General features: G+C 40.9%; 2 protein-coding genes across 4 annotated transcripts; one reads left to right on the top strand and one right to left on the bottom strand.

Moving 5' to 3' along the window:
* Nucleotides 1–23,558: 23,558 nt before the first annotated feature.
* Nucleotides 23,559–61,762, top strand: FXR1 (FMR1 autosomal homolog 1). Of its 3 annotated transcripts, XM_086468178.1 has the most exons (18): nucleotides 23,559–23,666; nucleotides 33,905–33,957; nucleotides 38,074–38,167; nucleotides 39,442–39,513; nucleotides 41,768–41,916; nucleotides 42,379–42,472; nucleotides 43,348–43,464; nucleotides 43,564–43,734; nucleotides 48,950–49,028; nucleotides 51,582–51,691; nucleotides 52,639–52,725; nucleotides 53,474–53,531; nucleotides 53,619–53,681; nucleotides 55,312–55,515; nucleotides 56,216–56,416; nucleotides 57,164–57,244; nucleotides 59,734–59,825; nucleotides 60,741–61,762. In XM_086468178.1, exons 1-18 carry the CDS (start codon nucleotides 23,616–23,618, stop codon nucleotides 60,909–60,911), a joined length of 1,947 nt encoding a protein of 648 aa, XP_086324304.1. In that variant the 5' UTR covers nucleotides 23,559–23,615; the 3' UTR covers nucleotides 60,912–61,762. The 3 variants fall into 3 exon arrangements, with proteins under 3 accessions (XP_086324304.1, XP_086324302.1, XP_086324303.1); XM_086468176.1 differs by having other exon boundaries at nucleotides 53,474–53,681; XM_086468177.1 differs by lacking the exon at nucleotides 57,164–57,244 and having other exon boundaries at nucleotides 53,474–53,681.
* A 1,452-nt stretch (nucleotides 61,763–63,214) lies between these two features.
* On the bottom strand, nucleotides 63,215–67,119 carry DNAJC19 (DnaJ heat shock protein family (Hsp40) member C19). Its single transcript, XM_009961053.2, has 5 exons — nucleotides 66,925–67,119; nucleotides 66,573–66,646; nucleotides 66,138–66,214; nucleotides 65,084–65,154; nucleotides 63,215–63,772 (listed from the first exon to the last, which is right to left on the bottom strand). Exons 2-5 carry the CDS (start codon nucleotides 66,624–66,626, stop codon nucleotides 63,702–63,704), a joined length of 273 nt encoding a protein of 90 aa, XP_009959355.2. The 5' UTR covers nucleotides 66,627–66,646; nucleotides 66,925–67,119; the 3' UTR covers nucleotides 63,215–63,701.
* Between the last annotated feature and the right edge of the window lie 4,141 nt (nucleotides 67,120–71,260).

Below are 71,260 nucleotides of genomic sequence, written 5' to 3'. Positions count from 1 at the left end.
TTTTAACTTCTCTTTTAAACCTCAAGATAGCTGGAGCATAGAATTGGAAGGTGTCCCCTAGTTTACTGAGTTCAGTCCCCCAACACTGTAGGTAACCATAGGCAGAATTCACAGAATATCCACTGATAAAGTGGACAAACCTACACACAATCTAAGACCCTGTATAGGAAAACTGAGACATTTAATTCAAAAACCAAAGTTCTGAATACTGCAATAAACCAGGAAAGGCCTTCTTTTGGAGACTGGCAGTCTGTTTGAAGCTAATGTGGATACTACACCCCTCCTCAACACTGCCTGCTGTTAAACTTTGCTCTGCTCTGTGACAGAACCCCAACAGAAAAACCAAAGATGTGCAATTCTGATAAAACTCTGGGGTACAAGCTGTGACTAGTTACTCTGGTGAAAAATCTTAGGTGGAATTTATAATCTATTTATTGTAGAATTAGATCTACAGAGGGGTTTGTTTTTAAAGTGGGACTTAATTACCAAAATTTCCTCCGATCTCCACAGATGATCCATGTAGTTGCTACCTAACATTGGAGACGTGTATCCCATAGCTGTACACACTTTAAAGTTCTCCAAATGCCTAAAGTTCAGCCTATGCAGTATGCTGCCTCACAGGTAAGACAAGTGGAGCACATGGGCTAGTTTCTTCTCTGGAGGCTGTTGCAGTTTAGACATTTATGGAGCCAGAGAAAGGATGGATGATTGTGATTCTTTAATTCAGTGGTTATATTTCAACCCATTGCAGCCAACAATGTCTTTTTCAACAATCAGTCATGAGATAAAGTAATCCCAGAGGTGGGAGTTGGAACATTTTTTTGCTGTATAGTGGTTTTTAAAGGGAATGTACTTCAAGACTCCTTTGATCAACAATATTACTTGGTACAAATACTTTTTTCTTATAATAAACTGTTGGATAAGATAATTGATCATTATGCTTCAGACCTAGCTAATGAATCTATATAATGTGAGATTGATCAGACCAAACGTTTATGGTAGAAAGAATAAAGAGGCCAAAACAATTATTGCAGTAAATTGACTGAGTATTTTGAGAGCTACTGAAGAAGTCTTCTTTCCAAATGATAGTGTTAGCAAACAATTACAGACTTGGAACTGCCTTCATTAGAAATACGTACTATGGCACAAAGACAGAAAACAGAGTTAGCAAAAGGTTAAAAAGAACGACAAATTGGTTTTCATAAAGGTAGGACGACTGTAAAATATTTCAAAACTGCTCCATGAAAAGGGATGCAATAGTGTGTCTAGCTAAGCTAGCATAATTGTATTAAACCTCAGCTTAAATTTTGCTGTGTCTGTTTCAAACCCAAAGACAGGGATATGCACTGAAAAGCTTGTCTTTGTCCCATTTACAGCATTTGGTATAATAAATTGTATTACCTTTCTTCGCTTTGTATGGCTTGCTTATATAATGCAAACATGCACCACTCAGGAAAAATTGTTAAGGTATAAGAGCAAATACACGTATATAAACAAACAGCTTGAGGACAAAGCTGTGATCACATGGGAGCAGTTCTCTCTGGGGCTCTAAATACATTTTCAAAGCAGGATTTTGTACCTGATTAGTTCCTGGATGTATATTTCAAAATAAATATTGGTATTCAGTGAAAGATAATTACTAGAGGCATTATAAGCCTGACCACTTACTGTCAAAAGCAAAAGCTATGCTTGTTTAATAATGTAAACGGAATGGGAACTCTTATGTCTGAACCACTCTGAATCACATTACAAGAAGATGAAAATAAGCACTTGAAACAATGCATCAGGGATCCTATGTGAATTTGGATTGAAGAGCAGGCTGCAGAATCAAACTATCCACTATGTGTATTGGGTAGACCTTGTCTGCTGATCAGGATTCAAATGCTTTGCTTAAATCTCTTAAGCATTTTGTTAAGTTCTTTGTATGCTTTTTAGCAAAAGGTAACATTGATATAAATAACCTTGTGCTGAACTCTTAACACCAAAAGAAAGCTAAGTGGTTAAAATAATAGTTACTGAATAAATTCAGACATCTACTAAGGTAATAACAAGTTCACTGTTGAAAAAGCAAGACAAGGATTCAAAGCTAGTGGCAGATACCATGACTGTATTTTGAAATGCAAAGTATTGTTATTTTACTAAAAAAAAAAAAAAAAAAAAAAAAAAGCCATTAGTTTGAGTAGAACCAACTTAGTAAGAAGGTTCAGAAGTGTTATGTCTGTTCTTAGTAGATACCTCTTTCCAAATTTTCCCTTTAGCCTTAATCCAGCAATTCAAAGCCATCAAAATGCCGTGACCTGACTCTTTAGTGTTCTAGAAGAGTAACTAATTATCTCTGGACTGCTTGTCTGAAGTAAAGATAATTAGTCCCATACTTTGAGAGACAGACTGTACTATACAAAACAGGGACCAAATGTCAGAAAAAGATTAACAATACTAACTGCATAGAAGTTGTATTCACTGGCAAATTCATCAGAGCACCAAAAGGAAGGGGCAGTTGCACACAAGGTGAGCCTTTAACAATGACCATTACACCTGGGCAACATCTAGCTGCATGTTCCACTCAGGCTGAAGCTTAGGGACAGCATGACTGATGCTACAAGGAGGACTGGCATGGGAAAAAACCTTATGGAAGTTACAGAAACAAATTATTGATTATTTTTTAAGTCTAACAAAGCAGAAAAATCCCTCAAGAAGCTTATATAGGATGAATCTTTCTGCTAGATGATCACTCAGTGGTGCAACCTTCTGATCAATTATCATTTTAAATATTGAGTTAGAATAGAATATGCTGAATAACAAAGGCTTATCATAATTTGGCCAAGATGGAATTCCATGCTAAGATAATGGCTTACAAGTTACAACTGCCTCATTTTTATAATTCTTTTATATCAGTGGAAGTATAATATACCCTGGCTTTTACGGTCACACATACTAAAAATACCAGAGAAATTGATTTTTTAGAAAAACAGTCAACAACAAAAGAACTTTTTCTTAAGCTGAGAGTATCACTTATTAAAATTACCAGACCTGAGACTTACAGGCCAAAGGAGAAGAAAAATGTGGCCAATACCTAACAAAAACAAGAGGTCCCAAAATGATTGTCACCGCAGACCAAACAAAACATGGTAATGAACGACCCCTATGTCAAGCTGAAAGAAAAGATAAACTTCAGACAGTGGTTGCTAACCCAAGAAGATAACAGCTAGTACAGTCTCATAAAAGTCATGAATTAACATTCACTCCTGGGTCAATTTTACAGGAAGAATTGTAGACAAAACTCACGCCAGTCTATGAGGATATAGACGGTATGAGCAAGAGGTTATAATAACTACTGGAAGTCGTGATTACGTAGTTTATGCATTTTTTTTGAATGGTTGTTCAGATATAGCTGAGGTGAGGAGATAACAACAGCCTATTGCCAATGCTTTTGTATACCTTTAACACAAAGGCTATTTCTAAGCTTGCATTTGATTATTTTTCTTGTACAATCTCATACGGTAACCATTATTCAGGGTGATGAATACTTCAGGAGACTGCTTTTTAGGCTCTTCCTTACACTAAGCAACTTTTATATTTGTCTATCTAACTTGTAAAGGTCCTATCCACCACTTTCCTGTTCTGTTAGATTTTCAGGAATGCCCTGAAGCACCCCTCTCCTTCACACTGTCAGACACTATGGGTGCCCTCCCAATGACTGGACATGGCCAGTTGTGAGTCCTTCCTTCCAGCCTCACAGGGGCAATTTCTATCCCTATACCATTCGCTCTTCATCCTTTGTACATATTGGACTCTTGCGGCTTTTTCCACCACACCTGTCTTTCATGCTATTATTAATTCTCTTATTTCTACAATGAGAAGACAAGCAGAGATGAGATATTTTGTTGTTATACTGCATGCTGTTAATAGCTTTGATTTGTAGACAATTACAGACCATATTGTAGCTTCTGGTTCTGCCAGCTCTATATCTGAGCTTCACATGTTCCCTGTTTAGCTTGCTTTCTCATTTGATTCTGCTTAAATCTGTAAATACCTACGCATTTATGCCTAGGACATTCTTTGAGAAATTGTGGAACTGATTGGATGTATTATTCAAAAGTTTCCATGTTACAACCAAAAAGACAAATGACACCATCCTGAGAATAAAACGTTGCTTCTTTTGGCTACCTGTGTTATCTGCAGCAGTTTTCCTGGGGTGAGCTATTTGGAGGACAGACAGAAGCATGCGTGACTTTCATGTTGCTATTAAGGTGAAGCCATTGTGACAAGAGCTGTGACTAGTTTTCATAAAGATAGTTTGAAAAGACAAAACCAGGACATGGGCTTTACTTCAAGGTAGGTGAAAGAAGGCAAGGGGCACAGCTAGAAGAACTAGGAACCAAGAACAGCCAGCTAGAGAAAGTTCTGTGATCAAAGTCCAAGAAAAGGGTTTTTTTTCATGAAATTTGCCATTAGAGATATTGAGGAGGCCTATGTATTAAATTCCTGAGTTTTGAGGCACTGTAACAGAGCTGTCAAACAAAGATATAGAAAGTGCTACTGTATCCACTAGACATGACAAGCTAAGGATTCCCAACAAAGTAAGCTGTCGAGGCCACCTGAAGAGGGATAATGAAAGTGATTACATCAGCAAAGAGGAAGGAACAATCCAGGTAAAGAGTTGGTGGATGTTTGATCTTGGAGGGTTGCTGTTACCTCCAGTGCAGTCATCCAAAGCTGTCTAAAAATTAAATAGGCTAAAAGAACAAGAATGCCTAGGATTTCTTCTAGGAATTTCTGTAGTTACCTACTAGGCATCAAAGGAGACTTCTTTTGAACCTTCAAATATACAAGGAGGTCACATGCACTAGCGACTGCAGATTTGGTAACCTATTATTCATTATTTTCTTTTATTGATTGTTTTACAGTCCCCAAGGCATGTGTGTTGCTTTCTGTGCCACAAAAAAAAAAAAAAAAAAAAAAAAAAAAGGTTCTGTAAAATCTTGGGGTTTTTTACAGGAGTAACAGCAGCTATCTTGTCATTGTTAATGACAATGGCAGCCTATTTTTTTCCCTATTCATTCTGATTAGGGGGTCTTACATGAATATTAAGTCCAATTTTTATGACGAATGATGTCCTGCAACCAGAAAAAAAATGTCAGGTTGACCTAAGATATTTTGTTACTTAAAGATGACCTTTAAAAACCTAAAATCAAAACAAATTAATTATTTGGCTTAACCACTTCATTAATTTTTTTTAGAAGAGAACATTAGATGCAATACTTGGGTTATACTGACATTTGGTACAAAGAGACAAGCAAAAGCAATGAGAAAATTGTGGAAAAGTAAGGGATCATCCACAAAAATAAATAGCCACTAATTAAATAGCTGTAGTTATAAAAATAATATACTTGTTTTATAACTCTAGGTGGCAGCAGTGGAACAAAATCGAGAAAAATGTATGATTATGATTATGCTTACTGTTAATACAAAATCCATTAATTAAATAATGCTGATGGTGTTTCTTGACACAATATTACTTTTATACTCTAGATGGCAGCAGCATCACAAAATACAGAAAAATAAGATTCATTGTATTCATGCTGTGTCCAAATATGCAGCAGTTTTGGGAGGTTAAAGTTGCAGAGGTTGAAATGCAGATTTCCTGTAGGCACCTTCCCACTACAAAAGAAGAAAAAAACCCAACAGTGGTTGTTAAATATCAGGTATAATTAGAGGTAAATCACTTCTGAAGTTTTACCAGCCTTAGAATATTCTGGGTTTCACTAATGGAGAAATGATGTGTAGAAAACATCAATGACAGCACCTCTCTGGCTGGGTGTGATATACTGATCCTCATAATCTGTGCCCGTGCATACCATGGATCTTGCTTTCTTTCTTGTTAGGAGAACTACAGCTTTTGCAAGAGAAGGCAATAACAGTAACCATACCACGTATTCAGTCTTCAAAGTGTAAGTTTTTGCATATATCAGTTCACAAGGACTTCATATGCATAAGTCAGGGTCAAAGGACTCTAAGGTGAAAAGAAGGTATTTGCTTTAGATTATACAAAGTTTGGGTAAAACCCATTTTGAATATTGTTTGAATAGAAAGCATCATAGGTGCCAGCTCAGCAGAAGGCTGGTCTGGAGGTAGAAGCAGGAGGGACCAGAGGTGGAACCACACCACCTGAGCTCCCCTGCTTTCTTCTCTCTTGATGGAGACACAGTCCTGACTGGATGAAAAGCTCAAGCAGTCCAGCAATACCTTCATATTCAAATCATTATCTGCCACGTGAGGTTACATAAAATTCTACAGGGAACTATTTAAATATTGCAAGTTTGTTGTTCAGATCATCGTGGGTGTCTACCCTGTGTAATTTTACTGCTGTTATGGCCAAAAGAGCAAATATCCACCAGAGACTGCGTGATAGGCAGTGTAATGCATCACCAAGTGTAACCACTGAATATTAAGGGAAATCCAGTGTATGAAGAGATTCTTTTCAGTATTGAAGGAAAAAGGAATTGAATTTACTGCTGAGTTAGAGAATGGACTGTCGGAAAATGGGGCGCTCATTTTCTCCAGCTGGCCGGTGTCTTGTCCTTGGTCTTGGAGGCTTCTTGAGGGTTCAGAAGGGTATCACCTGGTCCAGTTTTAATTGTGTTAAGAGCATATTTTGTCAGAAACAGATGGTTACCCAGTGCCATGGTAGGGTCACACTATGGAGGTGATTCCTTTGACATATTTTGGGAGAGTGCCTTGTTCAAAGGTACAACTCTGTATGCTGAGTGAGATGATTGTGATCTGTTAGTATGATCTATGAGTAGGACTATGTGAGAGACCTGAACAATAACTGGAGACCCATCAGGTTTTTCCTTGATCGCTTAATATTCCCTCAATATGGAAAGGTTCTTGATCTGTGCTGCTTATTGAAAAAAAAATATTTTGAATTAAATTATTATTTTGTTTTAAAAATTATTAAATCTCTCTATAAAAAAAATGAAAGCAGGAAACTAAAATAGAGCTGGCATCAGCAGAATTAAGCTAAAGTGAAAGTTCAGGTAGTCCACTTACTGAATGAATACTAACTGAATTATTTTGTTATATAACTAGATGTTTGTTAGCAATTGATATATCAGATTGGAATTAAATAATCAGATCATCATTTCCAAAGACTGACTGTAAACTCTAAATAATTCATTATGAGCTCTTTGATTATAAACCAGAAAGAATTTTATCTGCTGAATCTGTAACTCAGAAGTGGTTAATATTTTGATAGGGAAATGAAAAAAACCTTTAACACCTGAACAAAACTTTCTGAGAAAGATACAAAGGCCTCCTTTCAGTTCCTCTGTGGTGGCTAATACCTTCCTTTTCTCACAAGTAAGCTTATCCAGCTGTTGTTTCAGACTACTTAAAACTATTAGAAAGTTTTCTGGCACTTTTCCCAGATATACTCCACTTACTTATGATGAACAGGCCTAACTGCATTTTCAAATCCTAAAATTAATTTAAAAGTGTTTTGGATGTCTCTCACCAAGGAAAAGCAAGGATAAAAGTAGATAAAGGAAAAAGTAAATATTGAAGATTGCAAAAAATTTGCAACTCTTCTGTTCTCTGTTCTTATAGTCTCTTGGAAGAAGAGATGAAGTAATCCCAGAACCAAGTGGTGGTGTTGGTACTGTGCTTCTCACCATAGCCTTCCTTCGCAACCCAAAAAGAAGCCCATGCACTAGGCTGCACAGACTGCTCTGAAGCTCTGCAACTAGATGTGCTGAAGTTTCTATTTTCTGGTGAACACCAGGTGCCACTTGGACTGTGAAGCACGTTACAAGCTTTAGGTCTTCAGCAGTCCTATGTAACTTCATGGTTGTAAGCCAGTGATGTGTATGAGATCAGTTCTCTGAGGATTAGGCATAGCTTAGCCACTTGTCCCGGGGGAGGTTGTTCCAGGGAGGCAGTGGTTCCATGGAAATAGTATTTTTTCCTATTAAAATGAGATTTTTGAACTTAACAGTGGCATTAATTTTGCAAGACATGTATGTGCACATTTTCTCTTTTGCTCCCTCCATGCTGTAGCCAGATTCACAGACAAAGCTGTTCTACTGGTGGGATGAAAAAGCAGAGTCAAAGTAAGGGTGTTCTATCCTTCAGCTGGGTAACATCTCTCTGTTCCTTCTCTGCTTTGAACAGATTCTTTTAAGTCTTGGACAACTCTTGATAGCAGAGATTCTGTTAGCTAGTGTCAGCTAATGTTGCTGATGGGATGAGAGCAAGGACTGCTGCTGCCTTCTTCATAGCAATATTAATATATATAGTAATAGTAGTAGTGTTATTTTCTGCCCACCATTTAATTTGTAAGCTGAATAGCAGCTATATACTGCAAGAGACTAATCAGCAGTGTTCATTGTTTCTATTTCCTCTTTATTGCAATGACTTTGAATAGTTCTTTAGAGGGGAGTTCGTGTGCCTGACTATAATATACTTACCTACTGTCTGACCTACTGTTTAGTTATACGAAGAAAGGTCTCAAGCCATATTCTAGAAAGAATATCCTGAAGTGGAATAATGAAGGGAGGGGAATGACACAAGAAGGCTTCAGAATGTATGTTTTCTTTGGAGAGGAAAAAAATGCATTACGACACAAACATTTTCTGCATGTGCATGAGTGCCTGGCTCGCTGATACAATGCCACTTCATTGAAGTGGTCCTCTCAGCCTGAGGTACCATCGTTAGCCAGAGAGACAGAAATTACTCCTTGCTTTGAGAACTACTGTAATGATGAAGCATAGAGGTGTCTTAATCTACCAAACTGAGACAATGACTGAAGGTGCTGAAAAGCACTGGCTGAGGTTGTCACAGAATCCTTGCAGCAGAACCTGGCTTCTTTGAAGTGTTCTCCAGCACTTATTAAACTTTTTTTCTTATGCTTTGTAGATCATTCCTGTGATTTCTAACACACAGTGCCCCCCCCCCCCCCCCCCAAGTCTCACACTGTAGGCTACGTGAAGTATCCATAAATCCTAAAGAAAGTGATTCAACAGCACCTCCGACCTGCCTCTGGTGGACACTCTCTAATGTTAGTGCTTTGGAAATATCACTAAGAACAGGGAAATTCTCCAACTAATATTTGATTAAAAAAGAGATCTTTGCTTAATAGCATGTGAAGGTTATGTAGTGAGGAGGACTTATCAGCAGGTAATCTACACTGTTCCCTAGTACAGATGATTATGACAGGACCTTTCATAAGAAGTCCATGAAATAAAAGTTACTCAAAATTACAAATCATTGTACCAGGAAAAGAAAGTACCATTTGGGTGAAAGCACTGGCTGAAACAAATAATTGATCAGCATAAAGTTTCTGATAGAGCCGTTCTGCTCATTTGAAGTCTTCTTCACCTGCTTTTTGCTGTTGTGTGATAATGCAAAGCAGAGATGTGCATCCTTGGTAGCTGTGGGTTGGATCTCTGCTTTACAAAGCCCTGTAACCTATACCCCCTCTGCCCATCTATGGCTGCAGTCTGTCCCCTCTCCCAGCAAGAGCAGCCATCATCCTCCCACACAGCAGGCAAATCCACCTTCACTGCCTCCTCAGGCAGCAGCTCTCCTGCCCTGTCTGGCCTGCCCAAGCAGCCTCCTAACCCCTGCACATTGGCACAGGCAGCCGCACCCTGCTCATCTCCTAAACAGTTTAAATCACCTCCACTGCGTATGCAGCGATACTCTTCTCTTTGCCAATCCGTCAGCTTTCATTTCCCTTGAGGGTCCCTGCTACTAGACACAATTTTCTGTATCTGTAGAAGGCTGCTGCAGAAGGGAGGAGGAAGAAGTAGGCAAAAGGTCTGTGCAGAGAAGGGGAAAGGCTGGAGCTAGGATGGGAATTCCTGATGGACCAATTCCAGCATAAGAGCTGTCTGCTAGATCACGATGGACTGTAGCGTTTTCACATATGAAGAATGAAGTTTGCCTTCTCCAGCTACAGGTTAGACGTACCCTGAGATGATGATCTTCAGTCCATGTTCTGCTGAACTTCACAGCTTGGCTTCAGCTTTAATGAACATTATGGTTTCCACTTAGTGGATTTTAAATGCTTTTTAAAAAGCCCTCTGCTCTCGATGCACACAGGCCACACTGAGTCCCCCCAAATCCCAGGAAATGCAGTAGATCTTACACTGATGTAAACATCAAAAATTTCATTGCTTATTTAGTAACCAACTTTGCGTATGTTTTGAACAGAACAGCTCAAACCTGGGAGAAAAATCTCAGCATTTCATACTGAAGGCAACCATTATCTTTGAAGCATGAACAAGCTGCACCAATAACATTCTCAGCTGAGCACGCAGATTCTTAGTTTGGTTTTGCTGATAACCAAAAATTAACAATTCAGCATAAGTCTTAATATAGACATCTCTCTGTCTGGCACCTGCAAGACCTCCCTCCAGTACTTTCTCTCTCTTGATGCTGTAAACATCAGTATTAGCAATGACTGATTCAGCAACGTATACTCTGAACCTTGGAATAGTGACTTGGCACCGGAGTCCAATACAGCTTCCAAAGGACCGTATTCCCTTACAGCTTACCAAGTCTTCTCTTAAAATGTTATATGTTGAAATGTCAACAGACTATACTGCCAGACTTCAGAAAATGGAGAGTATCACAGTAAGACTTAGTATATGGTTTATGATACTATTTCTGTTCTGATAAGGGGACAGACAGAGATATGTTTTTTTCATAAACAAGTTAACCCTTTCTTCATGTTCAGTCCTTCTACTGCCTTCTAACTGCATTTTATTCCAGCTAATTTTTCCCGGCCCAACCAGGTGAGACAGCCAGCCATTCTTCCACTTTTTTGTCCTGTCAACAGATTTGTTTACTAAGTGTCATGTAATTACACGTGTACAGATGTATTGAATGAAGCTGGATAGGTGATACAAGTTGAAATTTGAAAAGCAGTGGTCTTGACTGACTGGATGTGAAAGCCTAAAGTATGTATGCACAACATGATGAAACACTGGAACACAAACTCTAACTACAGTTTGAACTCCAAGGGTCTTGGGGTGCAGGTTTTCCAAACCCATTGGTACAAAAAATGATTCCTTTGCTTTTAAACTGACCGAATTTTGTGCAGAATCATTGACAGACACCAGTAATATATCTACACTGCAGACAAGACTATGTAGAAGATTGAGTATGATGTGTAATCTCATCATCAAAAAGACGCCAAAGGTTTGTTGTCAACAGGAGTCCTTCTGTGGACTTTGATATAGAATTAATTTCTGTAATCTTAATTATTTTTCTTTTGTCTTAATATTTTTATTGCACCATGCCGTGTTTTCTTAAGAGAGAGCAAAGAGTTTGGGGATTTTCTTTTCTTTATTTATTTCAATTTTGTTTTGCTTTTAGTGGGAGTATTTGTTGTTGAGTTGCTGAGAAAAAAGTTAAATGCCTCTGTCCAGAAGGACAGTAGAGGATGTATGTGTCCTGTAAGAGAGACATAGGTCTTATGATGGATGCACAGGAATGAAGAGTGATAAATCATTCAGAATTCCCAGTTGTAGTATTTTGATGTATTATGACAATATAATCTTGTGGGTTAATAACAGATTATAATATGTATATTTACAGGGCAGTATTTAGCCAGATGAGATCTGCTTATGTGAATTCTACTACCTGTGTTTGAAACTGACAGTGGCTGTTACTTAACAGTGCTCAAGAAAAGGCATGTCGTGGCCTCTGACTCAGGTGGGGTTGTGGGTTTGGAGAACTCTCTCTGTGGTTATTTGTTTCCTCCTCACTCTCTCTTGAGGATTCCTAGACAAATATATTTCATTGAAGAACTCTAGTGTTCTTCTAAGTTGGTGATATTAATTTCGTTTAATCGTGCGCCCTTCTCACAGACTCAATTTAATGTTCCATTTTCCTCTGCCACACAGAACAGCGATGAGTAAGGAAGAACCAAAATTTTTCTAAAAACAGAAAGAAAGGCTTTATTATATGAAGCTTAAACAGAAAATCAAGAGTGACAGGATTTCCATATGACTGAAAGATTATCTTCTTTAAATGTGTAACTCATGTTTGCTCTTTATGGGTAGATTGTTGTATGTTCAGCTCTCTCAAGAGGCATTTGCAACTTCAAATACAATAATAAATTAATTTGCAAGATAGAGACAATAATGAAAGATTTGATTTTAAACCAGCGACGTGAAACTTTTGTGGAATTTTCAAACATCAAAAAGCATCAATGACAGCCTTATTTACTTGGGTAAAGGAACTCACTGATGAAGTAAAATACAAGACTGACACACTAGGAAGAGTAGCTCCTTTTTTTTATCTACAAAGAGATGTGACTTACAACAGTGTTATTGCTAGCTTTCTTCCATGTCCCTTGGCCACCCCACTCCCCTAAGAGGCCAGCCACAACAAAGTCAGGGCAGATCGGAGATCTGGTCTATACAGTCCTTGCTTTTTCTTAGATAAGTAAGGTTACTCTTGGCAACAAGGAGGTGACGAGTTGACACCCATCATCTAAGAAAGGAAACCAGTAGTTTACTCACAGGCCAATACAAAGCTACCAGATGGGAACAGTTTTCTGTCACTATCTATCAAGGCTAGAGCACAGCTACCCAGCCTTCTGTGACATCAATTTTATGCTGAGAGCACAGCAGTCTCACAAAACACTGAAGAGCCATTTACTTGTAAAGTGTAAGAAACATCTGTCAGGGGCTAAAAGTGTTAAAGAAATGCTTAACCGTACATTGAGTTGGCAGATTCTTAGGCTCAGATTACAGGAAAAACATTAGCAGTGAAAGTCCACAAGCTTTATCCTAATTTATCAGATTACTTCCTCAGAAAGTCTCCTTTTGAACTGCTCTTCAACGGAAGAACAAATGTGTAGACTTCAATGCTTAATAAAGCTAAAGGCTTCTCCCTGGGGTAATTGAAATTTTTCTATCAAAGGGTAGATAGACCTGGTTGCAGCTGCAACAAAGAAGAAACATATAAAGCCAAGTGGAAAGCAGTTAGACAGCATTGGTGGTGTAGGACCATTGAACATGGTCTTGCTAATTGGAATCTATAGCACAGGACATTCAACTACATGCTGGGCAAATGACCCTGAAAGTTTCAAGTCTATCTAGTATAAAAAAAAAAGTTCAGATGTAAAAATAATCATACGAATGATGGATTCTGTATCCTTGAATGGGCATAACCAACCAGAGATCTGGGTAACTGGCAAATTTCTTTTTTAAATAAGGCCCTTTGAGTCCCATATATGCATCTACTTTCACAAGCATTTCAAAACCTGTCTTCTAATAATTTCACACAGAGCTTTCAGAGAAGCAATGTTCAAAAGAATGAAAGTAATGAAACACAGCAAAGTTTTACATTTTTATTTCTGTACTTTGGGAAAATTCCTATTGAAGACAGAAGGCAGTTCAAATTGGAATTGCTTTACTGCCAACAAAAATGTGTGACTCTTGATCTAATGAAAAATTAGAGAGATTGAAAAGCAGAAGTAGACTTAGGAAGGATTTCAGTTACAGCAGGATGCAGCCCTTATTGCATTTGCAGTTCAAACTGTGATCTCTAAGGAGACCTAAATTGCTCCAGAGTGTGGAATTTAGGGTATTTGAGACTTTACTTTCTCAGAGGAACAAGTATGGGTAGCTAAGACATCAGGCTTCATTGTCATGCATTTGGAAAATGTGGTTTATTTTAATTTAAAATAAAATATCATTTAATGGTGAAAATGTTAAATCCTTAAAACACTTGTCATGTGAATTAAAAGTTGTTCAAAAAGGTTCCATAAAGTGGAACTTTGGAATTTTTTCAAAGTTGCCAGTCCTGCAAGCTGATTTGGATAAGCATACGTTTATTTGATACAGAAAAAGCTGTTGTATTTGTGACTGGTTTTAGTATGCACTGGATTCACTGGCTCAAAATCTAAACTGTCATTCTCGCACACTCAGTAGCTTTGTGAACACTGGAGTATTTCTGGGAAATGAAACAGCTTCAACAGCAATAGCTGGAATTACATCTATACTTCACAAAGTGCTTACGTACAAGGATGTCAGAAGAAGCTACCCTGGGCATTGGAAACACTTTGCCCACGTTTGTTTGGTGTTCCACAGAGGCGAAGTACCCTGCTGCAAAGGCAGGGTATCTTAGCTTGGGTGCAACTATGTTAGGTGGCTACGTTGCTTCCCGTGCAACTGCTACTCCATTCAGCGTTTAGTCCAGTATCTTGGCATGAGGCAACACTGGCTGTGTGGTACAGACGTGCTCACACAGCTCAGACAATAAAAGAACTGCAGTGAAATTCCTGCTCCAAGTCAGCAAGAAATAGATTTGAACGTGGATTTCCCAAATACCAGTAAGCACTAAGTTAGATATGAATTAGTCTTGTGGATTTACCTTGTTGAAGTCTTCCATCATCTCTTCTTCCATTCTTTTTCAGTGAGAAAAAGCACGCAAATGTCAGAGGTGACAATCATATATTTTCATGTATTCCCTAGAACCGTTCTTTCTCTCCTGCTTTTCCTTATTTATCACCCATTTTATCCATCTTCCCCTCTTACCTCACCTTTTTCATTCATCAAACTTTTCTTTCTTCATCAAAGCCTAAATTTTGAACATTTTTTCTCTGTTGTTTGAACCTTTCTTTCTTCTGCTGTTCTTTTCCTGCTGTTCTTGACTTTTCTCTTTTTATCATTGGTCTCGTCCTTGCTCCTATTTCTTTTCTTGCATAGATCATCTATTTCCATTAATCCTCCTCAGCCCCTCCTTTTGATGGCTGTAATGTATTTGGTTTCTGACAATTAGCCACTTCTTTCCCAGTGTCTAAAGCAGCATTTTAAACACTGAGCAGATGAGCTCCTTTCCCAAGTACCAGTTCAGCCCAGCAAGAAAAGTCCAGGGCTGGAGGAGGTGTAACTCCACTGAGACAGAACAGAACAAGTGGGCACGTGCAGTTGTTGAAAGAGCAGGTTAAAGCACCCTCAGTTTTTAGGGCTCAGATGATGAGTCTTGTGGCAACAAATCACTGGTGAAATCAGGAACTGCAGTGTCTAATATGCCAGACAGCCCACAGCATTTGGTATCAGGGTATCAGACAACTGAAAAACAGGCAGTGGAAGTATGCCAGAGACATGACATCCTGAGCACTCGTGCAATAATGTTATTGAGTCAATCAAAAGCATGTTCAGTTTTGTTGTGTTTATCAGAACTGTCTACTTTCTCACCAAAGTAGCTTCATGAGTTCCCTTTTTCATCTCAACAGATAGGCAGTCTGGGAAAATACTATGCTACTAATGGAAAAGTATTTTTAGAAAGATGGAAAAAAGAAAAAAGGCAAGAGTCCAGATTTTATCCCACCCTCTTCAATTTGTGATACAAGTGGAACACACGCACCAGAGGAAAGTCACCTCAGTTGAGACAGCAATCACAAAAAATATGTATTTTAACTTCTTGATAACTCATGTCACTGAAATACTATCTGCTCCATACTGCCTCATTGTATCTAACAGCAGAGCAGGGTCTGAGGTAATACATATTTATGTGGTGTCAATTACTAGCTATGTCTTGCAAACATCAAAATGTGCGTGTTTAATCCCTTGTTCTGAATGTTAGTATTTAATGTCTTAAAGTCAGTGCCTATGACTAAAGTAATAGAAAAGGTTTTCCTGACCTTTTGAGGGAGTTGAATACAATCCATTTTGGGAGAACAATTGATGTTGAGATCCTGACATTGACATACCAACATGGTTAGTACTTCATCTGTGAAATGCTCATCTTCACTCCTAGGGCACTGCGACTCTGTATTTCATAGAATCATAGACTCACAGAACGGTTTGGGTTGGAAGGGACCTCAAAGATCATCTAGTTCCAACCCCCCTGCCACGGGCAGGGACACCTCCCACCAAACCAGGTTGCTCAAGGCTCCATCCAACCTGGCCCTGAACACTGCCAGGGATGGAGCAGCCACAGCCTCCTTAGGCAACCTGTGACAGTGCCTCACCACCCTCAGGGTGAAGAACTTCTTCCTTGTATCTAGTCTAAACCTGCCCTCTCCACAACTGGACTCAGTACTCCAGCTGGGGTCTCATGAGGGCAGAGTAGAGGGGCAGAATCACCTCCCTCGACCTACTGGCCACACATCTTTCGATGCAGCCCAGGATACAGTTGGCTTTTTGGGCTGCAAGCGCACACTGTTGGCTCATGTTCATCCTATCACACACCAGCACACCCAAGTCCTTCTCTCCAGGACTGCTCTCGATCCACGCATTGCCCAGCCTGTATCTGTGCTTGGGATTGTCTCAACCCAGGTGCAGGACCTTACACTTGGTCTTGTTAAACTTCATGAGGTTGGCCTGGGTCCACCTCTCCAGCCTGTCAAGGTCACTCTGCATGGCCTCCCTTCCCTCCACCGTGTCCAACTCAACACACAACTTGGTGTTGTTGTCGTTTGTTGTCGCCAAACTTGCTGGGAGTGCACTAGATGTCGCTGTCCATGTCGCCGACAAAGATGTTAAATAGCACCGGTCCCAGTACCGATCCCTGAGGAACACCACTTGCCACTGGTCTCCATAGTTTATCTGCAGTTTCTTTATATATATATAATAACAATATATATGACAAACACACATGTAATTTATATATATATAAAAATATATATCTGTTGCTCTACAGGTGGGACCTTTCAGAGGAACCTGAAAATATGTGTATACAAAATGTTTTACATTATTGTTCTGACAACAAATTAGCAGAAAACTTTCTTCTCAGCTCCTTCCTTTCACGAAAAGCATAGATTAAGCCAACTATTTAAAGGCATTCTTATATCCCTTCCATTCAGATTCCAAATAAAACACGTGCCTAAGCACTTTGCTGTATCGGGGCCTTCAAAAAGTAAAGCATGGCAAGACAGAAACCTGCTTTTGGAACTCTCAATGGCAGAATACCTTGAGCTGACAACTAACCTCTTCTTGAAATGAATTATTTTGTGCTTTAGATTATATCAGGTAACCCTACAGGAACAGAAATAAGCTTTTCAGTTTGTTTGCTTAGAGTTTCACACAGATGCATTGCTAACTTCTTCCTACCTGTGAACTCCCTTCTCGTTCTTCCACACTGCATTTCTTCATTTGGACTGATGGGCACCCCTCTGCTACTCCAGATAGCCCTTTGTTTAAGTGATACTGCTTTGGTTTTTTATGTCCTATGGCACTAAATTCCTATACCTCAGATCATGTATTTATGATAGCAACTTGCTCACTGTCCACTGTCTCTCACAAATCTTGCTCAGGACTTTGTTGCCTTTTTTTTTAGGGTAGGCCCTGTCTTTAAGAAATTAAATACTAATCCTCAGAGCCAAGGATTAAACATGCATATTTTGATGTTTGCAGGAAGTCAGTAGTAATTCATATCACATAAATCTACATTACCTGAAACCCTGCTCTGGTCCAGTTTGGCACTAGAAATGTAGATATCTCTTTACATGACACTGACACTAAAAGTTGGCCCAGGTGTCAAGTCAAAACAAAGGTAGTCTAGACTTGTCTGAGGATCAAACACAGACCAAAACTGGATCAGCAATAGAGAAAACATAATACTTTCCTTTCCTGGTTTCCATTGAAAGTGTTCAGAAAACAAAAACTATTCATTTGGGTTTCTGAAGGTAACAACAGTGATAGGAAGGATATAACTCCTAACACTTGGAGATGAGAACTTCTAGGCTTGGATATCTAAAGCCAACACTAAAACAGGCCTATCCACACCATTATGTCGCCATGACTTCACACTACCACAGAGGTCACTCTCTGGTGCTCAGCGCATTTCAATTCCCAGCTTGGCATAAAGTCAAGCACAAGGTTATTTTTGATCAGCTGCATCCATACTAGCATTCAAAAGAGGCAGATAGATGTAAAGTGATAATGAAAATTACCAAACCAAGCCAACCCCACGAAAAGTTGTATTGTGAACAGACGAGCTCCAGACCATTGCATAAAGTCCATTAAACACCAGTGTTCTCATTTAAGTTCATTAAAATTTCAGTGAAATGATTTTGCAGTTTCTTTGCATTGTGCCAGACGAACATTGTGCTTACAGCAGGCATTGTCTAGTGTTTCTCTTTGCTTTTAGAATGACATCAAACTTTTTGTTTTCTTTTGTTTACTTTCTTATGCAGCTACTGAGAAAAACAGGAAGACCAGCCAAGCAATGGTAAGCCAGTTCATCCAGTGTGAAAAAACAAGCTTCATATGTTGTCATTCAGTGTGAAATTACTTTCACATAGTGGTCTGTTGCCTGGATGTGTATTTTTCTTTTGCTGAGCACACACGTTATCTTGTGGACATTGAACAAATGAAACCTGAGTCATATTACTCATCATTTCTTCAGCATAAATACAGACTGTCATCAAAACCAATTGTCTTTTATTATTGGTTCTTGACGTCTTCCTTACCTAATTTAATTAGCTCCGTGACTTTTTCTAGACTGCAGTAACAGGAAGTAGAATAGTAAACACCTACTGCATTCTGTGATTATTAACACTTTTTATCCTTCTAAACATACGAGGTTTTTAACCCTACAACTGTGAAAGTTCATTGTGTCTAGACACAGACAGATAAATGTGAGTGCTATCAGCTGTAATACTCAAAAAATAACCTGCTCCAAAGATTTTCCCTTTCAAGGTAGATGTACATAACTACAAAAGATAATTTACAATAATAGGAACACTTACGATTTCTTCTTTCTCTGATTTCCATACCAGACAGAGGGTTTTAAACGGCACTACACAAAAATGTTTTTACAAACATTCACTTAGCAACACTTTTGTGGATCCTATTTTCTGAAGCAGTGTCTGCTTACAGTACTTGCAGATGTATCTGGGTATGGCACACTCGGTTCAGCTAACCTCCAGACAAATATTCATTCATTTGTAAAGGTCAAGAATGCATCTGTAAAAGGCTGCCAACAATTGGTTGAGATTCTTCTTCAGCTCAGTATTCAAATAGTGCAAAAAAAACACAGTGAAGGACAAAACAAAACAAAACAAAAGCTTTTCTTTAGGAGTTTTCTTTATATTTTTACATCAAACCACCGGCCCTTTATACAGTGGCAGCCCAACAGGATGATCTGTATTGAGACCATAGGCCTTAATACCAGTGTTGTGCCACAAAATATTGGATCTCCTGCTCTACTTGCACAAGCGTATTGGAGCTGATTTTATATGTCCCACAAACTTCCTTCTGCTACCCAAGTACAATCAGTGGAACAAAGAAAACAGACACGTAAATGAGTCTTGCAAGCAGGTAATTTTTCAAAAGAACTTGTCCAAGACTATTTCTGTGTTGTAATCTAGTTTTGTCATTTGGTAAGACATGAGGCCAATACGGTCTTACCTCGTAATATCCTTCAAATATTCATCTGGGTTGCTTGTCTCCACTGAGGATTAGGCAGGCACAGTAATTTGCAGAGGGTCTAAGTGCTGCCAGTTGCCTGCTAAGTTTGGAAGACTCTAGATGGACATCTCTCATAGGTATCAGCCTTCTGCCAAAATTTCAGAATAAGGAACTGAACCAAAGAGGTTTTTACCCACTTAAAGGCGAAGCTAGATTAATTTTTTATCATTATTTCATTTTTTATGGCACAAGTTGCTAAGTGTCAGCATTTCCCTTCACTGAATGGAATGTCAGACCCAGGTTATTACACTCTTCATTTGTAAGTAAAGGCACAAGTCTGAATGTAGTTGACCTTGATGTTTGCCTAATTATTTTTTACAAAATGTGGTATGAAAGTATTCTTTTGGGGTTTTATTTTACTGAAGGGTAGGCAATATGTTCAGTAAAACACAGCAATACCCCTTGTTTTGGTATCAGCAAAGGCACTAAAGATAATTGGCAGAGAAGTAACTAATTAGTTTAAAACTACAAAAAATTTTGAAAAATACACTATCAGCCTACTAGTAGTTTAAGAGGGCTATCAGTTTCTGCATCTTTTCACTAAATATAATCTTTGTTTAAAAGATCACTATTCTGAGGAGTTATATTGTTGATTTCATAGCTGTCTCACTCTTGCCCAAGTCCATGAAAACAGCTAAAATTTGCCTGCTTTTGGGTAAGATGAACATTTAATAGAGTGTGATGTCAGAAGGTCCCAGAATGACAATTCCATTCTGACCTTCAGTTACACAGATGATAAGATTTCTGTGAATTCATTTTTCTATGAACCAGAGCAAATCTAATCTTGATTTTAAAATTGCTAGTGATAGGAATCTCGAGAGGCCTTTATAATTTTTTCTCTTACTTGGGTACTTGCAGGTTGTGGCCAAAAATAATTCTTTCAAAATCTTAAAACTCTGCTACGATACTGTTTCACTGTGATTTTACATTTTCAATTCTTGGTTTTGTGGCTTTTTGCTGAACCCTCTCCAGTTTGTCCACTTACTTCCTGAATTTTAGACAATGGGATTTGGAAAGATGGGGGTTGGTTGTTTATTTGTTGGAATCAGTACTTTGAAGGTCTCCTATCTTGAAAATAAGGTTTATATTGCTCATGATATATCACCATCATAAATGCTTTTTCCATCCTAAAAGTAGGCAGGCTTTATTAACTTCCATTATTTCACTTGGAAAGGCTGTTCCAGAAACTCCCTCCCATTTTAAACTCTAATTTCCACACTAAATGTATTAATGGTCAGCCTATAGCTATTTGGGAGTCTTTTTGCTAGTCATGGTTTCTGTCTTTTTAGCCTCAGTCTCTCCTTGATCATTATCCTCTCTGTGTGCCTTGATGTATTTGAAGACAACAATCCTAATCCTTCAGTGTTTAATCCTTCACCCTTTGCTTTGATCACTTAAATAAGCAAACCCTTTTCCTGCTCTTTCCGACCAAGGGCTCCAAGGATGCAGAATCCTGCTATTTCTTGCTTACTGTTGTTTTGGCATGATGAAGCTTGCTCTCCTTCATGCACTGACAAACAGTTTCAGCAGGGGATAGTGGTACAACTAGACTCACTCATAGCATCTCCCTGACCAGAACTGCTCTATGAAATGTAAGTTGCAGTTTCACTGTGGGTGTGGCAAAATGGAAAAAAAAAAAAATCACCTTGCGTAGTCTTGTGAAAGAAGTAGCTACTATCAGACTCCTTGAGTTCCCAAAGCTGAGTAAAGATCCTCCCTTTTCTTTTTTCAGTAAATACTTAATTTAGTAGTTACTTCTAATTTACACTGAGTCAAAACTAAACTCATCCTCTCCAGTCCAGCTGATGTGCTGCAAACTGCTATGGCCCGCAACCTAATAATAACCCTCTTCTACCCCCATTTTCACCGAGGTATAGCAATCTGCCTCAATATTAAACTGTAAACAACCCTGTCACTTTAACTACGATCATGTGCACACTTCCAAAAAACCAAATTTTATCAGGCAAATTCAGATGCAGATTGCTTTGGCTCAAGCCAGTTCTCGTTATCATTATTGACCAGAACTCTCCCCCATTTTGCACATGTGGATACCCAGGCGCCTCCCACAGTTCTGAAGCAATTTTTTTTTTATCTGTGTCCTGTTTTTACTCCTGAGGACAGCAGCTCATGCATAGTTTGGTTTTGCTTTTTTTTTTTTTTAAACCCCAAACACCTTTTTTTAGCAGTTGACATTGAGAGTCGTGTGTCTTGGAAGCTGAATAAATGAACCTCAGGCTATTCAGTCTTGGGGCAATGAAAATTTTTGGTGCAGAATTTCTGTAGCACAACTGTTTGCTTCATATTATCCAGTTTAATACTTTATCCTGGAAAGTCCTGAGTGCCCTCTGCCTATAGGAAAGGGGGCACGTACCATTTTGCAAGAAGCGCTCTTACCTATGCATGGCCTAGGCACCATTGACAGAATAAATTGTGGGTGATTTCTAAAGATTTAAACAATATTTATAACAGAAGGTACCCTCCAACATTCCTGTGGAATAAATATTATGCAAGAATGAGAATATTCATGCACACAGCATGGGAAAATACAGTAGATCATGTAATTGCTTTTTTTCTAAACAGTACCTCACAGGCAAACAAAGATATGAGTGGAAAAAACAAGGTGTTTTCTGGAACAAGCAGAGCCTGTTGGGTTTTTCTTCCTATTAATTCATGTCTCATTTCTCTTCATGCTTCACCACAATGACTCAAGGCTCTACTGTCCACAGAATCTGTGACTTCAGTTCCACCTGTGCCCTTCAGTTCTTCACCAACAGAACCCTCCCAGCTCATCCCCATGCCCCCATATCACTCACTGGACAGCACAAGCGCAGAGTATAAATGGTCAGAGGGTCACATGCCAACAATCTGGCACGTGTGGGGTTAGCCAGCAGCACGCAAGTGAAGCCGATGCTGCTGACTCCCTCCTGTCTTTCCCTCAGTTGTGGCACATTTCTGTCTCCTTACCCAGCAGCCAGCCAGCTTTCTCAAAACTCTTAGGCCTGTGTTAACCGAAATCGTCAGCCCCTTCACAGATGTGGTTACAACTGGCAAAAAAGCTACAGTGGGAGATTAACACAAGGGAACTAAAACCAGCTGATGGCTAAAATACCATCACGTACTCCTGTTCATTTGGGGCTGACATCTAACAGGAAAGATCAGCAGAAAGGACGTTTGAAAGTACCGTTACTGATATTTAGAGCTATTGCAAAAAATACATGCATTTGGCAAAGATACAGGCCTTTCATCAAGCTCTGCATGACTAAGCTTATGTGAGCATCGAGCTCATAGCAAAATTCGGGTCTGATTGTGTTGTGAGGGTCACCGAATACCAAAGTCATTTTACTATCTTTACTTTTTTTTCTCTCTGCAGCGCTACACGGAGGAAGAAAGGACGCAATCTGCGGGCGGGCGACTCCCCACTTCACGGCTGGGCAGCGGGCAGCCTCCGCAGGGGGCCGGGCCCGGGGCCAGGGGCAGGAGGCGGGGGCGCTCCCCGCCCCCAAAGCCGGCCCGGAGCGCCGGGAGGGACAAAGACAGCCGGGCAGAGGGACCGGGGAAGCTGGTGCACGGGCGGGTGACGGGCACCATCTTGATTGCAGCGGGCGGCGAGCCAGGCCGCCTGAGGCGGCTGGGGAACGGAAGGTGTCCCCTAAGGCTCGTCCTTTTGAATTCATTTAAAAACAAACAAGACAAAAAAAAAAAAAAAAAAAAAAGAAAACCACCCGCCGCATTTTCCCTGCAGCGCTGACTGCGGCCTGCAGCGCCAGCGCCGCTGCTTCCTCCATTAGCACACGGGGCCAGGGCCAGGGCCGGGCTGCCGGGCACCTGCGCCTCACGGCGGGCGGGCCGGCACCGCCGAACCCCCCTTCAGCCGCCGCGCCCGCCAGCAGCCGGCCGCTCCCACTCCCGCGGGCCGCGGCGGGGCGGGGGGGGGAGCAGACAGCGGCCGGCAACCCTTCCCGCAGGGAACGCCCCACTCCGCCGCCTGTGAACCCCCCCCGCCCCGCCCGCGGCGTGGGCAAACCCACCCGCGCGCCGCGGGGGGAGGAGGGGCGGGGCGGTGCCGGCGCGGCCCCCACCCCGCGGGGGGCGGGCGGAGGGGGAGGGGGAGCCCGCCAGCGCTCCCCCCCGTGGTGACAGTTTCTAGAAGCACGTCCCGGCGTCCTTTGCGCTCTCAACATGGAGGAGCTGACGGTGGAAGTGCGCGGCTCTAACGGGGCCTTCTACAAGGTACCGGCGCGGGGAGGGTGTGGCGGCGGGGCCGGTGCGGCGGGGGCAGCTCGGGGGGCGGCCGCCCGGCGATTTCCGCGCCCGGCTGGAGGCGGGTGGCCGCTGGCGGCTGTGGGGGGAGCCCCTGCGCCGGGCCGCGGAGGAGGGGAAGGTGAGGGGGGGGGAAGGGCGTTGGGGGAAGGTGTCTGGGTGTGGTGGGGGCGGTGGTGGAGGGGGCTGCGGCGGGGAGGGGGGTGTGGGGGGCTGGCGTGAGGAGAGGGGGGGCGGCGGGGCTGGAGCGGGGCGGCGGTGGCTGGGGGAGGTGGTGACGAGGCGGGCTGATAAGGGCTGCTCTCAAGGGAGGTTGGTGTGCCGGGGAGGGAGAGTGCTGGGAGGGCCGGGGGGAGCAGATGTATTGCACGGGGATTTTCTCGGTCTTCATTTTGGAAAGGGTGGGTGGGCGGGGGGGGGGGGGGCGGGTTGAGGTGGGTATTTTTGGAAGAAGTAGGGCTTTGGGTGGGATGGGGTGAACTGAGCCGAAAATAATAATTTTAAAATATTTTTAAATAATTTTTTCAAGATTTCGAGTTTATTTCTGTCATCAGAAAGCTTCCTTCACCATCACCCTGCCTGGAATGTCAGGATGTTACAGGATCAATGCAAAATACTCTCAGCTGTTGCCCGTCAGTCATTTTCCCCTAAGCCTGGCTTCAGATGTTTAAGAATCCCAGCTCTTTTTATGGCAAGAGCCTTCTGTCTTCCTTTCCAGGAGGGCTGATTCCAGCCAGTATTGTGAGCACGCAGTGTAGCTGTGTTCTGGGAGGGTTTAATCTCAGGTCCCTCTTTAGCTATTGTGCCTAGCCGCGCACACAGGGTGATACTGCACATGCAGGGTTACACTGGGGGCTGTGGGGGTGTCCGGGTTGTTTTTTTTTTCCTGGATTTCCTGTGTGCAGCTGTGGATTTGGCTTGGAAGTCATGTGGCAATTGTACAGTATGTAAAGGCAGTTGGTGTTTAAAGGATTGTAACCAGCTGACTTCAGGAGTTAGTTTTTTCAACTGGCTGTCTATTAAAAGAGACGAATAGGAAATACTCTTATGAGGAAAGAATGTAATGGGGTGAGCTGTATCCCCCCGCTAGGTAAGCCTTTTACATTTTTACCAAAATAAGTAGATAATAAATTTTGTAAATCAGGTACATTTTTAGTTGGACTTGAAATACCACACAGAAACCCACATCAGAATCATTTGCATTTAGAAGAGGATACTCCTAAATAGAATTGATTTTTTTTTTTTCTTTTTCTTTTCCTCTGCCCATTAGGAGGCCCAGAATTTGGAGACGCTCTATTTAGCTTTCCATTTTCTACCTTGTGACAACTTTATAAACTGTGGATTAGTTGTTTCTTCTGCTAAGAGGAATGTGAGACTAATGGGAGTATTAGGAGGTGGACTGGATTCTTGAACTGAAGGGATCTGTGTGCATGGAATTTATTACAATAAGCCCGATGTTAAATCTGCAATAATGATGTCTACTCCTAAGTCCGTGAGAATTGTCAGGCTTGGATTAGTACCAGCAAGTGGTTTAGACCTGTGAACAGTGGCTAACAAAAACAGAAGTTTTACTTAAAAATGGCATTAATGGCTTTCGGATCAATGAGATGAGGATTAAGTCCAGTGATGGCATCTTCATGGTGGATGAAGTCAGGTTAGAGTGATTGGACCCACAGTGACCAAAGCCCCAACTTGGAATAATCCACTGCTAATGTGTGGGGGGTGAACCCTGTAGAATCCCCCAAAAAACAAATAAACCAAACTGAAACACAATTTGAAAAGATTATTCTTGTGAGCTAAACGCAATGAAATGTGAGTGTGACTCCATTTTGTGAGTCTTACTGTTGAGGTAGGCAGGGGTTGTGTATGCATTTTGGAACTAAATACTGGTAACTTTCTGTTTAAAGTTTCTGAAGTGAACGAGGAGGTGTGTCAAGTATCATTTTGAAAGTATCCTATTTTTGGACACTGATAGCGTCGATAATAGCATTTGTAAGATAATGAGAATAGGCTCATCTTGTCTAAGCCCCATGTAACTGTATAAAACAGGGCAAAAATTTTCTGAAAAGTGGAATTTGCTTTCAGAGTAATCTGAATTCAGATTTGTTAGCACAGCATACCTTCCGGTAAATGAGATGAGAAGGATCCTGCTATGCCAACAGAGATAAAAAACAAAATAATGATGTAAACAATTACATGACAGGTTTTTTTTTTTAATGAGTTGTTAATATGATCTGCAACTTTCCTGTAGTAGAGCAAATGCAGATTAAATCAGTTTTCAGTAGTTATTAGAGATACGACCCTGGCAAATGATACTCTTTGCAGGTTCTTTTGTTCCTGTAGTAACTGTTCTTCATTTTAGTAAAATCTGGTTTTAACAGGGATTTCTTCCTGCTTGTGTTTATGTGTATACACTATGGTTGCTATAAATTAGTAAGAAGAATGATGTTCTTCATTGAAATACGTGAAAAGTCAAAACGTTTTTCATGATGCATAAATCGGTGGCAGTAACTGTAGTTATGGTAGACATCCCAAGGTAACTTTTTTGTGCTCTGTCCTGTACAAAAAAATATTATGATGTAAATTTAACCTTTTGTTTGTAAGTCTGCAGACTAATTTATGCCTTTTTTGTTTGTTTGTTTTTGCTTTAAATAAGTAGTATAATCTAGAGATCAGGGCAGCATTTACCTTTTATTTTATTCTAGGTTCTCAACCAGTATAACAGCAAAGTCAATGTTTAGCCACTCCCTGCAGCTCAGAAGACTTTGCATATATCACAATATTGAGCACCCATTGTCTTTAGAGAACAGATGGCACTGATGGGGCTCGAAGTGGTTATGGCCTTCTGAGAAAAGGTGAGGTTGGTGTTGTGGAACAGGGAAGAGAACGGACAGGGTTGGTGAACCTTACTAGTTAGGGGTTTGTGTATATTAGAGGTGTGGTGAGGAGTTCCTGAGAGCAGAACAGTTGATGCTTTCTAGGTCAGTGCTAGATTGCAGGTTAGTTTTTATTTTTGGGACATTAGAGTAGACTCTTTTCATGTGAAATGGACAAAAATATCTGGATTTCTTTGTCCTCTAAGTGGGTTGGAGAGAGTGAGAGTTGAATGCTTCTAGCCTCACCTTGGCCTAACTGCAGTGTTTTCAGGGTGATGATTCTCTGTGTCATTCAGATTATTAAGTAATTCACAGAATGACAGATGGTTGAGGCTGGCAGAGACTAGGAGGTCATCTGGTCCACACCCCTGCTCAAGCAGGGCCACCTAGTTGTGCTTGCCCAGGACCAAGTCTAGATGGCTTTTGAGAACCTGTGGGGATGGAGACTCCACGACCTTCCTGGATAGTCTGGGCCCATGCTCAGTGACCCTCACAGTAAAAAACCAAACCAAAAAAAAAAAAACCAAAAAAAACAAACCAAACTTCCTGACGTTCGTAGAGAAACTCCCGTGTTTCAGTTTGTGCCCTGGTTGCGCCAGTTGCGAAGGGTGTCTGTGCAGCTCTTGGCAAAAACAAGACGAAAGCTGCTGTTTTATCCAGTATCTCCATCAGCCTGTGTATGCTCACTGGTATGCAAATTAGAGCCCTGGTTCTGCACACTGTTCAGGAGTTCAGATGTCACTTACATGAAACAGGTTGGGCCTCACAATAAAATGAGACCAAGGTACATAAATGGAACATCAGGTGGCTTCCTTTACCTGAGTCTTTCAGTGGCATCTGAGTAACTCTGGAAGAGCCATTGTGTTCTTCATTGTAGGGACTTGTGTGTGCTGAAAAACTGACTGCAGTGTGTTGCGTGCTCTTGTGCTCTTTCTGTGGTAGAGTAGTAGCTGTTTAGATGATGCAAGGGCATAAAATAGATAAAAATGTGAATTAGAATGAAACTCAGCCTTTTATTTACAGGTTCTAAAGTGCTTACCTCTTGGTCTACTGCTCTTTGAGAGGTGCAGTTGTTCTGGTAACAGGGCTAACCAAGGGCGCTGGTAGCAGGAGCTGGCGTAGGCCTCAAGGTAGAGACTAGCCAAAATATTACTAAGGGAAAAAATGATGAAGGAGAAGTACACAGCATTGCTCCACATGCACAGCGTTGAAGCATGATGAGTAATTCTCTGTGAGAAAAAGTTTATGCATCAATAAAAAAATATAATGGCTTTTTAATTTTTCTTACAATTTTTAATTAGTGGCTCTGAAAACAACTCTATGAGTTCTTCTGAATGGTTTTTGGCTTGATGGTTATTAACGTAGCAAACTGTCATTAAGAGTGTAGCTTACCCAGCTCTTTGTACCCAATTACTACACCAGGAAACATGGTAACTGGAATGACTTCTATTTTCTTTAAAGATCTCGAATGTCTTACTATGGTCAGCATTTGCTTGTTATATCTAGCCCTGATGGCTGGGAAATTTCAGCCATTTTCAAGTTATTACTGATCTCTTGAAAGTTGGGACTGGTGCAAGAAGTATCTGTAGTCATTATTGCTGTTGATGAGCCATTTGCTTGACCCTTTTAGGCTGATAAAAGGGAGATGCCACAGGCAGTGATTATTGATTGCTGATGTAGATAATCAGTGGAGGGTGTCTTTCAGAAGTTTTGCCCTTTGGGAATATGCGTATGAAGAAAGCCCGGTAAGTCCTGTGAGTCATTTAGGCTTTCATGAGTAAGCCTGAACCAGGGGATTCGGTGCTGAAGTTCTTGCCTAACTGTCATAAGAACCCTTGAGATCACATATGGTAGTTATGGTTGTGAATAGAAATAGCGTAATGTCATGGATTAAACTGTTACTGCTAAAATTGAGGTAACCGTAGTTCAGGATCTCTTTCTTACCTGATGCCTGCTTGTAATGTTTGTGTCTCACAGCAAGCTAGATCAGCTTTCTTTTATCAATTCCTTCTAGAAGCAGGTGCAGCTAATCACTTCTAATGAATATAATTTATGGAGTTCAGTCTTTTTTTGTCTAGTGATTTGATTATTTACGGGTTTCCTGTGTTTGCTTTGATTTTATTTATTTCCTGGGGATCAGCATGGGATACATCCATTGGTAATAATTATTTCATGTTTTTGCTACATGAAACAATTGTGTGTGAATGTTAGTTAAAAATAGTAATGGTTCTGTCTTCTGAAAGGAGTGAAAGGATTGGTAATTGGATATAGGCTTCTTGACCTTTATGTCACTGATTCAGAAACAGTCCATGGTAGCAGATGCCAAAGCGTTTACTGTTTGAAATTTGCTCAGCAATGGGTAAGGTGATCTTAGTATAGTTTTTAGTGTGCAGGTATGTGTGACTCAAAAGCCAACATAGTCCCTGGAAAGAATGTTTGCAGCTAAACTAACAGCACCTCATTTTTACGTTGGACCATCCCACATGGGAGCCAGATAAATTCAAGAAAGCAGGGTGAAGAGAGAACTTGGGTTGCATCTGTCTGTTACGCAGATTTTGTGACTTTGCCTGTAACTGGATTTTTTTTTTAAAAAGTGCGTGTGTATATATACAGAGACATTGAGTTCACTGTAAGGGCACTTCAGTAAATCTTGATCCGTTTATGTTATCAGCAGATCCTAATCCTAAATCCGTGAGCAAAACCCAGGTAAAAGGGAAAGAATGTGTGTGTGTGTGTGTTACAAGATGAAGAAGTCTCTAGGGTAGTGATTTTGGTGGCAAATGATCTACTTTCCTATCCTTTTGTTCGTACTTAACACTGTATGGCCTGTGTTAGATTTGCTGGATCGCTGATCCCAAACCTGGGTGAGAGCCCTAGCGATACTACCCCTCGTTGTACAGGTGCTGGTGTTGGGAGCCTGGCGTCTGCCAAGTGAGTGGCAGAGGCAGGTCTGAACCAAAGTGCCTGGGGAGCCAGCATGACATTAATAGCCTGTAGTACAGTATGGTCTCCTGCCTGCCCCGTGGGCTGGGCTGCAGCACAAGCAGGGCATACGTGGGCTGCCAGAGATCCAGCTCACGGCCTAAACCGAATGACTGACACTCATATCTGGACAGTCCAAATCAGAGGTCTGGCAAGATGAAGCCACATCAGTTTTTCTTCCCTTCCTACCCTCCGCAGGTTAGTAGGTGGTGTAAAACGCACACAAATGTTATGTGTAAGCTCACTTGCTGTTGATACAATTCATCACTGCGTGGTTTTGATGGCGGTGTATGTATTGATGGTGTGTTTGGTGGTCTCTTGTTAGCTCTGCCTCATCACCTCTGTTTGGAATGAGGATACATGGGATGATGTTTAAGGAACATGGAACATTTCAAACATAGATATTGGCATTATCTTTCTTAGGCAGCACTGCTGAATTAAATTTCAGTAATGGAGTACCTTGTTCATTTGAGCAAGAGTTTAGATGATGCATCATTACTTAGTAGAAAATGTTTTTGGTACAGTATCAGACAAGACTAGTGCAAGCTTAGGGTACAAATCTATTTATATAGGTTACCTCACTGATAAAGAACTTCAGAGCTGAAAATAAGGATATTTACTTTTCTGTTTAATGTTCATCACACCCTCTCTGAAGTTCTTCTGAATTTATAGGATTTAATATAACTTTTAATGTAAAAAAACCCCAACTGCTTGGTATTGCAGAATATCTTAATGTCACAGGTTTTTTGTAAAACCTTTTTTAAAAAAAAAATTTCTAGGCTCTTGGAATACTTATTTTAAAATTACACTAAATCTCATCCTGACATGCATGAAATCTATTTCTCTGTTTTTATCTCAGAGTTGTAAGTGACAGCTAATGATGCTTATAGTAAAGGTCAGGGTGGTAGGTAGGAAGGTAGTATGTGGGAATTTTACTTTTGATAAATGTCTTGATGATACTTTTGGCATGTGTCTTGGCAGTAATGGAGTAATTTATTATAAAACTATGTTTTAAACCTGTATTGAATTCTGATTATTTCTAGTTGTATTACAAATGAACCATACAATGTGTAATACCTCAGACTGCTGTCCTTCAGTTACTGTAAATGTGATTTCTTCCCCACAGCTGTAGAGAAATTGATGATAGTAGGAAGACTTCTACTTGGGATTTTTGGCTTCTATGTTACTCTTTCACTATTAGTCTCGTGTTTGTAAAATTAGACTCTGATCAGACTTTTTTCCAGGCCTCAGAACAATATAATTATTTAAATAATTACATAATTCATGCTTTACATGTGTCCATTTGTGACTTGAAGTGCATACCCAATAAATGTTACTTGATTTTGAGTGTTGCTCATATATAAGCGCTGTGGAGTGAAAGAGTTTGAGAATGCCAGCTGAAAATGCCAGTCAGATAGTTTCAAGCAAGTTACTGCATACATGTCTGCTAGCCATGAATCTGCATTATCTTCTCATATGGGAAGAGCAGTGCAGACACTTTGAACTGAAAGACTTCCTTGTGAGAAGGAGTTCCCAAAACCCCCATGGGGTTGTAAAATGTACAGACTCTTTGTCGGAATTTGTACTTTCGATTTTATCTAAAAATGTTCAGTGTTTCTGTTTATGCAGCTGATGTTTGTGCAGTGTCAGCTGTTAAGTCTGCTGCTAGTCATATCTCTGCATTATTGTTCCACTTCAGCTTTCCCATTCTTCAGCAGGATGTTAGCTTGAAAATGAGTTGTGAATATTAAAGCTGTTAGTACTGTTACACAGAAGGCCAGACTTTACCTAGTAGTGGTCCAATTGTCTGAAATCCTGGAGCATCAGTGCAGTTGGCATTCCTTTTTTTCACTTCTTTTGTCTTATTAGTGAAACCTGCAGCTAGTTGATTCAGGATTTTCTGAACTGTGCAGAGCATTGAGTTCTGAATGTTTTTGTGGTGTTTTATCATACCTGATTGAATCTCTCTTGATTCTGAAGTTCTGTTTTTTAACAAAGGAAAGATAATTGAATTCATATCTGCAGAATAAATTTTTAGCTGTTATAGGCTGACCTTAGAAATTAAATATGTATTTCCCCCCCTGCCACACATTGAGTACTGTGAGAGCGTTTAATAAATAAGAGGTAAGGCTCAGCTGTGAAATAAAGCAGCATAATGAGGCAAAGACTAATTTTGAATCACAGACCCTTGGAATGCAGATAAGTGTCTGTCTGTAGTAGGGAGTTAAATCTCTTTCTGTAAATATGCTTTCTGTTGATAAGTTGTTACTCGCTGGGATGTTGGACTGTGTGAACTTGGTGCACAGTGCTGTGATTTGGGTGTTTTGTCCCTGGATAGAGCGTGAATGAATTGTTGTAGAACAGCTCTTATTTCCTGCACAGTATGCTGTGCTAATTCATTCCCATGTTGGGACATGTTTAAAGGGGACATTGGTAGCATAGATTTAGTAAAAGTTCTGCTTTAGCTCTGTTGTTAACTGACACATACTTCAGGCAGTAATGTTTTGTATGCTCTTTGCATCTTTAAACAGACATAACTTCAGTATTCCTGTCCAACTTACCTGTCCAGAAACTTCCTTGAAACTGGAAGTCCCTGATTATGGCTGTATTTTATTGCCAACTGTTTCAGTTGCTCACCTGTCAAAGAAGAGATTTGCCTGACTTCTCTTGTGATGGCAGGATGGCCTTTGAAAGGGTTTATTAGGAACACACTAGGTGGTTCAGTGAGGCAATTTCTGTGATTCCTGGTGACCTGCTTTGTTCAGGGTTACCAGTATGCTTTCTGCTAGAACTGGTCTTCTGTGTTTCTGGCAGATGATTTTGAGTGAAGCTCAGGAAGCAGAAAAGCAGGTTTTGAACAAATGCCTTCACAGCATTGCCTGAGTAAAAGGAGTTCAGGTAAAAGGTTTGTTTAGATAGGCCCTTTGCAGCCAGCTGTCAGTATGGGCTCCTTTACTGTCCATTGTTGTATTGAGGGATCTCCTGTGTCAAAATTTATCTTTCCCTGAGCTGACATGTAATACCTCTCTGGGCTAGTTGCTCATTGCAGAGTTGATACGTTCTTCGCTCTCCTCAGTTGGCAGTTTCTTAAGTGGATATAATCCATTCAGCACGTTTCCTGGAACTTCTCTTAACATAGCTGTGCAACTCTTACTCCTTTAAAACTGCAGGTTCCTCCTTGACCTTCTCTGCTTCGGCAAGTACCAGCCTATAGCAAAAGCAGGAGTAGTTTGAAAAGGTCTTTCTTGTCACATTATCTGCTTTTTCTCACTGTGCCTGCCTGCCTTAACCAAAAGACGTAGGAGCTTCGTTTCTGCATGGATACTTGAATGCAGCTGTTATCTATCAGGTTGTTATTGTCTTTAGGTTTTTGACATAACTGGTGGCCTCTAAAGAAGTCCTTTGTTTTTCAAAAGAAAGAAAGGGAAGTGGGATTTCCCCCAAGTTGTTCCCAAGATCATAATAATGTGACCAAAAAAAAAGTGCAGTATTGTGTTCTCTTTGTTTTCCTGCGAGGTACTACAGGTATTTGGCCTCATAGAGGGCGTAATTTGGTACCTGAAAGATGCTACCATAACCAGCTTCATGGCAGCCCGTACTGCCACATTTTATCCAAACTTGCTGTTGTACCATTCTGAAGGACGGTTGTTTGATGTTCGGTTTTGTGTTGAGAATCATAGAACAGTTACGGTTGGAAGAGACCTTCAGGATCATAGAGTCCAACCCTTGTCCTAGCTCTATCAACACCACTAAACCATGGCCCTGAGTACAACATCTACCCATCTCTTAAACAGCTCCAGGGATGGTGACTCCACCACCTCCCTGAGCAGGCTGTTCCAATGCCTGACAGCCCTTTCGGTAAAGAAATTTTTCCTAATATCCAGCCTGAGCCTCCCCTGGGGCAGCTTAAGGCCATTTCCCCTTGTTCTATCGCTTGTTACTAGGGAGAACACCTATAAAGCAGATAGTGCTATGCACAGCTTTTTCACGTTGTATTGTGTGTTGTACTAGTTGCCCTGGGCCTGGATCTCTCATTTTGTTCCTCTAAAGCAGCTGTGCACGCTTCTGGATGAAATAATAAACTCTGATAGTGAGTTTTCAGTTGTACACGTGCTGGTCTGATTTGAGCGCTCGTTTGAAACAATCCCTGTGCGCTGTATTTCTTACAATAGCCGACTGGGAATATCAGTAACCTCATGTGAACAGCGCGATGGTGTCTTGGAACTCTCCTAAATTGGAACCATGGCATTAGTGGTGGTCTGCTGTTTGGCTTAGTTTCAGGCTGTATTGAAATTGCTGCCTTGTTTTGTTTTCACATGCATTCTTGTAACAAAAATGTTTGTGTTTTAGGGATTTATTAAAGATGTTCATGAGGACTCGCTCACAGTTGTGTTTGAAAACAAGTAAGTATTTTCTTTTTTAAAAAATCATTTGAGCATTAGGTGGTTGTTTTGGTTTGGTGCTTTTGACGTTGTTTTGTGTGTGTTTTGGCATGAAGAGGAAGTAGATTTCATTATAAATGTATAGTTCTAGAAGTACAGGCTCACTAGTCTGTTCACAGTCTCCATGAACTACCTTCCTGAATCTCTGTATCAGAACTGAGCTCATCAGTTACGTGGTCCTTTACATTTTTTTGGTATCTTCTGTGATGCCCATAGATGTGACAGTCAGATTTCATTAAAATAATAATCAGTGGCAGAGGCCTGATACTTTTACACTAAAGCAGAAAATGATTGAAAATACCAAAGTACTTCTGGATCTGAGGAATGCCGATCAGTGCTCTCAACCAGAGAGAAATAGAGATATCCTGACGGTGATTGATTTTTCTTTTTAACTGTTAAGAAAATGAATATATGTACATATCCAGTGTGAAGGCCTAGTTTGTTTTAGTGGGAAAGAATGCAAATTTGTAGGCAAATCTGGAGAAAGAATTATCCATGGGGCCCTCTGTTTTATGTCTAAGCACAGAGGTGCTACTAAGGACTTGTCACTACAAGTCAAAGATAATCCATGGAATGGTAAAGTGCAAATGAATACGTGTTGTTCAACAGTCAGACTGATAACACCGTGGAGTACCTGGGAGGCTCCAGGGCTGGTTTACGATACTCTGGGAGCTACATCCATTTTCCTGTTTCTGTTCCAGTTGCTAGGTGGAGATCCTAAAAATGTGAAAATTGTTACTAAACTCTGCCAGCTCCGACCTGTAGATTAGTCTTTGAGCCTTTCTTGAAGAAAGATTGCTGGGTAGTAAAGGTCTATAGTAAAGGTAAATACTAGGGAGCATGCAAGTTTGTGTTTATCACCAGTATTTTATAATCCTAGGGTGGGTATGTGTGTACATGTATGTGTGTATACATATATACACGTGTATGAGAATAATTTGGGGGGGATAATCCCAGGATTTACCCTGCAAAGTCCAGTCTTTGTTTCTTTCTAACTTGTGTTTTCTAGGCTGCCTTTTATGAAAAATAGTTACAAGATGAAGTGACAACCATAACTTATACTAACACTTACTGAGGTGGTTATGGAAGTTGTTACTGTCTCCTGGGTTTTTCATACCCCCACCCCAAAACCTAACAAACAGAAAAAAGTAAATTGGGTCCATCATTCTATCTGTGGTCTGAGGAGATGTGACAAATCTTCAGTTTCATATTCAACATTCATATTACTTTTCTTTAAGGTAGGAGGCTCTCTGCCTTCAAAGCGTACACTTTCAGAAAACAAGTAAGCTAAAGGAAGTGCCTGTGGTTCACAGCAGGGGTCTAATTGTTGGCAAACAATTTCTAGTGTTTAGTATCCATGTCATCCGTGTGTTTTACAGAAAGTCTGGCAGCAGCAGCCATGTTCCAAAAAGGATGGGCTACAACATATGTTGAGTGTTTTATTAAGCAAAAATAGGTCTTAATAGGAAATGTGTATACAGTTCTAGTCAAATTATTCTGTGATGTAAATCTGATAAATTATTACCCTTTTCAGTGAGTTAAATTCATAATGGCTTTAGCAGAACCAAGCTTGGCAAGTGTCCTGTCCTGAATGCATCATTCTGTTGTGATAGTGATCAGCACTAACGAAGTAAACACGCGTACTCCACTAAAGGCACTCTGAATTGTCAGTTTGCATTTTCTGCTGTTGTTAACCAGTCTTTATCTGCAGCTATTGTAAGGTTTCCAAAGCTGGTGTACTAGCACAGACTGCTAATGATGATTTTGTGGCCATAGCAATAATTAATCTCTGGGCAGATATGCTTGGTTCTTTTAAGAGATGTTTTTTGGTGGTGAGGGTGTGGAGAAGGACTGCAGAAGCTTCAGGAGCTTGAAACTTTTATTGCTGTATAAGAGAAAATTGGATCTTGAGGTGCAATTTCATGTAGGCCCCTTGGCATTTGAAGCAGCCATATTGAAAGAAAGACTTCTCCATCGTAAGAAGGAAGCACTTCCCTTTCCTGTAATTTGTGCCAGATATGCGGGATAATCCCTCTGAATATTGGGTGTCAGTTCTGTCAGATCCTCTTAGTAGGTAATTTGTAGCCATTCACAAGTCACTAATTAAAACACCTTGTTTTGCATTTCGCCACTAAGATGCTCCAATTTTGGACTTTTTGGCATCAGAACTTTGACTCCTCATATTCTGAGAACGGAGCCTGCTGTGTACTTTTCCACTCTTTTATTAAAAAATGCCAAAACATCTTGCAGCTGATAGGAGTAAGTCGTTACTGGCCCATTGGCTTCCGGTGGGTGGAGTTCCTTTAGATGATTAGAGCTGGAATCAAAATTAGCCTACAACTTCAAGCAAATTTTATTGAAGGAGTGAGGTCTATTTGGTCATAGCATCTCACTATGGGCAGTTTGTAACTTTCTATAAGCTCCCGTTTGCTAGATTGTTTAACTACAAGGCACAGTTGAAGTTCTCAAGAGAACATTAAGCACCTTGTTTGAATTTGCAACATTTTTGATCCTGTTGTTCAGTTACAATTATTATGCTCACACTGTTTCTAGACTGAGGTTCATATACCCTATAATTTAGGGAATGCGTTTTGTCCTCAAGTCTTACTGTTTGCCTTTGCATCTGTGAGAGTAATAAGTTCAGAAGGGCAGGGAAGGGAAGGAAAAACCCAAACCCTGAGTTTAGTGACCGTTATAGTTTCTACAAGGGCAGCTGAATTGCAAGTGATTTTTGCCAGTCCCCTTCACCATTTCTCAGAAATAGAAGGAGACTTAAATAATATTTTACGGCCAAAATACCTTCTGACTTTGACAAAAGCTATCCATAATCTTAATGGGGTTTTCTTGTTTTTCAATGTTCCGCTATAGTTAAAAGAAAAATAGTGTATAATAATGGCTAGAGCAAAACTATATGGATACCTTACATCTTTATTAAGTGAGGTCCTTGAATGTAAGCTGTCTTTTCAGAGAAAATGGAAAAGCATCCATCTTGTACAAAGTTGCAGAAGTGCTCTTTGCTTTTAACACTGAGGCTTGTTCTGCTGACTTAGTCTGCTCTGTCTGCGTGTGTTAGAAGTAAGCAAAACAAATGACTTGGAGTAACCCTTACCGTTAGAAGTTGGTTCTGGATACTTTCTGTACCTGCTCTGAACTTTAAGATGGGCATAAAGGATGGGCATTGGAATGCCTTGACAGATACCATTTCAAAGTCCCTCAGAAATTCTAAGTTGTTAAGTTTTTTTGGGGGGTGTGTTTTCCCATGGTTTTATTTCGGCCTCTGTAGGATCTTCAAGTGGGTTCTTGACTGAAAGAGTGAGGAACAACTGATGGTATTCTGTGACATTCACAGAGTAGAAGGGAAAGTAATTTCAGAACACAGAGGATGTGAATTGCTCCAGTAGCCTTCATAAAATGCACCTAAAATACACTCTTCTGCAAGTAAAATGCTTTGTAGAGCTGGCTATGGTAAAATAACATAGGCTTTCTGTAAAAGAAGGTAGAATTTCAACTTTATATGTTTAGTAATAATTGGTATTGATAAGCAGATACAAAGGTATGTTTTGAACTGAATCTGTTTGCCAGACACTTACTGCGGAGTGTTACCAAGTTTGTAGGTAGAAACGTAAAGTTTTGTTAATAATCAGAGTTGGATTTTCTTAGAATACTTAAAACATCGATGGGAAGCCGTTGAAATGTTAAGTAGGAGGCGAAGAAATGGATGAACTCCATGGTGGACTGCAAAGATAAGCTTACATCTCTGTAAAGGCTTTGACTTGACCAGTAGAAATGCAAGGACATCATCTAATCATCTTTTCACTGGGGTTTTCTGAAAGCCATTTAGTGAACCCAGTTGAGTTAAAATTTTAAGTTAATTTAAAAATTGTTTTGTCACTAAGTATCTTCCCAGATACTATTTTTATCATGACAGGGTTATGTTGTTTAAGGTTTGCTTTCTAGCAATGAAGGAAGAGACTTGTTTAATGGAAAGAGTGAGTTTTAACCAAACTGAGTTCTAAAAATAAAAGTAAGAAAATGACAGGAAAATTCTAGAGTGTGTAATGTCTTTTCAACTTTCAGTTGGCAACCAGAGCGTCAGGTACCCTTTAATGAAGTCAGATTACCACCACCCCCTGACATCAAGAAAGAAATTGGTGAAGGAGATGAAGTCGAGGTGAGTTTATCCTCATGAACTGTCCTGGTATGTAACTGATTGTCCATTCAAGGCGGTGATGATGGTTGCAAGTACGTTAGCAAAGTGAAGATTTCCATGTCTCTAGTAATAGCTTTATTAGGTTTTCAGAGAAACTGTGACATTTCATTTTTTTCACAGAATTACCAATGGAACTTTCTCAGAATCTAAAACTTAAAATTGCTGAGAATGTTTCAGAGTTAAAACAAAACTAGGTGATTTTAATTTTTGATCTGGAACGTAACTGTTGGAAATGTTTTGATGTGAAGATGTCATAAAGCACTTCCAATAACAATTTCAACCCAGATGAAATATCTGTTACAGTCTGGTAGGAAAGTGTGTGAATTGTACTGTTTTACAGAGAAACAGTGTTAATTAGAAATGATATATTAAAACAGGAAACTAAAAGGTGCATGTTCTGCTACCAGCTTATTGTAGTATCTTTAGTAATTTAGTAGTTAGTTTAACTTCTGCTTTTCACTTTACTTGTCCTTAAAATCAAAGTAATGAGTTTCTTTATGATACCATTTTATTCTGGGGCTAGTAATCTAAGAAACAATGTATAGGCACTAGGTTTTTCTGTTATTCTCCTTGAAATACATGCTATTTCTTTTCTTTGTTAGAGGTTAAGTGTCAAGGATCATTTTCTACTTCCTTGCTATTGCAAAACTTCTTGTTTAGTCTGCATGCAAATAACTTTGGCCTGTCAGAAGTGTGTAAGGAGTAAACGAAACTTACAGAAGATGAGGAAAACAAAAGTTTCGGAAGTCATCTGTTTTAGATCTGATCATGCATTCACTTGGTAGTGTTTGTTAAATATGGAATACATAGTTATATGATGACTTGGTTCATTTCAGTGGTCCTGGATGTATCAAGTAAGCCAAGGACAAAACAAAAATCTTAATTGTGGAGTTACTTCCATGCGTGAACTTCGTGTGAAGACAATGTTTTAATTTAGTGAGGAATTGCCCTGAATAAGTGTTGAGCCAAGGTTTTACCTTCCTTTAGAAATTTCTCTTCAGTGGTCAGTAGTGTACGCAAAGGAAACCGTTCGCAATCCTTGTAGTGCAAAATAATAAAAATTTGTGCAAGAAGCATGTGCCTGGATAATTTATACAAAAATTAGTTCCGTGTAGCATACTGTTCCATTTTAATGAAAATTAGAAAAGTTGGTATGTTCTTTCTTCATTATACTTGCAGGCAAGTGAATTGTGTCTGTATGTGCTTTCGGCGTTTCTTACTACTTTCATTTTCAGGTTTATTCTAGAGCAAATGACCAAGAGCCTTGCGGCTGGTGGCTGGCAAAAGTTCGAATGATGAAAGGAGAGGTAAGTTGTTTTAAAATGACTGATTTTATGCTGTTATGTTACATACAGTAAATACAAAAGGTCTTTGATGGAAAAACTATGGATAAAGTACTACAAATACAAAAACATGACAAAAGAGTTATAAATTGAGATGACTTTGGAATGACTGATGCTGCATTACACAGCTGAGGGTTGTGTTTTTATAGCTGAGCAAGTCACTTCCATTATTAGAAGTTTGATTGCTTGGAGGACGGTATGTGTGCCGAAGAACAGGGCTTCTAACAAACCTGCTTTGTGAATTGAACTTGTTGCTAAAAATTAAGTAAAGCAGAATGCTACACCCATGGTTAAAGTCTATTTAAACTCCGTAAGTTAAGCACGCTGTAGCTCTCACTGTGCATTGCTGTGGGTTCTTTGTGTATGTATTTCTGCTGAGGGTAGTGGAAAGACACTGGTTGGTTTGCTTTTACATCTGTCAGGTTTGTATTTTATGATTGACTGTTAGAGTTGCAGCTGCAAAGTAGCTTGCAGATTCAGACACTGAAGTGTATGTGGGCACTGTCTGATACAGTCTCCTCAAAGCTTTGTTTTGTGAAATGGCAGCAAGAGAATTTAACTTCATAGTGGGAAGCATCCTGTGTTTTGATGCTTCTACTGTATTAGATTCCTAAAACCAAAGGAAGCAGGGTTGATAAAAAAAATTGCCCAATTTCTGATATTGTTTAAAAACTGGCAACAAATAATAACTGCTGTTGAGCTCTGTAGGGGCAAGGTGGTGGTAAATGGGTATCAAAGGAAGAGTCTGTGTCTTGATCCTTGTGGATGAACAGCTTAAGAAAATGAGAGAAAAGGAGACAAACCAATTTAAATGACAGAGTTTGTTGTTTGGGGCTAATGTTCTCATGTCACAGAAGTTTGGAATTTTACTATTAGTTGCTTGCTATGCTGCTTATTTCTTTTACAACTTCTTTTGGAAATATTTTTAATTCTGAATTAAATTAATTTTTATCAAGTTCTTAATTTTCTAGTATTTTTGACGGGGGAAAAAAAGATTTGTCGTAGTCGGATGGATGGTGTCTTTATACCACATTGTCAGATTAGTTATTTTATGGAATTGTCCTCCCCCAAAAAAGTCACAGTTCAACTTTGGCTTCTTTGTACAGTCTTAATGTGGTTCTGTATTCAAATTTTTTCCTCAAAGTAAGTGTGAAAGTCACAAATAACCCATGTATCTAATGATAGTTTTGTGATTGTTCTGGTGACCAGAATTATTTTCAACTATATAGAGGCTAATTTTTTTTAAACATATAGTTTGTGGTACTTCTCTTAAATTTAGTTGTCTGTTTAGTATTTATTTTTCATTATTATTACTTAACTTGTTTTGTGCTATGTTTCAAAGCAGCTTTTTATGATTAGGATGATACATAAGCTAAACTTAAAACTTGAAATTGGAAAATAGCATGTGGAAAAGTATGTCATGACCTTAGTGATTTACTTTTTCCCGATACATGAGTAAATTCTGTGTGTTGACAAAAGCAGATACCAGTTTTGAGGGAGGAAGAGGGGAAAGTACTGTTGCACTCCTAAGTTGCATGCAGGCAGAAGGGAGGATAGGAGAAGGCAGCATGTGTAACACAAAGCCAGACTTCAGGGATACTGTGCGCACAAAGTTCTTTCGACTTGTGTGTGTGTTGGGTGGAAGTGTTGGAGTAGATTATTGGTAGCTGTTAAATCTTCTTGGTGCTCTTGCCTTCCTGAATTGAGGATAACATTTACCAAAAAGTTTGAATTTTATTTTCCTTTTGATCTTGCGTGATTCACAGGTAGTTTGCTTGTCGAATCAGTGGATTTGCCTTTTTTTTTTTTAAAAAAAAAAAAAAAACAAACTGTTGCAGAGCAGATATTTCTGTGAAGAATAAGTCATGTTTGTGTCTCTCTTAGGTATTTTTTAGAATTAGAACTCCAGTAAACATTTGAATTTTGGAATTTGAAGTGGACTAAAGTAGGCATTTGAAGAGGGATGGACATGAGAAAAATGAGTCAAAGATGCTGTTGTAGGGGACTGAAATTGTTCTGACTTCACTGAAGTACCAAATGGGTACTGAAATATATCCAGGCTCATTTGTGTAGAATTGTAGCATTATATCAACGCAGGTTTATATTTCAGTCTATATATTCGTATTTTGTACTTTCTTGGTAATGTTCCTATGTCTTTGTTGTTCCTTACTGACATTAATCATTTTTTAAAAAAAATTATAATAAACTTCTTCCATAGTTTTATGTCATTGAATATGCTGCTTGTGATGCCACTTACAATGAAATTGTTACTTACGAACGACTTCGACCTGTGAATCAAAATAAAACTGTCAAAAAGAACACCTTTTTCAAGTGCACAGTGGATGTTCCTGAAGATCTGAGAGATGCGTGAGTAGCTCTGCACACTTTAAGGCATTCACAGTAGTTGAGCGGGGGAAGACCACACTTGGCTTATATTTTAGAGGCTGATTTACAGGCCCTTGAAGAACATTACAGGTGGCTGTGGCTGCAGTAGCTGGTTTAGAAACTATGGAGTGGGATCTCTGCTGAGATTTTTTGGGGTGGGGACAAAAAGCAAGTTCTGAGATGGATACTTCAGGTCTTGCTTTAGGTCTGTACAGGTGATGCACTCACAGTGGGCCTCTGGTACTGAGACTTGCCAAATAACCATGCTGGCATACAGTCCACAGAGAAATAAGCTCTGAAACCATGTTAAGGAGAAGGGGAATTTTCCAGTTTCTAATCAATCTTTGCTGTAAACTACTCTGAAACATTCTTGGTTCTGACCATGGTATTATATGTTCTGTTCTGATGCAGCTTGTTGAAATGACAATCGTTTTGTCCCCTTAGGTGTGCTAATGAAAATGCACATAAAGATTTCAAGAAAGCTGTGGGAGCATGTCGAATCTTTTATCACGCTGAAACTGCTCAACTAATAATACTGGTAAGTTGTTACTTTTATGTAAATGTTGTATGAATTTTCGTTGTATTATTTGTGGGAAGTATATAGCCAGCTCTGTGTGTGTGTGTAAAATGGTTTAACTTGTCAAGCTGTATAAACTGTGATTTAGTATAAGTAGATGTGTTTAAATTTAGTCTTTGGGGGTGGGCCTTTTGGAGGGGCTACAAGTACTGCACTGCGTACAGGTTAAATTTAAGAGCAGCTTTCAGTGTCATTCTTTTTATGATTTTTGTCATCCACAATTGAGTACCATTCTAATGATTCATGCAGACGGCTCAAAGCTAACTCTGGCTTACTCGCCTGTGGAGCAGTAGATTTCCCCCTGTACTGTATTACACTGTACACTTTGACCTACGGCTGGGTTTCCACATGAAGAACTGCACCAGTTCAGCACAGCCATTAAGGAATTGTTCACTTACATTCTTCTGTGACCGTTTTCTCATATTACATAGACTTTTCTCAGCATTAGTTTCTCTTCACAATTCTTTTTACTTAATATTATCCACCTGAACCTCACTCTCCAGTTTTCCTACTTCTTTCCTTGGCTCTGCCATTCAGACAGCAAGTGACAAGTATGTGTACGGTAGAATGACATTTAATTTATTTGTCTGGGGAACAAGTTACTGTGTCTATCCAGCAGGAGAATCTTTAAAATGTGCTGTGAGTGAGAACAGAAAATTGTTGGTTTGCAGAGGTGGTGCTGAATTTCTCATGCTTTGTTTTGAGGAAGAATAATGTCAATGTAAGTTCTGGAAGTTTAGATCATATTTATGATTTAGTTTAAAAAGGTTCCTGATTTATCCTTTAAATGCGGATATGCTTAAAAAATTAAACTTCGTGTTCTTTCTCTTTTGTAGTCTGCCAGTGAAGCAACAGTGAAGAGAGTGAATATACTGAGTGACATGCATCTGCGCAGCATTCGTACCAAACTTATGCTTATGTCAAGAAATGAGGAAGCTACAAAACACTTAGAAGTAAGCCATAGCTTGAAATTCTTGTTGCTTGAAACTGAGTGTGTAACTGTATGTTGCACTGAGTGCAGGTGGATGAGTCTTACTTTGTTTTCCCTTCAGTGCACAAAGCAGCTTGCTGCAGCATTTCATGAGGAATTTGTAGTCCGAGAAGATTTAATGGGGCTTGCTATCGGAACGCATGGCAGTAACATACAACAAGCCAGAAAGGTTCCAGGAGTTACTGCCATTGAACTTGAGGAGGATACTGGTACTTTCAGAATCTATGGAGAGGTAAGCGGGAAATGTTGTGTGAATCTGATAAGCATTTCACTCTGTATCTCCTTTGCAAGTGGTGAGGGCTGTACCCAGAATTAAGAACTGGAAAGAGCCGAGTAGTCTGAGTGTCTCTATGGATGTTCCCGCCATGGCAGCTTGTACTACATGTATGTGAAATATGAGACTTCATGGCAGTGGTGACCTCCGTAAGATGTGTCTTGTCGTAATCACTCCATGTGCTGATGCACAAATTCTGTGATAACTGCACTGTACATCTCCGTCAGCCTGAGAGAAGCATCGTTTGCTGCTACTGTACTTGATCACAGATTTTTTTTTTTTCCCTTCAGACTACATATACAGTTCTTGTTGGTTTTCCCCCTCCGCCTTTCTAGTTCATGTCTGTTTTGCTGTGTGGTGTCTGTTCCTGTGACCCAGTCAAATGTGTTAAAGCCTGTATCTGCTGCTTCTAACCCTTTTATTTTGGCAATTTAGTGCTGGCTTTGGTGAAATTCTGCTGGTTTGCACCAAGTTAATTCTGTTTGTGAGATGCTTACCTGATGTGCTTTAAATCTCGCAAGTGCTCTGAAATGTAGCTGGTCTTTGGACCATAAGAATGGTCCGTTCAGGAGGCATAAGTGTAGTGACAAAGATGCCCCTGTCTGCAGGACCCAGTCAGAACATTTCCTGAGGGGTTTTATCCTGTGTTACCAACTCTACAGGTGCCACCAACACCTGAGTCTCTGGTGTTGACACTTTCTACTATTTCAGGAATGTGTGGTCTTTGAATTATGCTCCATGCATGTCAGGAGTAGAACCTGGTGGTGATCCAACGGTCAGATGAAGTTGGTGTTGCTGAGAGAAGGACAAACTTCTGTACTTTCAGTATCTGAAGCTCTGTGTCCTTTCTTTGGAAACTTTAAACACTTCCAGGGTATCAGGATGGCAACAGATCCTTCCTTGATCCCGTACTGCCAGTAAACCACATATCGCAGTTCATGAAGAAGAATCAGACAAGTTTTAAATGCAGCAGAATGTCTAGTGTATTCCAGTTTTGATTTCTTTAATGTGAATGGTGTGATGGTGCAACTTGTGGAAAGCTTATGACTGTCACCAGCCTCTTACAGTAGTGCACAGCAATGATTATAAATACCAGATGCCCCCTAAATAAAAATGCCTTTGGACACATCCAGCCTTGTCCTTCCTAGAAGTGATAGCTGCTTCTAAAAAAGCCAGGCAACCTAAATATGCCACGTGACGAGGGCTTCAGCATCTGGGTATACTTGTCTGCTCTTTTTGCCTCTTTCTGCTGAAGCTGGCAAGCATCCAGGCCCTAATGGCTGAATGCACGGGTGGACGATTTCAGGCTGAGATGTGTAGGAGTAGTGATCCAGTGTCCTTGGCATTGTAGTCAGGGTGTGAGGGTCTCCCATAGCTAACGTCTTGCATACAGATAAAAGTTCAGTGTTGCTCAGGGCCAGAATCTTTGAGGGAAGGAATAGGGAGATACGTTTTGAAGAATGTCGGAAAGCTCTATGATTAGAAGGAAGCTAAACTGTATGGGATGCTGTTCATGCTTTTTTCTTTGTCTGGTCAAGACCACTTTGATTCTGAGACCCTTCCACATCTTCCTGGAATGCTGCCTGTCATACCTGTTACGGAGACCACAGTACTGAGTTTGGACAATGAGTGGCTATCCCTACATTTGAAATCTTGTGCCTCCCCCAGAGGGAGAGCCAGATCAGAAACAGAAAAGCTTCTCTTAAACTTTCGTTACTGGCAAAATGGAGTTGTGTTTCGTTCTTACGCCGTTGTTAGCAACTTGAGCTTCTTCCCTCTTGCACCATTTTTTAAAGATTCTTAACGGTATGATAACCATTCCTTTGGACAGAAGGATAGCAAGATCTTGTCTATTGTGGCTTATTCAGGGGACTGTTACTTGCTTTCCCTTTGGAGAAAACAAGACAACTTGGTTTCGCTTTGGAGCTTTCGTTAGCTCTGTTCCATTTAAACTAGGAGACTGATACGTCTCTTAGTTTCTTGAAAAAAGACTTGTATCCCAATGGAAAACGCTTTGTGCCCCTGCCATGACTTGGGAGGGCTTTCTCTTTATCTGCATGGGGATAAGGCTTTTCAGATGATTCCCAGAGGTAGTTTTGTTGGGGTTTTTTTCCATTTGGGAAGGTCTAAAAGAGCTACTGGGACTTTGGAGAGACTTTGAAAGTCTGTTGTGAGACTCCTGAGACATAAACACTGTTTGTAATAGGGGTGCACTCCACCAGCATGTAACCACTAGATCTGCATTAGTGACTGTTTTAAAAAAAATATTTTCCCTCAAGTCTGCAGCCATACAGTTCTTGTTTCACACTTGTGTAGAACTCTCCTGCTGCAAAAATGGTAGGTATAATGCTGAGTTTAGAAAAATACCTTGCATTTACTCTTTCTATTAGACTCTTCAAGTAGCGTGGACACGTCTTAATTGTTTGGGCTACTGTGTGAAGTAACCAGAGCATGAAAGTTAGAAAGGTAGTTACTAGTAACAGGAATTCTTTGAGATCTTTAATTCGTGTGCGTGCTGATTTTTTTTATTTTATTTTATTTTATTTTATTTTATTTTTGAGAGAGAGAAATTATTTTTCTTTCCCTTTTCTGAATTACTGACTGTGGAGAACTGAGAATGCGTTGTCCAAATCAGCTTCGCACGCTATCTCATGGTGGGGTGTGAATGAGTCGTACAGGTTGCACTTGCGTAAAAATTCTGAGTGCTTGTAGCAAAGTGTAGATATGCATATGGGTACAGTGGAAAGCTGCAGTTAACTGGCGGTGGTTTATTTTCTCATCCTGACTCTGCTTCTGTGAAAGCAGTTGGTGTTCCTTATCTTTATTTGGGAGAGAATTGATGAACATACTTCTGAGGCAGGACGTTGTGAACTCTGTAGTTAATTGTGTCCTGTAGGGTAGAGTTCATCGAAGGTAAAAAAAATTGCTACTGTGTGTTGAGATTTGTATCATTTTAGCAGTTGTTTCAAGTATGCAGCATAGCTCTCTGCTCCCTACAATGATTTCCTGTTCATCTGTTTTCTGTGCTTTGGTGCTTGGTTCATTATCATGAAATCAAATTCTTGTGTGTTTCTCTTGCTGTTGTTTTGATCTCTGCCAGAAATAGCGGTTTATGAATTTTTTTTTTTGGTCTTCTAGGACTTCCCTAATTTGATTGAAAGATGCAGGAACTGGTGGTACTTTTATTTCGTGTGTTGCCTAAAATATGACAGATGAAATGGCTGAGGCGTTAATGTAAAATGGAAACTGGGCTCAAAAGCTGTTGTTAATGACGAGATGCTGATATTTGTTACTTAATTCTGCACTTCTGCTGTTGCTGATTTGAAGCTTTGTTTGTTGTTTCAGCATCTGTACAGCCTCAGTTAACTGCCAATTAATTTCTGTCATTTAATAATAAAACTATGAGAAAGCATTTATAGGAGTTCTCACTGATAACCACTGACACTGTCCTGTCTTGGAAAACATTATAGATGAACTGTGTCCAGAAACCAGCATTCTGGAAGGAAGGTGCCTTGGTTGCAGCATTACTTGCAATGCAGAGGTGGTATGATTCGGACAGGCTCCGTAGTGGAGTATACCGTTTCGGCGATCACTGTAGAGTTTAGGTTGCACTAGTAGGTTACCTGCAGTTCAGGGTGCCTGCAGTTATGGAATGTGAAGGTGCTAGTTACCCAGACTTAGTTCCTGTAAGACAAGAGAGCGACAGAAGAGTTTCTGTAGAGACAACAGAGAGTTTCTTACCCGTAGGCAGTTCTGACCAGGCTTGGTCTGCTGCCTCTGTACGCTCCTATACCTTCCTGAGGTGCTGCAGCTCCTTTGAATCCCCAGTTTGCCCGACTGCTGCCCGATTCTCCTGTAGAAGTGCTGTGCTCTGAACAGAGCCTCCCAGCCTTTCTGCAGTGAGTCCTTTCCCTAAAGGTACAAGTGGGTTGTGTGCTGGGCAAGCCTTGTGAGCGCGCACACCTAGAGTAGCAGCTGCGTTTGTCACACCGGCAGCGTTTATTCACTGAGAATTGATGTGTATTTGCAAACTGCATTTGGTATTAAGGCTTGCTTGCGAAATGGATCTACCTGCTACAAGAAAGGTTCTGTGACTGATTTTGTTGTTTTCTTTCTGTTCTCTTGAATACTGACAGAACAGAGATTTCATAGAGGACAGAGCTTCTAACGGCTGTTTTATTTAGGCTGTTCTGAAAAATCGGCACCCCTTTCTTATGGAAAAGGCTGTAAAGGCAGCCACTGCTTACAGTGAGCCTGTAAAGCTCTGTAGAGAGGTTGTCCTTCAACCTTGGAAATGTCTTATCTTTATCAGATGACGTGATCTTTAAATACTGTCAAGAGGCAAAGGAGTCTAAAATTCATTTCCTTTGCCGTTTTTCTACATGTGGCCCTCTGGGTAGTATAATGGTGTATTACACATTAAAAACAACGTTAAAAATTGCAAGATAAATTTATATTGCTGACAATACTGATGGTAGCACAGTTTCTGTGGAGAAAAACTGGATGCTTCCAAAGCAGTTTAGAGGAAAATGCAGAGGTAAAACTATGGTTTTATGGCTTGCCCATCTAATCCTAGCCATGTAACTACTCATTGACTGTGAAGTCAGGTGAAATGAGATACATGATCCAAAGTTTCTTCCTTTAACATAGTACTCTTGTAAGCTGAGTTTTCTATGAATGCTGGTAGGATCTCTCACAAATTTTTTTTTTAGTACAGAATCTTTGTGATAATTGTTACTTTTTTTTTTTAAATACATAGACTCTAGATTTGAAAATTGTGTCTTTATCTTGGAAAAAAAAAAATTAGCTGATTTTCCCAATTTATGTCAGAAACTGCTTCAGGATAGATCTGTAAGATATTTTGTCTGGGGTTTACTTGTGATAAGTTACAGATGATATTTTTAAAATGTCTTGAAATAACATGGAAAAAGTTGTTTTATTCATTAGTGATGCTTCGCTATGCTACTGAATTTTGTCTCTGAGCATTTTACACAATTATTTCTTTAACGTTTAGTTGAAAACTAGATTAATCTTGTCTTTATTCCTCTCTTTTTGAAAATGAGTTTGAAGTTCGGAAGACTTGCAGATGTTGTTACAAGATTTTATTTTTAAAATTATATTCACAAAAAAACCCTCTTCTTTTTTTTTTTTTTTTTTTTAAATTCATTTCCAGACTGCTGATGCAGTGAAAAAGGCTAGAAGTTACTTGGAATTTGTGGAGGATTTTATTCAAGTTCCCAGAAATCTTGTTGGTAAGTAATACTGCTAAAACTTGAAAACTTGGGGAAAGGGAACCTAATCAGCATGACTGCAAAGAAGATTTAGGTGCCAGTGTGATATTTGATTTCTCCATTAGAGTAGAAAGTGATTAATCTTTAAAACTATATGTATCAGGGGATTATTAAGAAATTACATATATTGTTGTTGAGTAATACTTGGTCAGGATTTTAGCACTTAAAGTGGTTTGATTACAGACTTGTACTATCTAATTTAATGGTAATATTTGGAGTTCAGATTCTAGTTAAAAAATGATCTGCTGAATTGACTACTTCAGAGTGCTGAAACTAAATCCCAAAGTTGAATGTGGAAGTAGTGTGGCTGAGTTGCAAGAATGACACAAAACAATTCTCATGTTGTTGCTCCCTCCTGGGTTCAGATTGTTAGAAGTGGTGGTTGGATGGAGCTGAGCTGCTGTATAACTGAGCAGTGCTTCTCAGTCTCCTCGTCTGTCTAGGAATGGGCATATTTTGCTGTTTCAGCTTTATGAAGGTGTAGCTTCCCAAAACTTCTAAGTGCATATTATGGTAGCTTCTGGTTCGTAAGCTACCTAAAGGCGAGGTTAATCTTATTCCCTTTCAGGAGAAAAGCACGTCTTTCCCTGGCCCAGTCTTTACTGGGTACTTTTTCAGTTTCCCTCGTTCACCTCCTCTTAAGTGTGCCCCTTGTGCTCGCTGCGTCTGGCAGCCTCCTCTCTTCATTACCAGCCCGCAGGCGATGCCAGCGTGAAGGGAGTATTAAGAGTGCAGGGGTTGTACCTGATTCAACAGCAGTTTGGATTATCCAAAGGAGAAATTAAAAGCTGTGCTTTAACCTCCTATGGTTTGGGGCTTAAAGCTTGCATATTACAGACTATATAATTTAAATAATTCGTGTGCGAACTCAAAAATTACTTTCACAGTTTTATAACTTGAGCAAGTTCAAGTGTAGCATTTTGTTGTGGTGGGTTTTTTTTTTTAATAGGACCTCTGCAAATTATGTGTCTGATGCAGGTTGATTCATCTACCTAATGTTAAAGCTTTTTTTAACATTTAGCAAATTAGTGGTTAATTTGTACATGAACACACTTTTTTCTGTAATCTCATTCAGCAAACGTAGTTGAACCAAGGAACTTCATTAAATCTGATGTTTTACAGATTGGGAGTTTTGGGGAGTTTGGATATACCCATATAAGAATCATGGCACTAGTCATAGTAATGTATGTAATGAAAATGCTACTTTTAAACAATTACAATACCAATTTATGGCAAAGGCAGATGTCTTGCCCAAACCACCTGTGGTCGTACATACATATATGTAAGCAGACCTATTTAGCTACACTTTATGAAGACACCCAAGTTAAAAGTGTAGTGCTCGTTAATGACTAATTGAAGATACCACCCTGTGCCAGATGTGTTTCCTTCTGTACCAAGAGAGAAGAGTGCCATCTACTGAATTGCAGGTTCAGCTGCTGAACCTCCTTCAGACTGAGGACTTTTTCCCAAATACTGGCTAAACAATACACAGAAAAATGTTTATCACTATAGTGACTGTGGTTTATTTCAGTAACAGAGTTTATTTCCTAGTAACAGGATCACTGTGCAAAATGAAATTGTAGGCATACGGAATGATTAGCTGGAACATGTATTTTTTTAAGACAAAACTGTACAAAAAAAACCTACTGAGCTATTTGAACTGTTGAGGAAAGGAAACAATATTCAATGCTTTTTGCACTTCGTATCATGTTGATTGTCTGCTGTAAAGAATGTTCCTTATGGAGTCACACGCTTTTGGCTGTTACGGTTTTTTTCTCAGGGGTTCTACTTTTCTTTACTCTTAATTTAAACATAAATGTGTTTAAGCACCAGCATCTGTAGCTGGATGAATAAATGTGTCTGCATAACTTTAGTTTAGGAAGAGCTAAAATCTTTTCATAAGGGAGCAAAGGAGTCACTTTTTTGAGATTTAAACATACTGGTTCTGAAGAACCTTTTGGTTTAAATCCCACACATGATCTCAAAATAAGTATTTTAAAGGTAATCTGGGAAGTATGGGTAGTACTCATGTTTGTGGTAAAGGCAAAATTAAATTTCAGAAAACAATTATGTAGTGGCTTACCTTTTTTTTTCTGAAGAGGCTCTCAACAAATGTATTTGCCTATTAAAATGTCAGGATGAATTCATTGAAGGTGTACGTGGAGTCAGGGAGTCAGATAATTTTGATCTATAAAATTAAAATAGGCATTTGCGAAACTGCCATTTTGATCTGGTTCTATTTGAAACTTGTGTGTAGTGGTGATCTTCGTCAATGCTTGTCATTCTGTGCAGAGATGTGTGTGTGTATAGTTTAATTTTGGCAGTTTTCACCTCTTCTGGCATAGTGTGGGGTTTTTTGTACCTTTCTGAAGTAGGAGAAAACTTTGAAACAAACTGAACAGTAAAGGGGAGTCAGGTGGTTCTTAAAATTGTTATACATAACTTAAAATATCAAGAAACCCATTCAAATATTTTGCACATGGGTGCAAAATTAACCATTCTTGCCCTCTGAAGGAAAAGTTATTGGAAAAAATGGAAAAGTGATTCAGGAGATTGTAGACAAGTCTGGAGTCGTCAGGGTGAGAATTGAAGGAGATAATGAAAATAAACTGCCCCGTGAAGATGTAAGTACTTTGTTCTTTCTTCCTATGATTAGGTTTTTGTTTTCAAAACCAGTCACGTTGAATTTTAACAAATATATAGGAAAATACATGCAGAAAGTGAGAATTTCTGGGGTGTGACTCAAATAAGTTAGTGCTCCGTTACAGCCTCAGAATGGATCCCTTTCATCTCTGTATCGTTATGCAGTTTATAAATACAGCCTTCGTGGCCTGTGCACCCTTCTTTTTTCATGGCCAACCTGTAATGGTGGTGATGGCCATGTTACAAAAACGTGATATGGGTAGTTTTCTCGGATAAACGCTTGTGGATTGTTTAACAAAGCCAATTTTGTAACTTTACTGTGGATAGAGAGAGAGCAATTTTTAAGGTGCTTTCAGACTGGCATCTTTCAGTAAATTTTATATGAAACAATTCAAGAAAGGTGTTCTGCTGCTGAAGCAAGACCTTTTTAAAAAAATCTTTTCCCTATATGTACTTCAGCTGCATAACTAATTTAGGATTGGTAGCGTTAATAGCGTTCACAATTTGAATAGGTGAGAACATAAGATAAAATCTTCTGAAGGTGCTTCATCTTGTGAACTTGGTTTAATTAACTACCGGGCACTTCTTTGTAAACTATGGATACTTCTGCATACCTGCTGTGATAAACACACATGGCAATAGTGTTGCATGGGGGGGAATATAAACACTATGTCAAGTTACTTCAGCTGCCAGAATAAGTTGTTGGGAAAGCTGGACAGTCTTGAGTCCTTAACATAGAAGCCCCTGCCCTCACACCAGTCTGAGCTATTCCTAATGCATCTTTGCAGCCCAAGATTCAGTTACTATGTTTGCTTGTTTAGCTCACTTCTGTAATTTAAACAGATTTTTTTAATAATTTGAACAGAAAGCATTATTTTTGATGATAATGTACTTCCTGAAAATAAGATTTGATGTTTTGTTTCTATAGGGAATGGTACCGTTTGTATTTGTTGGTACTAAAGAAAGCATTGGAAATGTCCAGGTTCTTTTAGAATACCACATCGCCTATCTAAAGGTAAGTGTATTTCAGAAGAAAGAGTCTGCAGAGGAAACTTTGGTTGAAGCAGCAGAATTTTGAGCAACAGCTTTGGTGGGATTTGCAGTTGATAAGCTGTGTGTCGGGACTTACAGTTTGGTGCCTTGAACCCACCCCTCGCCCATAGGTGTTCTATGAGCCTTCAAATAGGTTATCATAGTTACTTAGTGCTGTTGGTGTTGAAAGGACTGGACTGTAAAGAACACTTGTTTTAAGTGGCATTTGGGAAGTTGTAGGCAACTTTTTTGTCTATGTTAGTGTCCTGTTGTTCTGAGGTTAATGCTCTGTTGGGATAGGATGGAATTTCTAATAGTAACATGCTAATACTGTATAGTTTTAGAACAGTTATCCATTTAGAGGAGTTGGCTTTGTGTGGAGCTGTGGTGTTGACAACACAAATAATGAGTGAATTTGAATCATATTACTTTGTCAGTTTGCTTTTTCTTAAATTTGACTAGAGAACGTGTGGTGAAGTGTGATTAAGAAGAATGATAATAGTTTTTAAAACAGTGTTTCTGCATGGTGATTGAAGAGAAAGTTTATAGATTTCTTGCAAAACTAGATTGGAGAACTCGTACTTGAATTCCGTTACTTGCAGTCACCTTCAAGGCAGTGCTCACTCTCCTACAGGAATGCTAGTTTTTAAGATGACTGGATGGACGATGGCATTTTGTGAAGGGAAGGAACATTTCTTTATCAGTAATTCTTCTTGCTTCCTTTTATGTAGGAGGTAGAACAACTAAGACTGGAAAGGCTCCAGATCGATGAACAGTTGCGTCAGATTGGTATGGGTTTCAGACCTTCTTCCGCTAGAGTTCCTGAAAAAGAAAAGGGTTACACAACTGATGAGAGCACCCTCTCCTCCGTGCAAGGCTCCAGATCCTACAGCGGAAGAGGGAGAGGCCGCAGAGGCCCCAACTACACCTCTGGTTATGGTGAGTTTTCTTTGAGTGAGGATGCTTTTGAATCCATAACTGTTCCTAGATTTCTGTGTGTTCAGCATAGTTAAGGTAGAATTGCCTTTTTTTTTTCTTTTTTTCTTTTTTTTTTTTTTACGTAGCTCAGAACACCTGAATAGATTTACATTTTTGTTGGAGTTTTAAATTGGAAAAATGAGCAAACTGAGCTCTGGTAAGATCTTGTGCTTCAGCAGTAGTAGTTCCGTTGTACAAAGCTGGGAAAGAGAAAGAGTTACAGATATTCTTCAGGAGACACAAGTTTTTTAAAAAAAAAAACAACCTGGAATTAGCATTGGCTGTTTAGAGGAGGAGAAAACAGACTTGTCTGTGATCACAGCCATCTTATGAACGTATCTTTGAAAAGTAAACCAAAATAATTTAAAATGGAGACAGCACAAAATCCTGTTGTTTGTTTGTTTGTTTTTAATTTGGTCAGGAATTAAGTGGATTTGTTTAAGATGTAGTGAGGTATTCTGATGGATTTTTAAATTAACAAGGAACTGCTATCCAGTTCCCTAGAGGTGTGCACATCCCCTTTTCAATTCAGCAGCAGCTCCCAAAATGGAGGCGGTCTGCCTTTGAATGTAGCTGTATTTCACAAAGAAACATAGAAGCTCCAGTAACCAGGGGAAGAAAAATCTATTTAATCAGTACAGTAAATTACTCTTGATAATCTACATGTAGCTCACTTCTGTTGTGAAATCAGACATGTTCTTTTGAATTTTATAGTCTGTCACTGACTGTAGTTTCCAGGATCGTGCCATGTTGGTCAGGTTGATTCTGATGATACTAGTGTTCGTCACTCATTTTTTACTACTTCCCAATGAATTGACTAAACTCTAATGAAAGTATTTCAGTTTGTTTATATACGCACAGACTTTCATTTGAAAAACTTACTTTACTTTTTTTTCCTCCAAAATGGCAGAATTGCGTGTTAGATCCATATGGGTGTAAATATTCCAGAATGGTTAGTAGGGAGAGTTCCTGGATGCTGGAAATAAATAGTAGGTGTTGAGTTTTCAAGTGGCGACAAGCTGTGTGGGTTTGGTTAGCTCAGAGACAGTGGGATATTATGGACGGTATTTAATATAAACAGTTAAATTGTTCCAGCAGCATTACAACAGCCAGAAGAGGTTGCTTAGCAACAGCCATCAGCTATAAGGTGGCAAAGTTGTCCTTGGGAATTTCAGAGAAGTTGCCTAGAAACTGCACCAAATGCCCGCAGTATACACACAAAGAGAGGAAGCACTGTTTAATCCGTGATCTATCCATGTACATACATCGCGGGTTTGGTAATCTCTGAGCCCTTATTTCACACGTTATTATAAACAAACTTAGGTCGAGAATCTTAGAAACTCTGGTAACTTGTGCTCTATCTGTATTTTATGTGTGCATATATTTTTATAAATGAGTATGTATATTATATAAAATTAGATCTACATCTATATAATTTTACAAGTATATATTAATAAATTTATCTAATTTTTATATTTTATCATATCTGTAACCAGCCATGCTGGTTGGAAGACTTCTGTGAGAACTTGAAACCAGATCACAATCCTGAATTTCATATTCATTTCCAATTTTCTTTTCCTTCTTGTACAAGGTACAAACTCTGAGCTCTCTAATCCCTCTGAAACAGAATCTGAGAGGAAAGATGAACTTAGTGACTGGTCCTTGGCAGGAGAAGATGACAGAGAAAGCAGACATCAGCGTGACAATAGACGACGTCCTGGAGGACGAGGACGTAGTGTGTCTGGAGGTCGTGGGCGTGGTGGACCTCGTGGTGGCAAGTCATCCATTAGCTCTGGTACTGCGTTTCAGATGTGGTTTGGATTTAGTTTTTGTTCCTGGCAGTTTTCTATATAACCTCTTACGGTTTTAAAGTGCTCTGGTTTTTCATCAGAGTGAAAACACATTGGGGTTTTAGTTGTGTGGTAGTTCTTTGTCATACACTGTGTTGTTAAGTGTTACTTATTTATCGTCTGCTCACAATGATCTTCATTTCCTTCCTCTACTACACACATGTAATAATGATGATATCAAAGTTTATACACCTTTGGTGTGTTACCTATGGCTGCCTTCTGAGTTAAGCTTATGTGTAGGTACAGAACGAGAGAAGAAACCATACAATGGAAGTTCTTATGTTTTATCAGAATTTGACTGCGCTAATTCAGAACACTTCGGTAGTGTCAAAAGTACCATGCTGCTGTGAAGTGAAAGATATTTTACACGTTTAGCAGTTTTGAGTAAAAGTTCTCTAAATGTCACCTTGGAAATCTCTGTGATGGAATAATACAGGTGCCTGTTGTGGTGCCTCAGAACACTTACTGTTGGGTTAGAGTCCCAGAGGAACCGGGATGAAATCACAAATGCTGCAGCTGGGTGTGTTACACCTTTCCGTAAAGTCGCTTTGTATTTTGAAACTCTCAAACGCAGATGTAAATCAGCCTGGAAGTTGTGTCATACGTAACTCCAGTGTCTTAGATGGAAACTTCTTGTTTGTTTAGTGCTTAAAGATCCGGACAGCAACCCCTACAGCTTGCTTGATAACACAGAGTCAGACCAGACCGTGGATACCGATGCTAGCGAATCTCACCACAGTAGTAACCGTCGCAGGAGGTCACGCCGGCGAAGGACCGATGAAGATGCTGTTCTTATGGATGGAATGACAGAGTCTGATACAGCTTCTGTTAATGAGAATGGTTTAGGTATGTAACAGTTGGATGATAGTCCCAGAACAAGCGAAGAGAAAACATGTTGTCCATGTAAGTGTAGTGAAACACTTGTTCATTTTTGTTAGTGACAGATCGTTGTTCTGTTAAAGGTTGCTGTCTGATTAAAGACCTCCTCCATGGCTCTGCCATGTTTACTGAGCTCCACTAGTATTTTCATGTGCCTCTCTTGTTAAAACTGTCTGACAGAGACACCAAAGACTAACTTGTTTCCCATTAGTGCTGCTCTTTTCATAGAAACAGCGCTGTTGGATCAGTGTCTATTTTGTCCTTGGTGACCTCAGTCCCAGTGTAGAAAGCTACTTAAGTAGCTGTTAATTTGCCTCTGCCCAGCTTCTACTTAAGTACTTTCCCTCGGTAAACTCTCTTGATATTCCCTGGGACAAGGATATAATCTGTTGCTTAACAATGTAAAAAAAAAAAAAAAAAAAAATTCTTTCAGGGGTTGTGGCAAAAATTTGACATACCGTTACCTATTTAATAAATCTGAGGTCGTTAAGCATATGCCTAAATGTTTTAATGAGCCAAGAGCAAAAAGTAAAACCTAGCTTTTGCATTATTGTGTATGCTTTCAGTATAAAATTATGTTTTTCTTTCAGCCTGTCTTATTTAGCCTGTCTCTGTAACAGAAGCCATTTTAACTGCCCCATGCTGAAACTGCTGAAGAATTTATTTATTTATTTTATCATCAGAAATAGTTCATGGTAAACTTTGCAATTGCAGATGATAGTGACAAAAAACCCCAGCGACGCAATCGTAGCCGCAGGCGTCGCTTCAGGGGTCAGGCAGAAGATAGACAGCCAGGTAATTCGAGTGGAGCTGTGGGTAATCTCAGGTCAAAAGCATGAGAGAATGTTGTGTCTGCTGTTTTACGTAGAGCTGCATAATATAAAAAGGTTACTCAATGACTAATAAGACTACTAGATAAAGATGAAAGACATTTTTTCTACTAGGAGAACTTACAAAAGTTCTTAATCTGCCTAATGACACTAATTTACGATGTCTAACTTTTTGCTTGGACATACGAGTTTCGCTTCTGATCCAGCTCTCGCTGAAGTCAACAGCCAGCCTGCTGTTGGGTTCAGCGGTCCGGGGTCGAGGCAAACGTGGAGGTTGGTGATTGCGCTCACTTGCACTGTGCGCTTGCACGGAACGGGACACAACCTTTTCAGCGCTGGCTGAGGCAGGGAGGTGGGGTGGCAGGGGGCGGGGGCCCTGGCAGAGCACTGTGAGGGAGCTCGCGTGGGAGCTGCCGGTCCCGCGCCCGTGCCGAGCTGCTGCTACCGGTCCTCGGCTTTTGTGAATTATTTGTAAGTCACCTACAAATCGAGGGTGGGAAGGAGGAGGCATTTAAACGAAATTGCATGTTTCCAGTTTTTTGTTGTTGTGGCTTGTTGCATTTCTTTTGTGTGTACTAACACTTGAAATGTTAAAGGTGAACTAGCTAATTTTCAGTATATTGCCTTATTTAGAAAATGCTTGTACATAAAGGTAGTAACAGAAGGTCTTCTAGATTGACAGGTTCAAAATTTCACCCGTATTTGCCTTCCCTTGTATCTGTGGTGCTCATACAACATTTGATTAACAGCAGCAAAGTTGTTGCATTGCACTAATTAAAACTTGGGGGAAGAAAAAAGAAAAAAAACAACCCCGACCGCCACCACCCCCCCCCCAAAAAGAATCCCCAAAGTAACCCATTACTTCTCAACGTTCTAGCCTTGTAACAGTGGTATGAGTTTATAAAGGGCAGAAAAATTAGGAATGGATTTCAGCATTCACTACTAAGAAACTAATTTCAGCCAGAACATAGAGGTTAGTCATCTCTACACAAGCTGTGAATTTCTCTTTTAAATCTAAGTATTCCAAGAACAAAACAAAATTCCCCCCCCCAAAAAAAATTTCTCAGTTCTTTTCCTGTTGATATCTTTGTTTGAGATACCATTTTCAGTTTGCACAATAAATATTTTCAAATACAACAGTAAGAGCATTGGTAGTTAGTTATACTGTCTTTGTGAAATATGCGCTGATTGAATCTCTTCAGAAATCTGTAGTAAGTGTGTAGTGAGTGAAAATAAGACAGAAGGAACTCCCCTGCCCCCCCAGTGCCAACCATGTACTGCAGCCATTCAGCTGTATTACTTGATAGACTTCGCTGTACGGTTTGGGTTCCTACTACATACACGAATATGAAGAATTGGTGTCTTACGCTGTGTGCGAAAAACCCACTTTCCTCTTTACATTAGAGCAGTTGGGTACAGCACCTCACTGTAAATGCAAAATTCTCCTAGTGCAGAAGCTCCCTTGGTCTGGAACGATTGTGCGAGGGCCCAGTTGTGAGAAGTCCAGTCCCTGTAGCAGGAAGTTCGTGTGCTGTGGTGGCTGTTCCGGCTCAGGGTTCACACACAGTCGTTCCCAAAACCAGAAACACAGCTCACCTGAATGCACGGTGCACTGGACAGAAGTGGCCGGGCCGTTCCACAGATAGCGCTTGCCAGCTGGTGAGCTTTAGCCCATCCAAGGTGCAAGTGTCTGTTTCCATTAGCAGCACTGGGCATTCGAAAGGTGGAATTGGCTCGTGGTTATGAGAGGGCGGGGTAAGACAAAACCAGGCTGCAGGGACCTGGGCTGAGGTGACAAGAAAAGCAGTCAGAGAGCCCCTGCCCGGCGCCCGGTACGCAGAGCCGAGCAGCGCCCCGTGGCCGTCCTGCTTTGGGCAGGGCTCACTCGCACAGCGCCGCTCCCAGGGCCTGGGCACCCCCAGCACACCCCCGGCCAGCGCGGTGTGTGGATTCTCTTTGCACAGCAGGAGGAGGGCGAGTTCTCTTGCCAGTTGCTTCATGAAGTAACAGAGATTTGAGCGCTGCTTTATCGTAAGTGATACCGCACTCTGAGCCTCCCCTAGTTCTCCTCATATTTTAACCTATGTTCTTTTTCTTAGTGTGAAATTCTCCACCCCAGTGACAAACGCAGTCTGTACTCTAAAGAGCCTGCGGGCTCACCTCTTCAGACCCACTACAGAAAGCCCTTACTTTTCAAATAAATCTTCCAAATTTATTGGACAAAAATTACTGTTTTGAGTCCACATTCAGATCATCACATTACCACTGATTTTAGTGAAAATTGTATTTAACAGAAACAAATTGACCCTTGCTATGCAGTTGATACCTGTAAGTGAAGGCCTTTTGTGAGATGTCTCCCAGTTAGCTGTAACATGTACAGAAATAGACTTATGAAGCTTAATGCGAAATGAGTCTTCTGATGTGAGCATCACTGTAATTTTTTTCCTTGAACAGTAACAGTAGCTGATTATATATCACGAGCTGAGTCTCAAAGTAGACAGAGAAACCCTCCAAAGGAGACGCTAGCCAAAACCAAGAAGGAAACGGTAAGAAGACGTTTTGGGTTTTTTTTATTGTATGTTTCCTTTTTCCTCTTCCCTCACAGCCAGACGCTGAAGGATGAATGCTTCATTTAGCTCACCCTCGTTTGACAACAAATGCATTCGAGTTCAGGAATAAATCATTAAAAGCAAAAATGGCCCAGAGTAAACAGGAGGGACATTGACTCGTAGGCTGTCATTGCAGACTTCAGTGACCAGTGTAACGCTCAAATTAAGTCTTTATGCGCTTGAAAATACTGCGCTTCCTAATGCAGCGTTGTGTAATAAAATGTGAAAGTCATCCATGGATGGGGCTTGAGAACTAATCCTGCAAACCCTTGATAAGCAGAGGATACCACACAGCATGTTCAGTGTCTCAAACTTAGAAAGAGTTGAGGTTACAAAGACTGTAGATTTGAGCTCTGTCCTCCTTAAAGGATCACAGTGGCATCACATTTAAAAATTAATTAATATTCCAAAGTGAATAAAGCCAAATCCCTTTACTTGTGAACTAACGTTGAACTTCCTGCCACAAGTTGGGTCTGAGTTTAGCGCAGTAAGAAAGATCCATTGCTACGCTGTTAACAAAGTGAATCTTGGGCTAGGCTTTGAAAGGGCTGTAAAACAGCTTTTCAGTTAACGTCTTCAGTAGCTTAGAGAAAGGGGAGTGGTGGATTAAAACATTCTGGGTGTCGGGGGGATGGGGGCGCTGTCTCTGGGGACCTTGGCACAATTTCCTGGGAAGTGCCTGGTGCAGGAGTGTCCGGTAAATGCCAGGGTGCTGTAAACGAGGATACTGGCACAGACAGCCCAGAGGGGCTTCCTGCTGCAGAGCTGCTGTGTGAGCCAGGGGGAGATCGAGATTACACCCTGGGTGTTTCTACGGGATTTTTAATACTTTCCTGTTTCTGGTTTTGCAAGGCAAAAGATGCGATTGATGAAAACAGCCCTTCCGAAAAGGCGGTGAATGGTCCTGCCACAGCTGCTGGGGATGAGCCTTCTAAACTACAGCACAGTCCTGATGAGAAGAAAGTTACTGTTCAAGAGGATGGAAATAATCAGGAAGAAGCAGTGCTGAATGGTGTTTCATAAACTGAAGTTCTTCCTAGTTTACAGTTCTTTTACGTTACATTTAAAATAGTGCTTGTATAAGCTTGCCAAAGATAGAATATGGATCGCCAGTCTTGACACCGCACTTTCAGTTCCTCCATTTTGGAATACAGAAAGGGGAGGGATCCTGAAGAAATCATATGTTAAACATACTTTGACACCTACTGTGTTATAAATATATCATCAGATGTGCCTTGAGATAGTATATGTAACATTTAAATAAACAAAATTGCTGGCTATAGGAAATGTTATTTTGTTTTCAAAATACGGCAGAGATGTGAGGGGGATCCCTAACATAATACTCTTTATGAAAGCATTAGCTGCTTTTGTTACATTTTTAATAATATGCAACCACTTCTTCACCTGAGGAATACTAGAAAGAAATGCAGTCTAAAATATTTTGCACTGAAATGTAATTTCTCCATTAGTTTAGTCTGGAAACTGGTCTGTTTTAATACATGTTTTTTAAATGCTGTATGTAGAGGAAAAATCTGCAGACCACTGGAATACATTTGTTAAATTCTCATAATCTGCAGGGATATTGGGTGACATTGGCAGTGACTGTTCTACATTGAGGCTTTGTTTGGTTTATTTATTAAACTGTACAGTATTTAAAAATCAAACATAGCTTTAGTTAACACTAAGCTGAATTAGTCATGTCCATTAAGACATAACCTGAACTACTGAAAAGATCAATTTCCAGAAAGTTTATTCTGTATAAACTACATATGTTAGTCCTTAGTAGAGTATTTTTATTTTTGTTTTGGTTGTTTGATGTGCAATATGTTTTTTTTGTATGCTGGTAGTAAAAGAAAATAAACTTTGATCTTCCATCTGTTGACTGTTTCTATCAGAAATCTAAATTATTATTGACTTCAAGGTTTTCAAGCTGTTCTTCACCCTAACAATTGGAACTTACTTGCGAGGCAGCTTGAACCTTTAACTCTTTTGTGAGAGTTTTCTAACACGCTCATCTTCCCTTCTTTGAGGAGATGATGTAAAACCTCAGTTAACAAGTCTAAAAACAGACTTACCTTGGAGAATCACGTACCCTGACTAACATATATAGGAATTAATGCAGATGCTTTTGACTGGGAAGCGGGCGGTGTGACGCACTAACCCATCTTTTCAGAAACAGAAGACATGGGCGTGGAAACCATCTGGGTAGCAAGGAGAAGTCGTAACAAGTCAGAGCAAAGTGCTAGTCCTGAAGTTGTGCTGACTTGAAAGAAAAAAGTTCTGTCTTACCTGATCTTGTCAGAAGTAAGGACAAAGCCACGTGTCCTGAGCCACCTGTGCCTCCAGCTGCTCTACCCCATGCAGCTACGGGGGAGCTGGGCTCGGGTATGTACTGTGTGTAAGGAGAGGGGCGGGTTTTGGTGCGACTTAAGTGTTGACACCCAAGGACCGTGTTCCCTCCTGGAGAACAAACACAGCCAAACTGTTACAGCTCTGAAGTGTGCACGAGCATCTCGACTGATATGGCAGCCACAGGAGCAGAGAAAATGTAAAAAAGGGGGAAGGAAAAAAAAAGCAAGCTGTTTAAAAAGTCAGTTTTAGTGGCAGGGAGAAACTTCAGTGCGCAGTGCTGTGCTGCGCAGGAACTGCTGCAGGGTGACAGGCCAGCGGACTTCTTGCCCCGCTTCAGGCTCTGTAATAAAGTTCTCCCCACCTCTCTGTAGGTTCTGCGTGTCCTCTGTTCCGTACTGCCGGCACTGATCCGTTCCGCTCTGCTGACGGCCCAGAGCCTCCTCGCTGTGCTCTGCACCACGAGGTGACCGGGCTGCAGAAGCGCAGCGAGGCAGCAGCCAGCCTTCCTGCAGAGGACACGAGGTACCGACAGTCACGCTGGGGGCAAGGAGAGCCCCGAGATGGGCTGTGCTGGGAACAGCCAGGCGGTGGCTCTTCCCCGGGCTGTACAAGTTCTACCGCCACTGCAGGAAGCCCGGCAGGAGTCCTGGAGCGGACAGAACTCTGGCCCCAGGCAGGTACTCGGAGACAGCCGCTGGGGTGCATTAGGCTTCGTGCAGAACCGTAACGGGCTACGGAAAGAGTTCCTGTTCCCTAATTACTATAAACACAAACCTAATTATGTGAATTCTAACTTTGTAGCATAGGGCGGTGTATAAAACTACAGTAGTTATTTTACAAATTTGGAATTTATTAAATGCTATAAAATCCATTAAAAACTGGAAGTTACTAAAAAGTCTGGGCCATTCCAGACCCATCAGTAACACGCAGGCAGATCAACCAACCTTGTTTTTCACAAGGCAAAGACAACCGTGTACATTGTTTCCTACACTTTATTTCTTCAGTCAGAGACAACCACACATCTGTCCCAATTCTTCCCATCAAATAAATCCTCTTGATTTTTTTCCACCTGCTCCCCAAACCAGTTCATCCTGGTAACTTTGGCATACAGAAGAACAGCAGCAAGAACTTTAAACACAGCTAGCTTAACGAAAATTAAGTAGCAGCATGTGAGTCTGCCTGTATCTGGTAACATGCATTGACCAAACCAAGTTACTGCTCTTTTACACTGAAAGTATCAGTGGCAGATTTTGCTGCTTAATAACATACAGCTATGAAAAAACTTTAAGCCTCTTTCCCTCACACATTTCCCAAAAAAGTGACTGAGTGGGGAGGGAAGTACCTCCCTGGGTTCATATTTCCAGTTGCATTTATATTAAGTCAAAAACTGACATTAGAACTTTTCTTAAGCCACTTATCAAAAATAATCATTTGCATGGACAAACCCCCTGATTTTCTCCCTCATTTTTTAGCTTGGTCTTCCAGTAAATCTTTAGCTTCATTGATTTTGGCCGCTACATATGGAGAACCACCTAGAAGAAAGATAAGCTCATGTCACATCAGATTAAAAAAATATTTTCTTTTTGTGTTGTTACTAATGCCACAGTACACAAGGAAAAAAGCGAGGGCAGGGTCTGAAAGTCACTCAAAGAACAAACAGCGCTGTGACTGCAGCCGTGCGAGCTCACACGTCAGTCACTGCAGCAGCTCGACGTGCAGACGGCTCCTTCGCGCTGCTTTTAGTTTATTGGCATGGGGATTTTCCTCTCCAGTTTTGTTGGTCACAAAGGAACTGGTCCCAAATGACTTGGCATAAAGTTAGTTGTGAATACAGAAGCGTTAAACTGACAGGTCTGCGGCTAAACCTTCCCCAAGTTCAAGGCCAGCGTAGGAACTGCTGCCGTACCAGCACGCTGGCCCAGGTTTTGAACACGACACACAAACGACTTAGGAAGGCACCGACAGAATCCACGTGCAAACGCACTGAAATTGTAACTGACCGTGAGGTGCCAAGGTGCATGTGTAGGACGGATACCACTTACGAGTACTAGGCTGGCTCCATTTGCTTGAAGCTTAATTTAACTTATGTAGGTCACGTAAAACATGTACAATGCTCCTAGGAGGCTTTGGATAGCGATTTTTAGGTTCTGCATATATTCAATAGTTAATTTTGAGGTTAACTTCCACTAGGTATTGCCAATGAAAGGCATATCCCAAGGATTACTTTGGATTTTGGTGCATAAAAGTAAAGCAGCGAAGTTCAACAGTCACTGTAAAGGAAGCCGTTTTACCTTTTAAGTAAAGGATTTTTAAGTGAGGATTAAAAAGTTAAATGCCAAGCACTAACACATGATTCTGACTCACTGAAGTAAACAGAACTTAGAGCAGGTATAGATGCCTTAAGTTACTACAGAATATTTCATAGTTCAGTGTCTCCAACAGAAGGCTCAGGCCTCGCCGTTTACGGCAAATTCCCAATGCACTCAACGGAACGCGAACGCACGTGGTACGTAAAGCGCACAGATGAGTCTGGGCTCTCATCTAAAATGCAGGTGACTTTAAGTCTCGTTTTAACAAATCCCATTTTAATCTGATACGCACAGAAGAGACAGCAAGGAACACGCTGACCTGCTGAACCCATCTGCTTGCTTTGGAGCATTCAAACACAAAAAGATGCTCCAAAACCATTAAGGCTTAAGGCACCCTAAAACCTGTTTTCACTCAGAGTTTTCTGAGGTTTAGTACCTGAGGCAGCCAGATGGCGGTTACTTCTTCCCCACACAGCTCTATTAATCTGTGTTAAAAACATGTATTAATTAACCAACAAGACTTAATTTACTTACCTTTATCTGGATGATTCAGAAGCATGATCCGTCTATGAGCTTCTCTAATTTTACTTCTGTTGGCTGTAGGGCTTTAAAAGAGAGAAAAACTGACTTAAGGGAACCTCATAAAATCCCCCAGATGTCTTAAAAGATGTCTTAGAACAGGGAAGCGCTCTCTCTTATCCGTAAGCTTGTTGGCTGACGTGTATGTCTGTCTTTTCCTATTACTGTCCGTAGCATGTAAGTCCTGCTGAGGGTTTCTGAAGTTTTTCCAGAACACTCTATGCCGAAGCAGACATGCTACAGCAGTCTGATATGGTGGGCGTCATTCACGTGGTTGAAAAGAAACACAACTATGTTCTTAACGTTTTTATTGGGACAACTTCCTAAAGGCTGGAGGAAAGAAAGTAAAATAAAATTTGCTCTTGATTTATTTTAAAAAAAAAAAACCAACAACAGAACAAACAAAACAACAAACTGTTTGCGTACAAACTTCACAGCTGGAAGTTGCCTTCAAACAGAAATGGTTCTTGTTCTGTAGTTTATTAGATAAAGTTGTGTATTTGGTCTTAAGTCTCTTTTAAGTTTTGGCAGGGATAGCCACCGTACTCGTATCGAAGGTATTCCAGAAGTGACGAATTTGCTCCACACACAAGCAGTGGGTTTGCAGCACCTTCGCGCTGCATCTGTCTGGCATTCACCAGCGGTGACAGGAGCCACAAGCCAAGGCCCAACCCCGCTCCCCCTACCCAGTCACCCCGAGGCTTCCTGACTACGGCTCGTTTGCCTGGACCTGCACACGGCCTCTGCACGTGCTAGGGATTTGCGGAGGGATGCAAGTCCAGCCCGAGCTAGCTATCAGCAAGCTAACGCGCAGCAAAGAATCCCAAATAAGTAGAGAAGATCCTGAAAGGCTGCTCCACATTCCCTGACCGGGCAGTGCCATTCCCAGGGGAAGCTGGGCATAGGACAGTCTTAAGCACCGAGATTTACGTCCTTCTTAAACCAGGCCAGCAACTAGGTACACCATAGCGTCCTTTTTACCTTTCCTTTCTAATAAATTTCCTTTTACCTCACTCCTAGTATTAGAGCTGCTTCTCGTTTAGTCATTTTGGGTTCAAATCCACCTCTGTAATAACCACTGAAGGCCTGAAAGAGAAAAACGTGTTAGAAAACATCAATTTTTAAATTTATCCGTTAAAACAACTCATTATTGCTTTAGTATCTGCTGAGCTTTTAGTCTGTAAGAAGCTTCTTTTGCACTTGGAATAAGAAATTCAGTTGAAGTAGAGTATCATTATTTAAACGAGTACTTAAACTTGCCAAAACAAGTTCTCTATTAGTTAACCACCACCAGAATTGCCGAGATTAATTCTGTTACTGCTGACAAAATTGTGTTGTGTTTAGAAGGAAATAACAGCAATGCTACACAGAGACAATAGTCTGTAGTTACTTCACCAAGTAAACTTCTAAATAAAAAGATGCTACTGATAAAAGAACAACTTACAGGTTTTGGTAGATTCTGAAGCGCTTGTTTTACTTGTGGCTCCATTTGCTTCATAGCTTTTACCGCGTAGCGACCTTAAAGAAACCAGTGTTGAACAAGGCTAAATATAAAATTTCATAAAGGTTTAGCAATTCAGTGCAACTGGTAACGTGTGGATTAGAATGTAGAATAAACTTTATGGAGACATAATAAAGAACAAACTTTGCTCTTGTTTAATGACAGCCGTGTTTCTCAATACAGGCTCTCCCCCAAAGAGTGCCCTGTATCTGCTAAATCCCTTAAAATTCGTCAGTCCTGAGGCGGGCACTGATAAGCACACAGGGTGTGCAGCGTCCTCCCATCATCTACCAACCTGCAAATCCAGCTGCCGCTATGGTCAGGCCGACTGCCACCACCGTACTGGCCTACACAGGGAAGACACAAAGCATTTGTTCGCCGAAGGAAAAGAAAAACCGCCCACCCTGCAGTCTCTACGGCGTCGAAAACAGCACGACCAGGGGACAGGCGGCCATTAACATCATTTCCTTCAGCCAGGCAGCAGGGCCGGGGTCAGGCGAGCCGCGGCAGCTCCCGGGACACCCCCTCCCTCCCGAACTGCGGGGGACGAGGCAAACCCAGCCCGGCGGCACCGTCCCGCTCGGCGGCCCCGCTTTAACCCCGGAGGCGCCGGGACCGAGGCAGGAGCCCGGGGCCCCGCCACGGCCTGTGCAGGGCAGCGCCCTCCCCGCGGGCCCCTCAGCACCACGGCCGGGGCGGGCCAAGGACAAGCAGAGCTCCGCGGCCCGGGGGAGGGCTTGGGGGCTGCCGGCTCAGGCATAAGCGGACCCCGGCTCCAACGGCGAGACCCGGCGGGCCCGGGCCCGGGCCCGCGTCCACACTCACCATGGCCGCCCCGGCCCCGCGCACTGGCGATCGCCGGGCCGAGCTGGCGGAGGGCCCCGGCTCGCCGTACGGCAACCGAGCCGGCCGCAAAGCTGCCACCGGCTGTCGTAAAGCGGCGCGGGGCGGGGAGGGAGCTGCGGACACCACCCCGGGGCAGGGCCCGGAGGGGCAGAGGCGGCCGAGGCGCTGCCTGCGGGGCGGGGCAGGCGGGCGGGCGTAGTTGTCCTTCCGTCCCGTTTTCTCTGCCTGCAGTAATTCTCTCCCGCCTCTGGCCGCCCCGTCCCGCCGGCCTTGCTCTTCGCCGCCTCCGCTCCGCGGTGCCGGCCGGCCCCGGGCATGTCCCCGCTAACGGAGCCGCCCCTGGGGCGCTGCCAGCGGCGGGGACCGAGCCCGCGGGCCGGCGGCGGGGGCGGCGTGTCGGGCCGCGGGTCCGGGCGGACAAGCTCGGCTGTTTGCTGAGGCGGACCGTGGGATGAGGGAGCATTACAGGCCTGGCGCTTGTATTTGGGTATTTCTGCTAACGTAGTGGCACCCGTTCATGACCCAGTGTCGCAGGCGGCACAGCAGCCGGGTGTCCGTCTGTGTGCCTGCGGCTCTAGCCCCAAGTCCCAGCCCTGTAAAACTAATGGGGCAGCGAGGCCCTGCCCGCCCGCAGCCCTGAGGGACAGCCTCGGCGCGAAGCTCTGAATGCTGCTGCCTGCCCGACGGTGGGTTGGCGGGAGTGAAAAGCTTTAGCGTCCTCCTCGGCGCTGGCCGAGCGCCTCAGTGTCCTCCCGGGCTCCCGGAGGGCCGCGCGATCAAAGGCAGCTGGCTTTTGCTTGGTGAAGGCCTCCGACTCGCCAGCCCTCACGTAAGCTGTTTAGTATGAGAGCTGATCGTTGGCTAAGCAGCTTGTAATTTTGCTGGCTCTTGCAGTGGAAGATGGAATTTTTCTTTTCTGCTGTATAGTTTCTGTGAGTGCTGAGTTCACTTTGAACATGTCATAATTTCAGTTTGAGCTTGAGTTGTTTTTTTTCACTAAAATTTCAAGTGCCTGACTTAATGTCTTCTGAGGTAATGTTTGCAGGTAGTCTCCTGTCTCTTTCCTTCCCTGTCATCCAAATAACAGCACAAGAAAATAACCTGCTGCCTTTTAAAGACGACAGAAGAAAGGTTTTGGTTAAGGCATTTGTACAAGAGTTTCATGAGATGGAAATCAAAGGAAACTTTCATATTTGGTAAAGGAAAATCCATTCATTGTATAGCATGAGGGCCCTGACAGCCTGTAAGACCTTTTCAAATATGAAAGGGGAGCTAGCAAGTGGAAAACAACTAGATGGATTTTTTTTTTTTTTTATGGGGGGAAACTCGTATACAGTGCAGAAAGGGAACGGGTGTTTAAAAGCTATGTTTAAGTTCGTGTCAGTTCACATTTCAACATACACGTACCTATCTGAGTAGCTTTAATAACAAGTGCTTGAAGGATCAGAGCTGTGACATTAATTCTGAAACCATAAGGTTTATGAGTTTTTACATGTATATAGGTTGTGTTCTGCAGAAACTAATCATCTAGATGCCCCTTTTGGCAAAGGGTGTTTTAAGTCTTGCCAAATGCTGAAAGTTGATTTTGTTCAGGTTCTGAACAAAACGTTCAGGTACGTAAAATGTTAATCCTGTGCTCCTTACACACCAGGTAGCTTCATGGGTTTTAAGACTTGGTCCTTCAAGCTACTACAGATAGAACTTTGTGGCCACATTGGTGGGTCATAGCAGCACAGGGCTGAAATTGTGTCCACAGGAGCACAATGCTGAAATAATAGTTATTACTGCTGATTTATAGGAAGCAGGAATCGAACTTCATGAGGAATATAAAAATCAAACAAAACCAGAAAACGTAGAAAACCTCATGGAACGAAAGTTATTTTCCCTCACAAATAAGTTTGGAAGTGACTTCTTTTGCCATCAGGGTTTCCATTTATTTAGGAATTGAAGTTCTGTTCTATTTGCCTGATTAGTTCATTTGATAGCACCTTGTTCATCTGGATCTTCTATGGGTCAGCCTTGTGGTGGTCTGTGGAAAGTCATTCACAGGGGAAAACTGATAAGCTCTGATGGGCTCAAATGCGTCCTGGTTTGGCTGGGACAGAATCACAGCCACGCCAGGCAGGTCGTTAGCAGTTTCCAGTCAGCCAGGGCAGCTGAGCTGAGTTAGCCACAGGGGTAGCCCATCCCATCGTGTCATGGTCATTATAGAGGGGGAAGGTTTGCCGAGGAGGCAGAGCCCCTGTGGGGTTCCTGTTGGGGTTTTCTCTGCTTCTCCTCTGGCTTTTCCCAAGGACTGTTCCCTGGTTAGTTGTGGTGACTGGATATTCATTTGGCTGAGTATAACTCTGTACATCTGTGTTGGTGGTGTTTCATTAAATCTGTTTTGGTTCTACCTATGGGTCTGCTCTCTTTTTTCCTCATTCCCCTCCCTGGCTGGTGAGGGGTTATCAGATGATGGAGCCACTGTTACGGTTTAGCCCTGGGTACAGGTTAAATGTAGACAAAGTGAAACAAATGCACCACAGTTTTTATCCCTTCTGCAGAATTTCTGTTTTTGAAATCGAGAGGAAGGCAAAATTATTGAATGTTTAAGAAATAGACTCTCAGTTGCAGTACAAAACCTTTTGTTTTGCCTACTCTTTCTAAACTGCTCCCTTTCTATTTTACAGAGAAACCCTGAAGCTTTTGTAGTTTCTTTTGTCAAGAGTTTTATCCCATGGCTGTCTTCAGGTTTTCTACTCTGGGGTTAAAATATCTCCTGATAGAAGATAGTTTTTCTTTTGAAAGCTTTGTCTTACTGGACTATCCAAAGCAGCTAGCGTGTAGTACATAATTAAACTTTTCCATTAAAGCAGGCCAGTTCTGCAGAAATTGGGTAGGACTTTCTCTTAACTGTATCTTCTACAAACAGGACAGAAGGTGAAATAGATAGTTGTGCTTTTGGAAGGTTTGTGGTGTTCCTGTTAGGTGTCTATATAAGGCTGTTAAACATTTGTTTAAGTGAAAGCCACAGTACTTTGTTGTGCTATGCACAGCCGGCCAGATCTTGCATTGCTTATTCTTACATGTGCAGTGGCTGAACTATCAAGCTGTTAAAGACTTTCACCTTGGGGCACCAAGATACAGAGCTTTGTAGGCACTTTTAAGCACATTATTTGCTTATGTTTTAAGGTGTATATCCTAAAAATAAAGTTTAGGTAGAGTATCTTGAGGGGATTTGATCTGCAGAATTTCCTGGGTTTTTTTGCCTGCACTCCACCTTCCTTGGCTATGCCAGTCTGCCAATTATGTTTCACATATCTCTCCTCTTTATTTGTCCTTTTTGAGATCCTGCAGTCTTTTTGTGTGCTCAGCATCTGTACCAGAATACGATGCCACATTCTTACCTGTGGCTAAATTACCTTGGTATATGTAGCATCACTTTGTCATTAAATTGATAATCATAATTATTAGAGCATAGTGTGGATGACACTAATTATAAACTGAGATTCTCTCACTTGATAAGAGTGGTTGTGGGTTTTTTTTAATCATACAGAGCAAGACTTCACTGTAACTTGACACTAGGTATGAAGTGTGTCTGTGTGGCAGGTAGCCTGTCTGAGTTTGTGACAGTCACAAGAGAATCCGTCTGACTTGCAGTGGGTGTTGCTTGACTTCCTAGCTCAGTTAAAAACCAAATAAGACTGTTGGAAAGTGATGGAGGGGCAAGGTTTGTAGTTGTTAGTGAATTAGTCACAAACTTCCCTGAAGCTGAACTAAGCAATACAGAATCTGGATGTATG

This window comes from Leptosomus discolor, chromosome 7, assembly GCF_034619465.1.
Source record: "Leptosomus discolor isolate bLepDis1 chromosome 7, bLepDis1.hap2, whole genome shotgun sequence".
NCBI lineage: Eukaryota > Metazoa > Chordata > Aves > Leptosomiformes > Leptosomidae > Leptosomus > Leptosomus discolor.
This window is presented reverse-complemented; position numbering and strand designations above follow the sequence as displayed.

Excerpts from the sequence above, each read along its gene's own strand:
- FXR1 (XM_086468176.1), top strand. The coding sequence starts at position 23,616 with ATGGAGGAGCTGACGGTGGAAGTGCGCGGCTCTAACGGGGCCTTCTAC. Across the intron at positions 41,917-42,378 it reads CCTGAAGATCTGAGAGATGC|GTGTGCTAATGAAAATGCAC; the intron begins GTGAGTAGCTCT and ends TTGTCCCCTTAG. Across the intron at positions 43,735-48,949 it reads CTTTCAGAATCTATGGAGAG|ACTGCTGATGCAGTGAAAAA; the intron begins GTAAGCGGGAAA and ends ATTCATTTCCAG.
- DNAJC19 (XM_009961053.2), bottom strand. The coding sequence starts at position 66,626 with ATGAAGCAAATGGAGCCACAAGTAAAACAAGCGCTTCAGAATCTACCA. Across the intron at positions 65,155-66,137 it reads GCTCTAATACTAGGAGTGAG|CCCTACAGCCAACAGAAGTA; the intron begins GTAAAAGGAAAT and ends TCTCTTTTAAAG. Across the intron at positions 63,773-65,083 it reads TCTGAATCATCCAGATAAAG|GTGGTTCTCCATATGTAGCG; the intron begins GTAAGTAAATTA and ends TCTTTCTTCTAG.